Consider the following 52483-nt stretch of genomic DNA (forward strand, 5'->3'; position numbering starts at 1 on the left):
GCAGAGTGGGACAATCACCTCCCTCGACCGGCTGGCTATGCTGTGCTTGATGCACCCCAGGACGTGGTTGGCCCTTTTGGCTGCCAGGGCACATGGTTGGCTCATACTCAACTTGCCATCAACCCCAACCCCCAGATCTCTTTCCGCAGGGCCGCTCTCTGTAGTTCTCCCACGTCAGCTGTCCTTGCTTCCAGTGTCCATACGCTTTCCTTTTCCGCCTGTGTTCTAGAAGAAGATCCCTGCTCAACCAAACCGGCCTTCTGCCCCGCTTGCCTGAATTCCCACACTTTGGAATTGCCTGCTCCTGTGGTCTTAAGAGATGGGTCCGGCGTTCATGGACCCCAATACCTTCAAAAGCAGATTCCCAGGAGACCTTACTAACTAGCTCCTTCAGCAGCCCAACGGCTGCTCTCCCCATACACAGGGTCGAAGTTTTGCTGGCAGTTTTTCTCCTAACCCTTTGAAACTCAACTGCTTCGTAGTCACTGCGACCAAGACAGCCACCAACCACCACTTCACCCACAAGTCCCTCTCTGTTTACAAACAACAAATCTAGGAGGGCACTTTTCCTAACTGGTTCCCTCAGTACCTGCACCAAGAAGTTATCATCATATGCAACGTGCTTCAGCAATATCTTGGACCTGTTTGTGTCCACTGTGTGATATTCCCAGTTGACATCTGGGAAGTTAAAATCACCCATAAGGACAAGGGCAGTTGATGCAGAGATATCCCTTAATTCCTTGTAGAATAATTCATCGGTGTCTTCATCCTGGCTGGCTGGGAGGTCTCAGAGGCAGCAGACCTCCCTGAACAGCGGGTCCAGTCTGCGCATTGGGCCTTCTGTTCCCCGCAGAAGGGAGTCCCCTATGGCAATGACCCATCTTTTTTTCCTTATGGAAGTGGTTTTGATGCAGGGCGTAGGCCGACTTAACCTCGGCGACCCCTCCAACCCAGATGAACCATCATCCTCATCAATGTTCAGTTCCACGTGCAAAGCCTCGTACCTGTTATGCACGGGCACCTGGGAAGGTGGAGCAGTCACGGAGGACACGCGCCGGCTGCGCCAGGCAGGAACTTGTCGCCATTGCCCCCATCCCTTGAGTCACTGTGTTCAGCCAGGCGGAGAGAGGATAGGGAGTCCTCCGTATCATGGGTCCTGTCTGCCTGACAGGTCTGTCCCGGGGAGGCAGGGTGCGGTTCCAGTAGTCTCTCTCTCTCTCTTGCTCTCCCTGATGCTCCTCAGCCTACTCACCTCTGGCGAGTCCCGTACTGGCATAGGAGCAGGGCACAGCCTGCAGCCTGGCACCTGGGCGGCAGCGTGTTCCCACCGGAGCTCTGTCTGGGCAGCTGCGTCAGTCGTGGTGGGCGCAGAGCTTAGGGAGGCCGTGGCCTTCTGCCGGGTGGAGACCATTGCTCCCTGGTCGAGGCGGCAGAGCTACAGCGCCCTGCCTCACCGTGGCCTGTTTGCCCGCCCTGGTCACTGGCACTCGCCAGGGGCTTCTTTTATACTCGTGTGGGCTTGGCTGCCATTGCTCCCGGGAGGCAACTACAGGGAGACGGGCAGAGAGGAGCCAAAATAGCTGAGCAAGGGAAAAGATAACAGACTGGCAGGATGCAGGGGCTCTGGCTGGTCCATCAATACATTTATAAGTATTTATTAAACTTCTGTTTTCCATTCACATACCAACCTGTAAACAGTTTTAAGATTGAGACAATTTCAGGCAAAGCATGAAACTTGCCCGGTTTGTCAGCCTGTTTTGAGCCCTGACAATCTGCTTTTTAACCGCAAGGCTCAACAAACGGCTTGCTTACAAAATTGAAGCCGTCAAGCGCTAGGATTTATAGTGCCACGATTCGCAGCAGCCCTCGCTACGGGCCAACACGGCATCATGCCAAGCGTTACATGAGCACAACCAGAAGAACGGTCTCTGCCTCAAACAGCTTACCCCAGGGTGAAACAACAGCCGGACAGAGAGACAACGACACACGGACGTCACGAGCCAGTATCAGTCGGCAGGATCAGCGCGGGCTGCGCGCTGGCAACTAGACCTGGCAAGCTCTTAGTAGCCGTCGTGGCAAGGAGGAGCTGCGAGGCTCCCTTCCCCTGTGCCTTCCCACCACCGAGGGGCTGACGGGAAGGAACTGAAAATCCACTGAAAACAGAACCAAACCCCGCAGCGCCGTTCCTGCGGGTTTGCCTCCGCAGCTGTCGCGCTGGAGCAACGCTGACGTGGTTAAGTGGACACGTACCCGAGCTTTCTCGTCCCGCCGGTGAGACAAAGCAAGGCGCGTTGCGCTCCTCAGCTCAGCTGAATCGGTATTGCTGCTCCTCCTGCTCTTGGGGATGGGTTCGTTTTCTTGAAGGATCCTTGTATCTCATGGTTTTGTCTGATGCGGTTAAACTCTTCTATATACTGGCGTTCAACAGCTGGTATTAAAGAAAGCAGTGTTTTTAAAAGGAGACGTCTACTCAATAAATTATGTTTCTATTCAACAAATTACTTTGGAGTCTTTTATCAATAAAAGAACTCACAGCGTGAAAGTGGACGTTTGCTAGTTTTGTCATCCGACATTTTCACACAAGCTGAGTACGAACCCGTTGAGAAGGCAAAACCAGGTTTAAAAAGTCTGGCAGGACTGAAAAATCAATGATGAAGGCAGTGACGGGCAGGCAGCAGGCTGGTGGAGCTGGGTTCATCTCTGCAGCAAGTGGAACTCCTTCAGCAGCACTTGTGTGTCTCTGTACAGAGACATTTTTTAATTCAGTAAATAATTCATTTCGCTTGCCACCAGCAGCCCGACGGCTGCCAGGGGAGGAAATAAGGAACCTGAAAGTTAGAGATGAGGGGCTCAGAAGAGGACACATTACCAGCAGAAGCTGGTTTTAGAAAGCAGAATATATAGAAAGAAAAACCCAGGCAATTCCTCTCTGCAGAGCACAGATAGGATGCGAGTCACTGCTGAAAACCATCTTTCCTGTGTAACTCAATACAAGAATAAGATCAAGGTACAAAGACAGGCCAGAGTATCAATATAGTGTTTAATATTCTGAAATTGAAAAAAACCCTAAAAAGTTAAAATTTCAGTTACCACCATATGATAAAACCTTTCATCAGCACATTGAAAGAGTTAGGAATATTACACGGAGCATATTTCTAGTTTACACTTCTGTTAGGCCTACACTGTTGTGTATCTATTCAGAAAAGTAGCAGCCCATTTTTTCCTTCTATTTACAGTATTTTACACATTGTATTCCACTTTACTCAGCACTGATACAGTTTAAAACTATTCTGCATAGATTTATTGTTTTACTTGGAGATAATTGTCATCAATGGAAAAAACACCGTAGGTCAGGAAGCGATCAGGGAACGCTGCTCGAGGGAACCCTCGAGGCTGCAATCGGATGACGCTGGCTTCGGTAATTAAGGAGTAGGTTGATGACTCTGCAGTACTTAAAAATTAAGCAGGTTCTACACAAAATACCAGCAGTTCCTCTGATTACAGAGACACGACTGCAGGGAGGAGTGGCAGAGGTTTGTCTACACAGAAGCTGAAAGGTTGGTTGCTTCCAAAAGCATGTATAAGATGTATGGAAATTAAATAAATTAAGTAAGTGCTTCAGATGAAAAAAAAAAAAAAATCAAAATCAGTTTCACAAAGTGTTACAAATGCCAAGTGCTGTGCATTGTTTTTAAAAGGAAAAACAAGTTTAAAAAGTAAAACAGTCATTAAGAAGAGCCAAGTATCTCGTTTCACCAGCAGGGAGCTTTCAGAGCTATCAGGGAGAGCCTGTCTGCGTCGACCTTTTAAATAATACATAAATATAGATACGGGGGCAAAGGACAGTCCTCCCAGCCAAATCTAGCTGCTAGCTCAGAAGGATACTCGGCATTTACAGTAACAACTCCATAAATCCAACAAACGCACTTCATTTTTTCTTTTCAGTGACCGTTTCCAGCTATTATGGGCTGTAAAGACAGTATCAAGGCAACCCGTGCACAGCCCAGAAGGGCTCCGGTGGAGCTCCTGAACCGGCTCCGGCTCTCTCGATGCAACCTGCACCAGACAGCCTGGCCTACAACCCTCACCCTTCACACCGCCACACGTCAAGTTTAAAGCCAGTGACCCCTCCATTCACATTTCTGTTTCTTTATCAAACGTGCGGCAGCAGCACAAGGTGCAAGGAGAGATTCGCTTCTATTTTGATTTTCTGCAACAATATAGGGACTAAAATAACTCAATAAATACAAAACAATAACACTGACAGGTAGTTGAAATACATGGAAAATGCTGGAGCAAACACAGCCCGAGGTCTTCACTTTTTTCCGGCACAGGTAGACGTATTTTGAATAGCTTAACTATTCCACTTTCCAAATGGCAATCTTCCCTTCTTCCTTTCCAGAGCCGCTGAGGACGTATCTGTCCTCCGCCGAGCACAGCGCCTTTACTGTATCGGCATGACCGACCAACTCTTTCTCCACAGTCTTCTTCTCAGCACTGATCACATAGATCTTCCCTTTGCTTTTGCCTTGTGATCTTCCACTGCTGCCAACCCAAATCTGGAGGAAACAAAGCCAAACCACAATCATTTTCACTACTTTACATTTCAGTCTAGAATACAGTGAAGGAGTAAAAACATGCCACACTGATACAGCGAGGGCTCTCTCTGGCTAGGCTGGAAAAGGGAAACACTGAAAATTTCCTATATATATATATATCTATCTGTTGGAGTTCGCGTCTCTCTCACTGTCCCTGATGCTCCTCAGCCTACTCACCTCCTCCTGGAGCTCTGCCACCGAGCGGAGGAGTTCCCCTACCTGGGCGCACCTCCCACGGGGCGCTCGCTGCTGCCGCCCGGTACTAGCATAGGAGCAGGGCACAGCCTGCAGCCTGGCACCTGGGCGGCAGCGTGTTCCCACCGGAGCTCTGTCTGGGCAGCTGCGTCAGTCGTGGTGGGCGCAGAGCTTAGGGAGGCCGTGGCCTTCTGCCGGGTGGAGACCCTTGCTCCCTGGTCGAGGCGGCAGAGCTACAGCACGCCTCTACACACTAACTGCTGCGTGAACTGCCGCGCTGCAGCCTGTTTGCCCACCCTGGTCACTGGCGCTCGCCAGGGGCTGCTTTTATACATGTGGAGGCTTGGCCACAGTTACTCCTGGCCCTGCCCAGCTCTCCTCAGCCGCTGTAACGTGAGCTGCGGGCTGCCAGCAGGTCTCCTGGCTCCCCTGAGGTTCCCCCAGTTCAGGAAACCCCTCTGTGCACCACATTAGAGGGCTCCACTGCTGATCGTGCTGGCACCGGAGCTGCTCGCCTCGGCAACTCGACTTGCCTTTGGTTCCACAGACCCAGCGCAGAGAATAAGACAGAAGGCGTTACTTTATCACTGTATAAACCACAGCATGCCCATACCTTGAGTGCTGTGTGCAGTTCTGCTCTCTGCACTGCAAGAACAGAGAAAACGCCGGGACGAGTAACTAAAACTACCAAGAGAAAGGAACAGCTGTCATATGAGCCAAGATGGAAAAAGCCAGGACTCCTGAGGATGGAGAGAAGGCAGCTAAGGAGGGATCACATTAAGGTTTACAAAATCACAAAAGTGCAGATAAACAGAATGTAGAACCATTGTTCAACACATCCCGCAATTAGAGAAGTAAGGGACACATGTGGAAACCAGTGAAAGTTCAGTTTCACTTAGAAGAAAGTACTTCTCTGTACATGGCTGGCAGTGAACTTCTGGAGCCTGCTGCTACAGCAAACTGTGGCACCAGCAAGTTTGAAACGAAACCAGATCCACAGAGATTGGGTCCCAAAATAGATAATAAAAGACTGAGGCAGAGGTGTACATTTTAGTACCCCTGAACAAGAAGCATGGACAGTGAGGGAGTTAAGGGGAAAGGACTGCAGATACAGGCGAGGTTCACAGGCTCTCCCTACGTAGCATTGCTATGCCACTGTGAGAAGCAGAATATGGGGTCAGCTGCATCTTGTCCAACCCAGCAGAACACAGCTGTGGTCTTCTTGTGGACACTTTTGTACAGGGTGAGTGCTCACCGTTGTGTATTAGTAATGCTAGCCAGCCAGAAATTATCCTATTTCAGATAGAGACATTATGCGATCTGAAGTGGAACAAAAGAGAGCTTAATGCCTTAGGGTTTCCAAACAATCCTCTAACTCCCATGAAACAGGGGTTAAACATATCCATCTCTACTTTGAGGATGGATATCTCAAAAGGTTTTTCCATTTCAGTTCACAAATCTAAGCAAGGGCTGAATACACACAAAGCTTCCCTATTTCATGAGGCAATCATGCAAAAAAGTCATTTCTGAGGAAGGAAGGAGGGAAAATTTGAGAAAAAGATTCAGCAAGTTGCTTTCCCAATAGATATATATTAACTATTTATTTGCAAATTAACCCTAAACCTGCCCATGTGGTATCATGACTACAAGCATTTGCACAGCTACTGATGCCATGCAGACAGCGCAGGTACACAGCCTGAGGCCAGTAATGACAGGGACACAAGGGGCTAAGATAGGAAGCCATTGGCTCCTTTGGTCTCTGTTGAGTTAGGAACGTCGTAACTAAACAAGAAACAGGTCATCTACAAAAATAGATCAGCTAATTGGCATTTATTGTTTGTCTATTAACCTTTTCTCAGGGCTCCTAGGACTAAGCCTTGGATAAAATATCAAGGGAAGTAAACTTTCAGTTTCTACAGTTCCCTGAAAATGTCAATGGCTAATAAAAGTCCCCGCGCATTTAATTACTGATGAGGCTTTTGGCTTGACACGCGTTTTGGGGTATACCTGTAACAGCCAGTTGTGTTGGGCAGTCATTAGCTTCTCTGATTTCAAAGAGGAATCAACGTTTCAAACCAGTATGTATGCAACCACCCAGTAAAGAAGCTAACCAAATGACAGCCCATGAGAGCTGCAAACAAACAAAACTTTAGTAAAGAATTCCACAACAGGCAAAAACAGTCCAAATGCCTCTCACCTGATTTTTAACTCTTATCATACAAGTAATCTCAGAGCAATCTTGAAGATGAATCTTTTGAGGCGTACTTGTAAGGTCTCTGGTGTTCCAAATATACAGGTCACTACTCCCTGAATAAGATGCCCACGCTTCGTCTCTCTAAAGCACAGAAAGAAACGTTTAACATGAGCATTGCTGACAGAAGTATATTGCGATAAGTAACTATGGCTTGTAAAGCCACATAGTCATGCTTCATTTAAACTCTATTAATGGTTTAAATATAATACCTCCGGAAAGAGCTGGAAGCAGAGAAAATAGGAACACACATCCTTCAGGTGATGGTCAATTTTCATCTGTAGTTGAAATTCATAAGTAGACACTACAAGTATGCAACTTCCAGTACCTTCAATATTAAAAGATAAAGAGTTAGTAACAGAAGTGTCTACTTCCTCCATCTCTATAAACAACAGAGAAAAAAGGCAAAATAAAATGGATGCATCTAACAGCTGTCTTGTTTCTCAGTCAACAGTGAAATCTTTTGAGGTACTTCTTCCTGGTTTTCACAGTATCTATTTTTTAGATCTGTTCTTTCTCCAAATGCTAGTCGCTATTCTGCAGTGCATACACCTGTTAGTTTGGAGTCCAAAAATGATGAGAGGAGAGGAAACAAACTCCTTAAATTAGGACATCTCATACTTAGGCTCTCGAGTACACAATTATTTTCATCAACAGAACTGAGACCAAGTGTCTGTGCTACAAAGTTAACGGGGCTGCATCCTTACCCACCACAGCAACGGCAGCATCGCTACTGCCCACAGCAGGACCAGGAATTTCCCAAGGCTTTAGCTGCTGTTCTGTTAAGATATGTTTCGATCCAGGCTCTTGTGTATGGCAGCACTGAGAATCAGTGCAAAATTCTTGAATCGGTCACCATTTATGAAACAACTTCAGGATGATCTTTTACCCTACCACGAAGCTTTACTTCATTCATCTGAACTCCTACAGAGGGGACGACATTTCTAGAAGTGGCCAAAATGTAGGTCTGGGGATTACCAAGTCAAACCAACACCGTAAAGTCTAGCTGAAATACCAAAAGCAATTTGCAACTGCTAATTGCCCCTCTAAACTTTAAAAGGACTATCTTAAAGTTTTCCATTCCAATTTACAGGCATTGCCAGGGGAGGTCAGACAAATCCAGTGTAGCCAGAAGCCACATCCTGCAGCAGGGGCAGTACCTCCAGGAGCAATCCAAGCCAGCCACCTATGTAAGTGTTTTGGAGGCCTTACCTACAGAAGGCTGCTTAAACAGATTAAGTGGAGAACAGGGGAAGAACATCACAGAATCATAGAATCGTTTAGGTTGGAAAAGGCCTTTAAGATCATCAAGTCCAACTGTTAACCTAGTACATGTACACCTAAGTCTGAGTTTGAGATTAATGTATTGTTCTGTCTAATAAAACAGCGTATTATGTGAAGAGGTAATTTTTTTTTTAATTATTTGAGGAATGAACTTACAGCACCACAGTTGGTCATTATGAAGCTTGATAGAAGTGAGATTTTGGCAGGGCAGCTGAAAGACACGGTTAACTTTCAGAGTGCTGATGTTCCAAGCAATCACTGTTCCATCTAAACTGCTTGAGTATGCTTCGCTGTTGGTACAGATTAAAGAAATAACAACAGTAGTATAGTGTACATTCATGTTCAGAACAAAGTGCATACACAGAAGAGACTTACTTGCAAAATAACCAATTTTACAGTAAGCCAAATTAATGTTCTTCATTTCAGAGACTGGAAGCACAGTAACTATTTCCAACAGAAAATGGACTGAAGTCCAAAAGCCTTCAAGGCCAGATACTATCATTATTTTAATAGCAAACAATTAGACTGGTTCAATTCTTTTAAACAAGGTGACCAGAGTCTTGGGCGGACAGGAACATGTCCACCCTGTGCCCACCAAGATGCCTAGGGAAGGATCTAAACGTTTTTTGTTCCCTCGCTATGTTCTAGGTAGCGGGCTCTAGGCAGCTGAAAGTGCATTTAAGCAACCAACAGCTCTGGGTCGCAGCCAGGCATCCACCTTTCAAGCTGCTTATGTCTCCTACTGGAACAAAAGTATTCTAGTACAGATGCTTTTTTCTTCTTAAGATTATACTTTACAAACTCTGTAACATTAGAAACACTGCAGGCTGATTCAGAGCTCTAAGTGAACTAGAGCACGCATTACATCATGCGTGAGTAGTTAGGCACAACAAAAACTTCTGTAATTTTCCTGAATGTTGTTGCCTGTTGGATTTTCTCTCTTTTTCTGTCAAGTGAGGACAAAAACATCTCGAAACTGTTTTTCTTTGCCACTGCACCTGAGAAAACAAATTATACTACCTTTTTTTTTTTTTTTTTTTTTTTTTTTTTAACATTTGTCTTCAGATGAGAAAACCTTTTTCAGAATGTTCCAGCAACACCTAAGCAAATTCTCCCTGAAACTCAGTTACACCTGCTGAGCCACTGGCAGAGCTATGGCTGATGTCTGGGCTGGCCTGGGAGTTGCTGCCCCCACGGGAAGACAGCAGGTTAAGGCCTCCAGCCAACGCTCTTGCCAGTGCTACCAAAAGATCAAAAGCATTTTGCCTGAACAAAACAATAAATGTATTATTTCTTTTACAAACAGGCAGAAAACATCCAGAAGCATGCTGTAAACATCTAGTCGATCATGTGCTCAAAGCAAAAATTAAGTGGTCCTTAAACTGCATCTGTATCGATTCATCGCTGGATGCTGCCAATTCCTGGCTGCTCTCATCCTCATCCAAAAAAGCATTCCTTTATCCTCTTTGTTCCAAAGTACATAATGCTCTTTCTTTAAAAAGGAAATTCTTAGTTTACCATATACAATATGGGAGCCAGAAAACAGGCTAAATGAAGGCTTATGTTAGCAGGATAAGCTCCCCTGTTTAAAACAATAAATTCTTTCCAACATCTAGGAAAATCAGTCACTGGTTTCCTATATGGGCTCCTTTTCCTTCAGCACAAGTTAACTTTCTGCCTTTGTTTCAGTCAAATAATTCAAGCACAATACTGTATCATTTGGATCTTTAACTAGTCCTCTGCTCACTGTGGGCCAAATTCGCTAGGCTGGTGAATGCTGTTCCAGCTACATAAAATGGCTTCCTATTCAACCACAGAAAGATTCTCCACAAGTCCATGACTCTTCAGTGGTACAGACGTCCTTCACATTTGCTTGTATATGTATTTTTAAGAAGAAAACATTGTAATTAAATATACCTGGGTATTCCATTCTTCATCTCCACAATAATGTCTGTAACGTCAGAACGATGATCATTTAGTTGCTTATTACAAGACATACTGTGGGTGTTGATTATATAAATAATGGAGTCTTGAGAACCGATCCACACTTGACTCTGTTCTACCATGATCATACAAGTCTGGGGAGAAAAAGCAGAATTAAATAAAATCTAGAAGAAAAAAAAAAAAAAATCACTCTTTAATGTAACATACAAAAAGGCTATACTAAGATGCTACAGTTTTTTGGTGATGACAGTAAGAGATGAAGACTGAGCGCTCCAGTATTCTATCCTTTGCTCTGCTCTATAAATAATGAGAGAGGACAGATCTGTTTGCTGAGTTTATCCTTCAGCAAATAGGATTAATAATGTATTTTGGTAACTGACTCAAAGCTGTGTTTCCTGGCCCAAACAAAGTAAAAGTTACAAAAGGCATCAGGGGAAACCCCAGAAGTTAAGTGCATTTCTCTCTTCTGGATTGGAAGCTGTCCTAACCATCTGATATAAACACACTTCCTACTTCAGTTAGAAGTGGTGTCTAAGAAAATACTGTATTTTCCTCTACTGTCTCTGGAAAGTCCTTCCCCCACTCAGAAGCTCTTCATTTCTCTCTCTCCTGAGTCCCATCCGTTCCAAACTTTCCTCCTCTTTTCTTTCTCTTCTTTAGAATAGGTCAGTATCCGACTCTTCTCCTGGATTTCCATCTTCCCTCCACCCAGGCCTTCACTATCAGCTTTACCTCTCCCTTTTTGACTCTCTCCCACACTCATCCACAGTGATGTTTCTCAGCTTTCACGCAAGTGACCTATCCAATCCCTTTTCCTGCATGTTCCCTCTACTGCGTGTTTTTCACTCAGTCTGCAGCTCTGGTTCAGCTTCCCCTTTCATTGAGAGAGTTATTCTTTTCAGGTGGTCTTTCACGAGCAACTCTCTTTAACCTGCTGGTTGAGTCATCTTCTTTTAGAGTGTTATCTCTCAATATCATCTACCTGGTTTCCTTACACCTTTCCCCAATTTCCAGTTCTTCAGCACAAGTGACTTTTCATCCATTCTTAGGGCTCATCTCATCTTCTCTTTATATTGATTCTTTCCATTATTCTTTCTCCTCAACTGTTTCAAACTGTCGTGGTTTAACCCCAGCCAGCAACTAAGCACCACGCAGCTGCTTGCTCACTCCCCCCTTGGTGGGATGGGGAAGAGAATCGGAAGGGTAAAAGGGAGAAAACTCATGGGTTGAGGTAAGAACAGTTTAATAATTGAAGTAAAATAAAATAGAACAGTTAAATAGGTAAAGCAAAAGCTGCGCACATAAACAAAGCAGAACAAGGAATTAATTCGCTACTTCCCATCGGCAGGCAGGTGTTTGGCCATCCCCAGGAGAGCAGGGCTCCATCACGCGGAACGGTTACTTGGGAAGACAAACGCCATTGCGCCCAACGTCCCCCCCTTCCTCCTTCTTCCCCCAGGTTATATACTGAGCATGACGCCATGTGGTATGGAATGGCCCTTTGGCCAGTCTGGGTCAGCACCCCCCTGGCTGTGCTCCCTCCCAGCCCCCGCCCCGTGCACCCGGCAGAGCAGGGGAAGCTGAAAAGTCCTTGACTAGTGTAAGCACTGCTTAGCGACTACTTAGCACTACTTAGCAAGAACCAAAACATCAGTGTGTTACTGACATTGTTCTCATCCTAAACCCAAAACACAGCCCCATACCGGCTACCAAGAAGAAAATTAACTCCATCCCAGCTGAAACCAGGACACAAACCCACCTTCCTGCCCCAAGAAGCCATGCCGTTAGGCCAGTAGGCCCTCCTGATATCTGATCTATCGCTTCCCACCCACTGACTTGTTCTGTTAGGAATCCATTTTCTCTCCTTTCCTTTTTTCTCAGAAGTCTCCATTTCTCCAAGTTAACTGAAGCCCAGACAACTCAAGTGTCTTTCTACAACTTTTAAAGGACCGACAGTGATTCAGGGTCATACAGGCTATAGCAATAAAAACACCAAGCTAAAGCAGCAATTGCGGTATGTGCGTCAGTCTTACCAGTTTAGAGCGGCCCATTCTGAAACAGTGCTGTTGAATAGACCAGGTAGATGCATCAAAGACCACCACTTTGCCCTCATTTAAAGCACACCAGAGTTTCGGATGAGCGTTGCCAGGTTTTTCTGAAGGGTCAAGATGCCCTAGAAACGAAGCAGAGAAGATGAGAGAGGTAAAAGAAAATAAACCACTTTTGGAGACGTGTGGGAAAACCACCATTTGGCAGAGCAGCTTTCTAACAAAACACATCCGTGTTCTGGAACTCACATCACTGGTTAATGAACGACGCAGTTTTCACAAGGAATTTGTGCTCGTTCTCATCTATTTGTTCAGCTCGCTTTATGGTTTAATGTTACACTTCAGAGTTATTCAGAGCAGAGAGAATCTTTTTCATTGATGACTAAGTATGTCGCTAACTGGGATTGCAGGAAGGCTTTTAAGCCCTATGAAATACAACTAATAAATCACTCGTTCTATCTGCTCCATTAGAGCTCCACTTAGAAACCTCTTCCTACAAAGAACGAAAAGCACCACGACCCACCCACCCACATACAGTTGCTCCTGCCCACTTTCTTGACTTTGGAATTCCACTAACTTTCTTCTTTTGTCTCAAATTGCCCAAATACTAGGAATTACACATGAACTTACATCAGAAGCTAGTAAGGTTATGAAGTTAAGAGTTAGAAATTTCCAGAATTAACATATCTGCTATCTAAATTCATGTCCATTGCACACAGTCCTTAACTTTTCTTTTTTTCCTCCAATGCTTTTTGAATTAGTCAGATATAAACGTGCCAAGTATCACACAAAAGCTCACAAGGAAATTGATAATGCTTTCTTCAGGGTTGGACTTAAATGGCATGCAATGAATAGTACATTAGATCACATACTATACAGTGAGAGTTACGGGTATATAGGTCTGGCTGAGATTTCAAGAGGTGGTACGCTATTCCCTGCACTGTGGCTCAACCAAACACCCCCATGTGACTCTACTGAAAAATAAAAAAACAACAATGAATATTGATCAATGCTGGAGCATCATTCATCCACCCTGCTCAGTAAACGAAGCAGAAATCTTAAAGGGAAATTGGCACATTAACACATAATTGAAGTCTATTATAAGGCATATACACACAGGAAGACAAATTAAGACTGTGAAAGCTATGCCTTGGAGTATCTTAATATGCAATATTACTGTTCTTTTTTAATGATTTTCTGTTTTAGTATTCAACACACAACCAAAGCATGTCAGAATGTGAACAAAATCAGGCAGTCATAATAGCAGGTCTTATGAGATAACATGCTTTATAGGCTAATTAAAGCTGGGCTAACATAAAGCAAGCAATACATCACCTTACCTGGCGTATAAAGCAAGACATCTATTGCCTGTGGAAATGTCTCACCAGCTGAGGGGTTGATCTTGTGCTTTAATGTCTCTGAAGTTGTTTTCGGGACCATCATAGGCACTAAAATAGATTTTTAAAAGGTCATGAAGTGCACACTTAAGCCTGAAATAGATCTATAATTCTTACGAAATAATAATTCTGCACCATTTATTCACATTTCTCACTTTTCCTTCCCTCTAGCCTTGGCTGACTAGGAGAGCCCAAACACCATTTGTATGAATTTTGGCAGCAGAAGCATGCATACAACACCCAAGCAGTCTAAACAACCAAAACAAAACCACAGCAGCCAACAGGGAGACAGACATGCCAACTAAGGTTCTGATGCACAGAAGCAAAACACACCCCACCCCTAAGCTTTCCATTAATACCATTTAACGAACTACGTCCATGAAAGTGCAATGAGACTAACATCTTTTTATATTTCTACAGATAATCAGTTTGAAAACAGGAATATAAACAGAAAGAGCTGAGACAGATGATGCAACAACAGCAGGCTTTGTAGCACTGCTACGTGACTGACCTTCATTTTTCATCCTGTCAAAATAAGACAGTTTAGAGGCTGCATATATGGTTTTGGAGGACTGCAGGGCACCAACCACAGCATCCATCAGGAGAACATTTGTCAGTGCTTGCTGAATATACTGAGGATCCTAAAGACAAAAGTCTTAATGTAGTTTATCTATTGCTCGTTATTCTTACAAGTCGCTATGTTCAATAATCACCACGCATGTCACGCTTAGCACAAGTGCTAGCCAGGTGCTGCCCTGCAGCATAATTCATGCTACTTGCAGTCAAACCCCACTCCCACATCACATGTTCCACTCCCAAGCACGGTCATGGAGCAGGGAGCCAGGAGCCAGCATTAATTCATTCCACTGAAAGAAGTATTTCAGATCTGGCACAATCTTGATAGGGGATGTGCAAACGAAACCACATGAACGGCACTGATGGAAAACATACGGCAGGCACAGGATGGGTATCCATTTTCAGGCTGGATCTCTCTTCACAAGAGAAGAAAGCCAAGCTTCCTCTTGGCTAAAATGATTCAAATCCTTCCTGAAGGACCACCAAGCTGCATTTTCACTAAATTCAGCAGTCATGAAGAATTATGTGGTTTAAATGGAAACCCTGCTTGTACAATCCTTTTTCTCAAGGTTTCTGTGGCAGAAGACATCTTGGTCTATTCCTCGATAGGATCTATAGCCATCAGGGTTCCAGCATGGCAAAACTCTTTCTACACGTTAAGATTTTGAAGCAAGGTGGGGAAAATTTTCTGTTAGTTCGGATCACTATTCTCATGTGTTGTGAGTTTATTAGAAGTTCCATGCCAACAGATAAGAAATAATATCCTATATTTTTAAATGTAATCTCTCTCTTTTTCCTTTCTTGTATTATTCTGGAAGTATTATATTTAGAAGTAACAACAAAAATAAAAGTTTATGACTTCGCTATTGTTTGCTGAAACCTAGAAATTCTGAGATCGATGCACGAATTACTTAGGACAGAGACAGAAAGCACATACTTCATACTTATTTGGTTAGAAATTCCCATATTTATACCTTGTGATCATCCGCCATTTTCTTTCCAGCCCACATTTCTTTCACTATCAGGTACCAGAGATCACACTCAGTTTTAAGGTTAGCTTCAAAGACTTCTTTTTTAGATAATGTTTTAATCCTCAGAGTAGGTATTCTCAAAAGCAGGAAAGCTACAGTCGTGCTCTTAACATCCTGGAAGCGTAGGGAAACAAAGAAAATGCAATCACAGATAAGGTGCACTACGCATCCTACAGGGCAACTTGCTCTCTTCATAACTACAGCTAATGATTTCAATTGTCCATACACACTGTTAAGCAGAGATGGTTTTATGAAAATATAAGTTTCAAACAACATCATACAGACTTCACTACACAGTGGGTACAAGCTGGCTTGCTGACCGCACAGTCAAATAAGCACACTTAATGCTCATGTCATTAAAACATCCCTAGCTCTATATCCTGCTGTGCTTTGCACCTTTCTGTACATCTAGAGGTTATGACCCCTTGATTTTTGTTCTATGTCCTCCTAGCACCTAGCAAACTGTATTACATCTGCTCCGAAATTCTTGGTCCAAAGACCCAGAATTTTATCTAATCACTCATAAGTTATGACTTCAGAGGTGTTTCTTACGCTCCTTACTGGAACTTTAAGTTGAGAGACCGATCTCTGCAGAATGGGACATGGCCTATATCCTTAGGCGTGCAAGAGAACAAGAAGTTACTTGATGCTCACCTCTATATCCCTGAAAGCAGCAATCTGGACATAGCCAGGATGTCCTCCTTCAGTCAAAAGGAACAGGCGTTTTTGGGTCAGAGCTATTTTTCCTACACCATAGTTAGTTTTAACTGAGCAAGATAACTTGTAGACACATTCATTTTTATCTAGATGCTCTATTACTGTTGGTGGCAGATTCACTTCTTGAGCTTCTGCTTCAGTTTCTTTCCAGTAGTTATAGAAATCTCTGAACGTTTCAGGATCGATTTGTTTCTGATGTCCTGAAAAATTTTTAAAAACTTGTTTACTGTGAGAAACGATTATACAGATTTGCACACAAAAGATAGCTTTAAACGATACTAACAACTTTCAAATTGTGCCCCTAACAGCATAACGGGTAAGCGAGGTGCAAAAACTACAAACAATAGGCCTGGAAGACAGTTAAGAGACAAAATCCTTCTCTTGAGGTACAAAGATTCCTCTGCAGTTAGCCTAGGCCATAGGCCCCATGCATCTGGCATCCTCCCTTCCACCCCACTGTACGGAGGGAGGGAGCAAGCACTGTGCCAGTCTCGTTTTTTTAAATTCATGCCAAAAATCCAGTCAGCCAACGGGAAAGGATTTGTACTTCCCTACTGAGCTGAATACTTCTCATTATGACTTTCCAGTTCTTTATTCTATTGAATGCTACTATATCACATACTTAACCAACCTGGATAAGAGCTAAAGTTATAACAGTTAAAAGACTTCAGCAACAGGTAATCTAAGTAATTAATTATTCTAAGATTTCAAGCTTTTGGACAGCAGAATCTCAAACACACACAAATTCTTGCGAGACGTACGCTACCGCTGGCTTCAGAAAGTCTTGCTATTTTGACTAATATTTAATCCTTTGTGGCCACAAAATACAACAGTTACCAGAGTAACTAGGCACAGAAAGAGAACTGAGTATTTTATAAAAGCACTCTCAAACTATGTTTTTAGAAATCAATCAGACGATTCAGATCTCATTCAGGAGAGAAGAAAGTCCTCTCAAATATTAATGTAAGCTTTCCTTTTGCTATGATGACCATCCAAGAGGAGATTAACTGTAGCTACTTGAATTCTGGATTTTGTTAGTTTATTTTTAACAGACTGCCACCTTGCCATGTTACCTAGTGGTTTTACAACACAGAGGTATTTTCCATTAGCAACTAGGACATTCACTTTACCCATAATCTAAGCCAAAGCAGAACTGCACACCATCAGATCCCAAAACTACCTCACCTACACAACTTGAAAAATTGTAAATCGTGTGCCCAAATATGAGTAGATTCCTCGTCTTTATTGTGGATGCAAGGATAGACATTCTTGTATACATTAAATCTACTCTCCATAATTATCCTAATTAAGCTGTCCATAAAGGTCACATATTGTGAGTTCTTAGAGGCCCAGAAAATGTTGAATAAAAATTACAAAAAAAAAAAACCCGGAGACAAAAATTTTATTTTGGTTCATTAAAAAAAACAGTTTGAAATTGTCATTGCACCAATGTGGATGGTCACTAAAAATGTATCTTCTACTCACCTACTGTTAGGGCATCAAATAACCGATGTATAGTGTCTATATCTTTGACAATCCCAGATTCTTGGATTCGCTTCACAAAATCATCCAGTTGCATGTGTGTTTTTGGCAATTCAAAATTTTTTACGTGGTCGTCTATTTTCATAACTTCTCTTTGTTTTTCCATCACTCGACTTATGAGCTTCTTCAGCTCCGGTTTGCGGTCTGCTTGAGAACGCTCAGAAGGAGGCATAGTTTCCACTATTTTTCTTACAAGATCAGTAGGGAAAATTCTTAAGTCTGTTTTATCTAGGTTCTGAAAGTCAGAAAGTGCATTTAGTAGTTTCCCTTGCATCAAGCTAATAAGCCCCCGGAGGTAGAAGTACCTTGCCAGCAATGCTGAGTTATCAGGTGGTAAGGTATTTATAGCTTTGCTGAGATGGTTGAAGAAGTCTGTATAGTAGGAGTGAACACACTGCAACATGAGAGGAAAGTGAATTTCTGGGATTTTGAACGTAGTAACTGATTTGGAGGGCATTTTTACAGCTAAAAACAAAACAAAACAAAAGTACATCGATTAGTATAAGCAGCAAGTAAAAGCATGAGTATCTTCGCAACCAGTCATACTACAAACAACAAAAGGAATCCCCATCACAGCCACAAGCAACTACATCGCATGAAATTCAAGTAAGATTACAGTTGTGCTGAGGACACAAATATACTTCTATGTCCATCATCCACATTATCGGAACATTCCCTAATCTGATATTATAAACTCTGGGAAAGAAAAAAAAAAGAAAAAAAGAAACAAAAGGAAAAAAACCCACCCGTGCAGTTTTTATAGGACTTGCTTTGTTAAACGGTGATAAGCCCAAGCCTACGTTTAAAGGTAGTGGAAAACCAGAAATAAGGTGGGTGAGGACTGAACATGGTTACTGACTCAGGAAGCAATTCTACAATATCAATCCTATTGTGACCCATCAGTCTTTTGTGGTACAGCAAAACTTACAGCAGGCTACAGACTGATTTTTTCCAGCATCTGACACTGTTTCTGGGAAAATTACTCAGTGATGTCACCCATAAAGAAAACAAAAAAGAGACTGTATTTGTTCAACACATTCTTCCCTTACCAACGCCTGTTTCTATTCTTCGAAGTGAGGAATTTCTAGTAGGGCCCTCTGGCAGCTTGATATCTTGCAGATTAGGCATACTGATTACCATACGCCTACTAATCATGTATTGTGGATTAAATCGTTTAGAAGCCATTTTCTCCATGGTCAGTCTTCTTGGGGTATGAAACATCAAGTTTAATCTGAGAAAAACAAAAAAATAGAACTAGTTTTAAAATTCAGTCTACATACACACTAAGTTACTACTTGATTTTATTTTTTTCTGTATACTAGTACTAAATTACCATTATAGCACCAATTTACAATTCCAACAGCCATGGCTGGACGTGTTCATATCACCCTTTTACAGTAATCTTAATAAAATGGCCTATCAATTAGTCATAATCTTATTCATAGATGACCTGATCTCATACCAATAGAGTCAAATGGACTTTTATCGTTGATATCAACAGAAGATTCAAAAACAGAATAAGGAATGAGAAAACTTCACCTGTCCTCTTCGGACTGGGTACTCAACTCAAGTCGAGCGAAAGCATCCATCTTTCTGTTCAGACGAGCTTTAAGAAAAGAGTGAAACATGTAGGTCTCTAAAACCTGTGAGACACAAACTGGTTAACTGTGGATCATTTACAAATTACATTTTTATTAGCACATTTTGATCATTTTTATTATCCTTGCATATGCAAAGCCGAGAACTTCCAATTTAGCAATCACAAAACCAAAAATATTTGAAAGTTTCGACAACAGAAAACTAACGCAGTTTCCATTCACATTCTGTACTTTCAGGATATTTGCTTAGTGGCAACTGGTAATCTCAGACCACTCTCCAAAAGATTAAACCAAACAAAAAAGAGAAGTACTGAGCAAAACATAGTTTTAGCTACTGAAGTTTATCAGTATATTTTCTGCCTATAACTAAGTGCTGATTATATTGTCTATGGTTTGGAATAAGAAGTTTGTGGCACTCTAAATTAACATTATGTCATCAAACTGAAAAGACAAGTGAGTCATCTTTTCTCCTAGTAACCCCCAAAATTGTTCCCTGCTCAGGTAATTATCATGGTGTCATCCAGAAATAATTTCTAAAAAGTCAAATTGCTACTTTTAGGATAGAGGACACCATAAAAAATGCCAAATGTGAATTAAAATAAGTGGAAAGTTACCATCTCCCACCTTTGCAAATTAAAGTAAGATGAAAGCTAGGATTTGAGGCAATACAACATGTGTGCTATATAAAAGTTAGTTCTAGCACAGGGCTTTTAGTATTGTTTGAAATAAACAATTCAGAAAATGAATCTGTTCAGAAAAATCAAATGCAAACTTCATCAGGAGACAACATTGTTATAACCAGGAATCCTGTCTGTATGTTTATACAACCTCCACCCTTTACAAACTTACTAACAGAAAGACAGTTGTATCTTTGAATGTAACCATGAAAAATTACTTTGATTAATGATATATCCCAGAGGCTTACCTAAAGTACCCTTGTTAGTCCTGGACTTTATCACAGGACAGAAAAAAAGCCAAAAAAACCCCCAAAAACCACACAAAAACCCAAGCAACCCCAAAACCCCATTGGTCAGGCATCAGTGTATTTCTCTGATGTTTTTAAAAAGCAAATGAGAAAATTTAAAAGTACCTAGATTACTTATGAATCTAATGGAAACATTTCACCAATAAATAGGTCATTCTTACTCAAGATGCCTCTTATCAACCCATTTGCAATGTATCCTGTAAAACGGCATCTACAAAAGCATTAAGATTTCTGCTTTTAAGTATTTCTCCAGTAGATGGCATATTTTGTTGGCAATTCTATGTACAATTCCATGACAAGCTGCAGGAACTGAAAGGGTCCTTTCTAATGGTTTTTGGAGTTCTCTTAATATAATTCTAGATACAACTAGTAACTACTCCGTATTGTGTTATCTTCTAAGATTTACTTGAAAGCAAACGTGCCACTATGTTATTTACTATTTAAGTGAGTCAACTGCTCAAAGCTCTTCTTAAATGTGCACTTCTGAATTTTAAATTTCAATTCATAGAATTGCCACTACTTTATTTATAGTATTAGAAACTGATAATGAAAATATTTTAGTTATTTCTATTAATTTGAAATCCTGGTCAGAACAATTCCGATTAATTTCTCTCCTGATGATGTATTAATAGGTTCTTTTTAATTTTTCCTTTTTGTTCGCTTGTTTTTAAGAATGTTTGTTAGTGTTGCAAGCTTTATCCAACAAACTTGATTTCCTATTTAGGATTCATCAGTTTGTTATCTTTGAATTGCCAGATATTCTGCCAAGTTTGGCAACTACCGCTGAAGTAAAACAAGATACTTTTCTGATTATTTCCTTCACACGCTGACATCATTTGCTTTGACCCACAGGTTTGTTAAACAAGGTATAGTATCACCAAAAGAAGTGAAGACACGACTCTAGTATTTTACTTTTGAGAAGCTTAAATAACAGCACAACACGCCTTCCAGGAGGTTAGAAGAAGCTGCTTAATAAAGTATCTGTTAAAAACTACTATATAAATTGCATCAAAGGGTGCAAGAACGTGAGAAAGATGCCTTGCATCTCTTCAGAAATCAGGTATTGACCATAGAATCATAGAATCGTTAAGGTTGGAAAAGACCCTTAAGATCATCGAGTCCAACGGTTAACCTATCACTGCCAAGTCCACCACTAAACCATGTCCCTCAGCACCACATCTACCCGGCTTTTAAATACCTCCAGGGATGGGGACTCCACCACTTCCCTGGGCAGCCTCTTCCAATGCCTGACAGCCCTTTCGGTGAAGAAGTTTTTCCTAATATCCAACCTAAACTTCCCCTGGTGCAGCTTGAGGCCATTTCCTCTCATCCTATCGCTTGTTACTTGGGAGAAGAGACCGACCCCCACCTCGCTACAACCTCCTTTCAGGGAGTTTTAGAGAGCAAGAAGGTCTCCCCTCAGCCTCCTCTTCTCCAGACTAAACAACCCCAGCTCCCTCAGCCGCTCCTCATAAGACTTGTGCTCCAGACCCTTCACCAGCTTCGTTGCCCTCCTCTGGCCATGCTCCAGCACCTCGATGTCCTTCTTGGAGTGAGGGGCCCAACACTGAACACAGCACTCGAGGGGCGGCCTCACCAGTGCCCAGTACAGGGGCACCATCACCTCCCTGGTCCTGCTGGCCACACCATTCCTGATACAAGCCAGGATGCCATTGGCCTTCTTTAGGATATACAAAGCCGTTACATAAAAGGCAGATTCATGCGCCCGTATTGTCTATGCTCCAGAGGAAAACAGACCTGCATCCTGCATAAAAACCTGTATACACTGTATACACTGGGTAAAAATTGAGTCATTTTGGAGTTTCAGCAGATCAAGCTTATGCTAACGAAAGGATCAAGCTTATCAGGGCAGCTGCAGAAAGGGACTCAGGGCTTGTACAGAAAAACTCCACAGCCCTACAGGGTTTCAAGCTCAGATCAGTGAGCTAAGTTAGCAGAAGGACTAAGAAAAACTAAGTGGGGATTTCAGGTTGTCCTTTAGCCTCCAGCACTATTGGGCCTGGCCCAAGGCTATGCACTATAAGCTACGGTTACATTACCGGGTAAAGCACATGTCAGGTAAATCAACCTACGTCCCGTATGCCCTGTCACACTGCAGTGCCACTCGTGCTCAGAGTCAGCAGCATGCGTTCGCTGTGGCGCGTTGTGGGAAACAGGAGCGTGGCCTGGAGCCAAGCAGGCATCGCCAACTCCACGCCCTGTTGCTCAGGCTGCAGATAAAACAGGTACTTTGACTTGTGTCCTTTGAGCTCCCTTCTGCTGCGCTCACAGGCTTGCTGAAAACTCATGTCTGCATATGGGCTTCGATCCAAACAGTCTGGACAGGTGCCTGTGCTTAAAATACAGTTTAGATGTAGCTTTACTGACCATCTGCCATAGGTTAATCTCACCACCAAGGAATTACAGTTGATTTGCTCTGGAATTACATAGTACCTTGCTCTCCAAAATGCAGTCTACTGTTTTATCTGTTTATAGTAAATAAAATAAATTTGGGAAAGCATTCTGTGAAAGTTGGGGGTTCAACAACACCACACAGACCAAACTGTGACCATTCTATTACTTTTTGGCATTAATCCTAAAATACAGATGAATAACAGAGAATCACAACATATTTAACACTGAATTTACCTTTTTGTAAAATGGCTGGTCTCCAATTGCTCTTGTTTTCAGAAATTCTTCACTGTTAAACACCCTATGTTCATAATTTAGATGGTCTTTTACCTCCCTGGAGACAAAAATAAATAAATAGATAAATAGGCTTGGAGATTTGTAAGCAAGTTGCACTTCTGCAGTAGCAGCAGCCCACTGGTACTACTAGAAATACGCTGCAGCATCAGAAGGCAAAATACAAACGTGCTGCAGTATCAGAAGGCAAATTCAGTTTTAATGAGCAAGTCCGAGTTACTGAATCATAGAAAAAGAATGCAAACTCTTATTAAGTAAGACAGGCTACCTGCTGCCACTGCCATTTCAAATCAGCAAATTCACTTAGAGTCTGTGGGATCGATTTGAGTAACCCACAGAGGAGAATCTATATACTTATGTCATGACTTAGGCTCCAATCCTGGAATTACATTTACATACACAGTTCCTGAATCACATACAACCCGTCTGGAGCAGTAAAAAGACAAGTGTACCTATCCGCATAGGCAATCTGAAAGATGTGATCTGACCTCACACTCTCCCATTACGTTGCAGCTGTAACATGCACGTGAAATATTATAGATTACGTATTTTTTTGCTGCACTCTCAAAGCCAGCAACAACTGGCAATTGTGTTAAACTAAAGAGACAGAACTATAGAAATAGAAGAGAAAACGAGAATTCAATTCTCTGAATTGAAGTCTATGAGTAAGAAAAGATAATTATTTAAGCTAGAGATGTGCAAGTAGCTAAAATCAGGGCTCCTTTTATTATTACATCTCATTTCATCTACTTATGCTGGGTATTGAGGAATAAGAAATTCCCATTAAGATATGTGAACAAAGAAAATAATTTGGTGAGCTAAAATTTGAATGTAAGCACAAAAGGGGAAGCTCATACCCATGCATAGCCCCGACAGAAGGCCTATACATCACTTGTCTTTCATAAATCAGTGCTAAAAGCCCATTACCAGTTTATCAAGCCATATGGGTTCAGAAAAACGATGGTTAGTGAAAGTATGTAGTTCTATAGAATTCTACATAAATTTAGCATTGTTTGCTTTAAACACAGAACCTCCACGCACACAAAAATACTACAGTGCGTCACTGAAGACAGTAGCAACTGGCAGCACAATTGCATCAGAGATTTACTTTCCTTCACTCCTGGACGCTGGTAGATATAGCATTAGAAGACAGAAGAAACAAGGCTGAAAAAAAGAACAAAGAAAAAGTTTGAAGGAAAGGAGAAAGAAAGCAAGAAAAGAATCAACCCCTTTGCCAAATGTATTACCTCTTAGAGAGCAAAGCATCTGTTAATTTTTTGTAGCCAAGCGTTTAGTGCGTTAAAGAGTTCAAGCTGTTAGCAGCAAAATGCGTTTCTCCTCGTCTTTATCTGGAACATATTGTTGCCAAACACTGACATCCACCGAATCCCACAGTAGCAGCCCATCAGGTTGTAAATGCATTTCATTTTCCTCATCCAGCCGTGCTAGCTGTAAAGTCTGTTCTATCCTGCATACCCAGCAGCTATTGTCCCCCTGGAGGGCCCAGCCACTTGCATGAACACTCCCCAAGCTGACCCAACAAAAGCGAGCAGGTTAACAGAGACCTGGTACCTGGACTATATAAATTAACCCAGCACCTTCTGACTGAAAGTGTTAGGGAGCATTTATGTGAGCAATTCGGTAGCTGATCCAAACGGGAGCAAGAGGCAGCAAGAACGAGCTGGGGATGGTTATCCACACCGCTATTTGCAGACCTCTGTCCATATAATCAGATTTTTTATGAACATCAGGTAGGCAGTTTCATTTTCATGGTCAAGTATGTTAGTATCCATGTAAAAAGAAATGAAGCATATGTAAACCAGCCATCCATTTGCTGCACTTTTTTGTACAAATCACCTGTCGCACTTCCATTCCCTCCCCAAATACAAGCAAGTAACAGCAGGAGTTACAACCAGTACCCAGATAAAGCAACTGTGGGTAAACACATTAGATTAGGTTAAGAAACAAGGAAAATTAGCATAGCTGGACCTTTTTCTAGAGGAAAAAAAACAAAACACAACCTACCCCACATCATTATTAAAATGTCACTCCCAAACCACACCAAATACCCAGAAGTTCTTGTGCCAACTCTGTCCTTGAGCTGAAACAGCTCCTCTCCCTCCTTCATTCTCTTGTGGTTGCAATCTCCAGATCTCTCATCCCTTCTCAGAATTTGTACAGTTAGCCAAAACACATCCAGGTGTTCTGAACTCCCGATCCCGCTTTCAGCTCTTCTACCCTGTCCCAGTTCAAATTCATTTTTCTCTAACAGGAGTGACTGTTTCCAGTTACAAATTAATACCGCTACGGGCCCTTAAGCTTTTCCTAATTATGAAATGTGAGGACTGCACTCCTCTTCCTGTAATCTTCATACAAGAGACACAATAAGGTTCAAAATTAGAATAGTTTTATCTAAGATGTCCTAGCGATGTATATGTACCCGAATACATTAATTATTGATATTCCAGCAGGACCTCCTTCTCAATTTCCCTCAAAAAACTTTATCAATATTTCATAAATCTCTTAAGTAAGACAAAATAAAGAATATTTTCAGTGACAGTGGAAGTGTCTTAACCAGTGCCATATGCTCTTATAATAAAAAATACTATATCGACTCACCTGAAGATATTAACAATTAACTGCAAAGTTGTTTGCTGAACTTCCGTATTCAGTTTCTGTTGCCAAGCCCTTCTACGCATTTGGAGTTCACCAAGATCTGTGCTGGCTCGGAGATGGCAGAGCTCTAGATCGTAATGCAGCTGAAGACTCTCCACTCTACACAGAGAAGAAAATTATCAAATTACATCCTAACACCAACGATTTTTTTCATACCTTTTAAAGAAAAAGTCATTTAGGCCTCACACATCTTACAGCTAGAGAAAGTGCAAGATTGATTTGCAAGTGTTGACAAGCTAACAAGATTCCTGGAAGTCCTACTAGTACATGTAAATCACAGTGCACTCAGTCTTCTGTGTCAAGAACAGTGAAGTTCAGAGAATAATCAGTATCAGTAATAAAAAAGCAACAAGCATTCCAGGTATTGTAAAACAATATGGTTATGATTAGGACTGCTTAGAGTTACTTGTTTATTAATTAATTGAAATTTTCAATTTGCCCTTAGCAAATACAGTGTTCTTATATGAATGATATAATATAAGATAGTAATTAATAATACAAAATAAAAAAAAAAAACCTTAGAAGGTCAAGCATGATTTATGCACTAAGATAAACAAAACTTCAACATCTTTTCACCTTTTTATGAAAGTTTCCGCTGCTTGTGCTGGAACATCTGGAATTTCAGGTTCCTCTTCAGCCATTTTTGAATGTGTAATGTCTCCGTTATCTATATTAATTAGAATTAAGTCTTCAGTTTCCTTTTAACAAAAGAAAATAGAATGGCTGTAAATATGCTTATGTTGTAAAAACATTTACTTCTCCTTTATGTACTCCTCAGACAATGAATTATTTCAGCAAGAAGGTAAACCAGAAAAGGAATGGCTTTTTTCCCCAACTAGAAGATCATATGGATAACTAAACAATTACTTCCAAGAAAAAAAAAGGTCACTAAATTAATAGATATTAATCTCAGTATATAAACATATGTTAACCTAATATGTGCTTCATGTAGTATTAAATTAATCCTGGATCTCTAAGCCCATCCTTGAAAAGGTATACATTATGAAGAGATGTACAAAACCATATATACGTACACAAAGAAGCTCCCGGCAAGCTTTCTCCATTCAGCATTTACTCCTGTACTTACCCTGTGGGCTAACAGGGGGAGGGAGGGTTTGTGTATTAGTCTCAAACACAGAAACACATGCTAATGCACAAAAGTCACATGGAGGTAAAGCACAGGCTGATCCCTCAGTTTGCAATTTTAATAACCTTAAAGATCAGACTGCAACACAGTGTATATATAAGCAAACATAAAGTCTTTCAAATTATATCAAAGAAAAGCGTGTTCTCTAATCTGTACTTATTTCTGATAGTGACATCATCTTACCGCTAACTAAAATAAAATATTTATCTCCTTCATTTTAACTTAATTCTTTGTTCATTTTGGACTTGCCTAGATGGACCAGTTTCACTTTGGCTTATAATTAGACGGATTAATCTAATACAAATTTACACAATTTTTCTGTGTTCGGTTTTGAACACTCACAGAAACCCTATGTGACACCCTCAAAAAAATATATTCACATTAGCTCTCCACTATGAAGCTGAGTTTTTCTTAAATCTTTCTGGGTAACCAAGATTAACGTTACCCACTGAGAGAGGCTTAGTTAAATAAGATTCTGAAAAAAGAAGACAAAAAACCCCTCAGAAAAATTGCAAGATTATATTCTTTACATTGCTTTTTCTTTCTTATTTTATTAAATACTTAACTCCACAATGGGGAACAGCAGCATCATTACAGTATTTTCAAGTGCATGCTCAATTCTTAACCCAGATGCCTGGAAAAGGCACCTAATTCATCCCACACAACTCTGAGCAAAAAATAACCTCACCAATCTGAAGGGAAACTCTTTATACTATACAAATGACATGTAAGTTGAATTTTTCCCCAAATGAAACTTGAACTTGCAAAAATCATGATATTATCTTGCAAAGAAAAGAAAGGTAAGGGATAAAACAATAAGTTTTTTCCAGTAAGCCAGTGGTCACATCAGTATGGCTCCATTACTTTTCATTTCTTCACTTCTCACACGCCTAAATAAGAAAAGCAAGTTTCTAGATGCATCTGAAAGAAGGGAACAAATGCACAGAAAGTGAACAGCAAGAGTGGCAATTGTCTAAAACGTACCGTGCTAACTTCTTTAAAATGATCAATATGACATCCCATAAGGAAAGATGTTGGGGCCATTAAAAAATCCAGCATTTGCCGCGACAGAATAGGCACAAAAGTGTGTTGCCACTGAAGAGGATGAAGGTACAACATAAAGCATTCAGCCACGAGTGTCAACAGAGCCCAATCAGAAGAGAAGAAAACTATTCTCTGCTCAGTCAAAATACAGGTCATAATCTGGAAAAAACCAAAATGTTAAGTGTTCATAAAGAGTTATATCTAGAACATACTACATACGCATAAATATTTCGTCTGCTTGCGAAACTCAGCCTCACAAGTTCTGTTTTCTAATAGCTACCTTAACATATTTATAAATTGAAATAATGTCCACATAAGGATTCTTACAAAATTAAGAAGAGAGGAAAACAGAAAAGGAGAGAAAGTTTAATTGGCATTGAAAGTCAATGAGAGCTTTGCGACCAATGTCAATGAGGCTAGGATTTAGCTGGAATTGCTGAGAAGACCTGTTGCCTTTCTTTCGCAGTATTAGGCTGTAAAATGCCTATAAAAAGTACCCAGATGAAGAATATAAGCAAACCTGTCTTTGATGATGAGCACAAAGACTTAGACATCTCAGCCAAACATCTATTCAAGACTCTAGCTAGTCACATTCCTTATCGTGCCACTGCAGAGCAGTGCTTTCACAGAGCAATTCAGGAAGCTATCTGGAGATGCCCACCCTTTTCCACCCATAGAAAGGGACCCGATGGCATTTAAGCACCAAACTCAAATGCCTCAAGTTAGGTGGGATGAATTCAAGCCAAGACGACTAACGGCACACATGGGACATCTCACAGAGGTGCTAACGCATAAAACTCCATGCTCAAGGTGCACCAGTTGCAGAGAACCATTTTGGATTTAAAATAAAGTAATAAAGACTATTTCAGTTGGAAGTTTTATTCGTAACGTGCACATGTGGGCAGAAGCCCACATGGGTGGAAGAATGGGCATACCCCCCCCCCCCCAAAAAAAAAGCCAGTATTGCCTGCTTTCAGGACTGAGGAGGTTTACAAGCAGCCCTGGAAAGAGGCCTCCAATCTGTTCATTTTAGAGGAAGTGGCACCAACAATACTGACGACCTTGAGCAAACTTCACAAGTGGTCTTTGAGCAGGGAGTTGGATCAGGAAACCTACAAAGGATGCTCCAAACCAAAATTATTGTACGATTCTATGAAGCACTGAAAAAATTATTTGCAAATAGCTTTTTGTATTTTCCTGTCTTTCTACATCATTTACACTTTATTTATATGAGAGTGCCAACTGTTACCAATCCATCCTACAGACCCTTTTCTTACACATGAAAAGGTTCTTATGAATCTTGTAGCAAGGCATGTAATGAGAATTCAAAATAAAATCTGTCAATCTGCTTCGGTATTTATATTTTAAAATATATTCTTAAGAAATTTAGCACCTATTGCTAAACCACAGAAGAAATCCAATATGACTTAATCTAATCTGGTCTATAAATAACAAAATATCTTAATAAGAAGTATATTTTTATTGTGCCATATCTCTAATATGCAGAACTAACACTATTCCGAATTCCTGGGTTTATAATGGTTTTTGGGTAACTAAACATCTTGATTTTTTTTAAACCACAAATTACCAGCACTGTCAATCTAATACATTTTAAAGTATCAGTTAGTTTTACCTGCAGCACCTGTTCTGGCTTGAAACACAGCAACGGAAGATGAAGATCCAAGTCAATAACTGGACTGTCTGGATCCTCTCGTGAAGGAATTATGATTTGAAGTGGTTTCATATTAAATACCTGTAATAACAGATGTTTTCCATTTAATTCTTAATGAAAATGTTCCCACAACACATTTAATTCGGGATTTTATTTGCAACTACAAAATATTAATTGAGAGCGAGAAGACATATTTGCATACTAGAGAAAACTGAAATAGAAAGAGAGGGAAATATTAAAAGACATAATAACTAGCTTGAAAGATTAACATGGACTTTGTCCCCTTTCATTCTCATAGCCAATAAAACTTTAAATAAATATATATATATATATATTCCTTTAACAGAATTAAACTTGCTTTCTTATAAGCATAATAAAATAATGGAATTTGTATTTGTAGATACCACTGGGAAATCAAAAGTACTGATAAAATTCATACAGGAAATAGAAAAAATATGAACAAAAGAACTGAACACAGGTGCTCACGTTAAGAAGACAGAACAAGCCAAAATGAATGAGCTCTTTCAGCGTTTCAAATACTCCAGCTCAAATCTCTGAGGGCCAAATCCTGCACGTGCTCCATATTTCAGCACTTAGCAGCTGGTTCAGCCAATCATTCAGACAATTTTGCAGCTGTGTTATTTTTGTCTTCGCTCCTAACCCCTCATCCCAGGGTCAAGGAAAGCAGCTAAGGAGAAGTACTGCTTCCCTAGAAGGCATCTCAGTAGACAAAAGAGAAGGTGTGCTGAAATCACTGACTCAGCTAACATATACGTTGAATTGGGAAGGGTTATAAAGAAGAAAATACAGCCCACACATCTCGGCTTCTACACTGCATACAAATGTTTATGCGAGCTTCTCTTCTCAGCTAGGTCTTATCCAGGCAGCAGGCAATCCAGAACATTTAATCCACTACACACTGTTCTGCTTCCCCAGAGTCATTTAGACACAAGAAAAGAACAAGTCCAGAGCTGTACGTGTTGTTCCAGCAACTTATTTCTTTGGCCTCTTTTCTCTCAGAGGGACTGCACTTCACATCCACCCATCGCACAATCAAGATGACAGCCATGAGCACCCACATCAGACAGCACGTCTCGATACGAGACACAAGATAGGGAGCTCCCACACTTTGGTTGAGTGATAGTTACATCATTTACTGGAGTTTATTCATGTGTATTCAATGAGATGGCAATGGCATACTGTTCAGGTGAACGCTAAGCTTCCATTCTTACAGAGCAGTTACAGACTGGAGCTTCCAATCGCTTCTAGTAGAGACTATGTTGGCTGCCCCTCTAGAAACCGAAAGCGAGATGATGCTGTCCCCAGACCTACGCAGGCATCATCTCAGACAATAAGTAGTTGGCATGAGCCAAATTCTTCCCAGAAGAGTATTAAAAATTAAACAGCATGACCAACTGCTATGCCAGTGCTCAAGCCTGCACCCTGGGCACACCATTATTTTGTGTACTAATAATGCATAGTCTTATTTTCAAAGCACAGCTATTGACATCAGTTTTATATCAGCAAGTAATATCTCTGACCTGACAGTGAAGAATTTCCCCCAATTTATAGAAAACAACATCTTAGTGCTTTATAAGACATAATGTTAAAGCAATTATAAAATTCAGCATCAGTAGTTACCAAGTGGAGTGGTCCTGGTGGCGGGCTGGGTATTAAAAATAATTTTGCTGCAAATTCTTTTATGTGCTCCTCAATATCTAAATCCTTGAAAGGCCGCAGTTGCACTAGTAAGCTGAAATTAAATTACAGAAGATTACTTGTAAATAGTAATACGCGAACAAAAAAAAAAAAAAGCCTTTTTGCTGATAATGTAGAACTAAAGAAAAAAAAAAATAGGAGCAATGAAGCTATTATTCCAGCTAATTAATTTCTAATTTATTAGATACTTTAGCGGGTCCATTTAATTTTAATGATGCTGCTGTGTCAGAAGCAGGTTTTTTTACTTCCATGCATAACTTACTACTGCATCGTATGTATCGGAGGACGCAGATGGCACACTGGGTCTTATGATGGCAAAGAAAACCTAGAGGTGAGACACAGCTAAAGGAAGTGTCTTACAGAGATTGCCTGAGGAACAAAACACCCACAGCTGCAACAGTGCCATGGCGGTCCTCCCATCCCAAGCATTAGACATCAGCTCTGGGATGGAAAACAGCATCAGAGGAAAAGAGAGGTTGTAGACACGGGCTTAACGGCAGAGGAATGTGAAGCAAGAGCCATATTTAGTGTAAGGCCTAGGCCTGCATGAACGCTGCTCTTTGCTATTGTTCCTACCCATACAAAGAATAAATACAGTTGCACAAACCTATCACATGTTTCTATTTTAGAACTGCATTATCCTAGCTGTGTCAAAGCCACAAAGGTCATGCGGCTTATATTTATATGCCAGATCAATTCATCAACATTTAAGCATACACAAGACTGCAAACCGTTAAGTCCAACGGCATTTCTGAAACGTAACAATTAAGAAGCATTTGTAGTCAGAAAGGGCATTTTGTTCGATACATGATTCACATGCATGTTCATAGCAAAAAAAGAAAAAAAAAAGAAGACCGCAAACCTTTACAAAATCAGAAATTTAAGCCTGCAAATCTATATATACAGAAACTAGGAACTTAATATGGCTATATAGTCCCTCGAGGTTTTATTTCAGTTTGCAGTTTTACTGGTTTCCTGCAGAAGAATACTTGTTCTTCAGGGAGAAAGTGTTCTAGAAAGCAACTGAACAGGTCAAGAGATATATCAGAATCCAGGACATCATATTTGTGTATGGCATTTAGATTCCTGAATAAAAATATCCTGTTGTATATTACTGAGCTTTTAATTGGATTAATGAGACATTTAAGTTCACTAAATTTACATTTGGAAACTGCCCTGGGCTGAGTACTAGGCTGTTAGACATACTCCCCAAAAGCCCATCAGCTATTTAAGGGCACAGAGGAGGCAGGGGGAGGGGAATTTAAGAATTATCAAAGCAAACCAGACAGTAGAGTCATCAATTTAAACAAATATGCTGTCACACTTCGCAACACCTTAGATGTGGCCTAACAGCATAGGTAAACCTGCCTTTTGTTTGTTTGTTTGTTGGGGTTTTTTGAGACAAAAGGCACATGTCAACATATCCAGTAAATGTTACAACAGAAACAACCTGACCCCGGTGCTGAAAAAGCAGCAGATGTACAGAAAGGACGGTAAGAGCTCCCTAATCAGTACGCTGTGCCCATTAATGCAACGTAATAGCAGCTGACAGCTCTGCACTGCAAACGTCTGCTGAAATAAATGAAGTAATCTCTGAAACATTAAAGCGGAGAGCTAAGGAGTTTATCAACCTTCCATTACCTCTATTAACTGTCCACAGACAGAGCTTTCAGAAAGCAAGAACATCTAAGAATAGGTCCTTTGTACTGCCTCGATGCTGTGAGGTATTTGCACACTTCCACCTTTTCTCAAGGCGGCTGAAAGGACTAATACACAGGTTGGAAGATTTACTGTCTGAATGGAGCCCATTCATCCATCCAAGGCGGGAGTTCATCCAGAAGGAGATGACTGCCAGCAATATTTCACTTTTCATGTAGCGTAACAGATTGAAGTAAAACTACCTGTGCAAAGGGCCAAAACCTCTCAATTTAAAACTGAACCTTTTCAAATAATGATGTCGAATAATCCAACAGTCGCGGTGTTGTGAAGCAGTCTAGATACACATCCGCTTGCTTTGGAGAGAGGCAGACACGCTCCATTCAAATTGTTCTGGGTTTGGAAGCACTGAACACTAGCAATATGTGAGTTAGTTATAAAATTAATTACACAGAATATGAAGACCTTCATTAGTATGATGAAAGCTTGCAAGTTCACCTTGCAGATCAAAGCACCTGCATGGATTTATAGTTTGACGTTGTCTTTGTATCTCAGTTTTTGGTTGTAATTTCTACTATACTCTGCCCTTTGAAAAAGTTTAGGAACGCAGGTTTTATCTGGGAATGCTTATGATAATAAAATACTTTTCAGGACTCTTCTGAATGAAAACAAGTACCACCCCACCTATAAGCAATCCTGTGCACTGCAGGTCCTGGAGAAAATAAGCTATGCACAGCAGAATTCTGGAGGAAAATTAAATCTTTTGTTGCAAAAAAGTCCTGGATGGAAGCAGGACTCCTTTAGACGCTACTTCCAACATCCAGCCTTCATTAGCAATAACAAGTAGTATTTTTTCACTAGTTCTCACAAGGAAAGGGCTACACACTAGAAATAGGTGGTCTGAGGTCCACCAGCAAGTGTTTTCAAATCCCCAGACTCGCAGAATGACTCATCAGTTGAAGCATCCTGCAAACCGCCACTGAAGCATACCAAGGATACAAGCACACTGTTGAACATGTTATTATTTGTTAAGTATACCAGGCACTACTACTTGAGTACACTCGGTCAACAAAAACATTTCATTAAATTTTTAACCCATTGGCCACCTGATTACAGCTAAGGCATCTGAATCAAAAATCAACTCCCTTTCTGGTTTACAGGAAAACAATGTCAATGTTTCGTAACCTCACAAAAAGCTGAAACATCCTTAGCTGTACAGCTGCTCAAAATGTATCGTTGAGGTCTTTACTGTAATTGCTTACATTCCATTCAGAACAGCCACACATCCCAGCAGCTGTTTCATGCCATATGGAAAAATTTCAGTAACACAGCCAAAATAAGGAGAAACAGTACGTCTCCACCCCTTCCTTTCCTCCCACTCAAGTACACTCTGGCACAGTAAAATACTTTTTCTAAAAAAAAAAACAACCAAAAACCAAACCAACCAAACAAACAAAAACAACCACGAAACAAAACAAAACAAACACGAAAAGGCAGACATTCTGAAATTATCTATCAAATAGTATCAAGGAAAATACGTGGTGATCATGAGATTTTAGAAAAAAAAAAATCCAGAAGAAAATATAATGGAAACTTAATCAGTCAAGTTTCCAGTACAGCGGGAAACGCCAGCACCAAACGCAGCTTTGTCACTTGCATTCCCCCTCTCCTGCCAGTTACACACACTTGCATCTTACGTCCAGATGCAGCAACAAAAAGGAGTGAGAAGAGCTGTGCAACTATACGACAAATTCCCCTGTTAAATGACCAGGACAACACACAGTACTGACGTGGAAGGCTATTGTTGTGTTGACAACTCCCCTATAATTATTCACAGATTTACAAATCACTTAAAGCTTAGATGGTATGTTACTGATAAATCTGAACTCCTCTTAGAAACCAGTACAGACTCAGCTTAAAGGGAAAAGCCATCCATAGTAGTTAGCTTGGACATTAATGCTTTAAATAGGTGCAAAAATATATATATTTTATATATATATATATCAAGGCAGAGATGTTCAATTATAATGTTTAAAATACCCACTCAGAGGCAGAAGTTTGCATCTCTACAGAGTTAACTCCACCTGGTTCCTGTCTGCTCTAAACAAACATGAAACCTGGAAATGTTTTTGTAACTTCTGGAATTTTCCATGGTTTTCATGAACATTTTCCCCTCTTCTCCCTTAGTGAGCTATTTAAAAATCTGTTCACAAATTGACTGCTTCTCCCAGCTCAGAGATGTCTCACTTCAGAGAGGAGATTACTCATTTATGAATATACTTACAAACCACCGATGAACCCATAACTGTAAAGCTAAATCTATACTATTTATATCTATACTAATATATCTATATCTATACTAATGAGCCTTCATCCCGGCTGAGTTCACAGTATAGAAGAAGCATGAATGCTATTATAAAGACTGGATATAAACAGTAAAGCACCACAGCGCAGGTATATGGCTGTTAAGAGTGACATGCAGAGCAGCGTTTACTTGAGATTTGAGACTATAAAAAGGCAGCAATGAATCAGCTCCTGCAATACCCACAGCTGATGTAATGGACTTAAACATAAGGAATGGAAAAAGTGATCTGGGCAAGAAAGGAGAAAGGGAAACAAACATTTCCTTTTTATTTTACTGATTATCTCGATTTCGCACTAACCTGTGAATACCTAGCTATGAGGAAAGGCTGAAAGAGCTGGGGTTGTTCAGCCTGGAGAAGAGAAGGCTGCGGGGAGACCTTATTGCAGCCTTTCAATACTTAAAGGGGGCCTACAAGAAAGATGGGGACAGACTTTTTAGCAGGGCCTGTTGCGATAGGACAAGGGGGAATGGTTTTAAACTAAAAGGGGGTAGATTCAGACTAGATAGAAGGAAGACATTTTTTACAATGAGGGTGGTGAAACACTGGAACGGGTTGCCCAGAGAGGTGGTAGATGCCCCATCCCTGGAAACATTCAAGGTCAGGTTGGACAGGGCTCTGAGCAACCTCATCTAGTGGAAGATGTCCCTGCTCATCGCAGGGGGGTTGGACCAGATGACCTCTAAAGTTCCCTTCCATCCCAAAGCATTCTATGATTATGTTGAAGTCCCTTTTCCACATGAAACCCCCTTACTCATGCTTTGAAAATGACAGAGCAGAGGTAGCACGAACAGCATCAGTGATGCGTTTGCTCATAGTGAAGGGCTGCCAGAGTGACTCATTTCTGGTATCACAGCTTTTTTGGAGGCAACATCTGAACTGCCCAAGAGGAAGGCACTGCTTTGTTCCACCAGGGCTCCCTCTTCATCAAAGCCAGGGAAAGCCAGTGCTCCAACCAGATCCAAGCTCACAGCGTTAGGAAGAAGAGGTGCATGGGGTGGGGAAACGACTGCTCAGGTCTCATCCTGCTCCGGAGGCAGGTTAGGGGCTAGTGATGCACCTCAGCTAGCACCCAGGAAGCACAGCCTTGCTTGCTCATCTGCTCAGCATACCGACCGCCAGCAGAACAAACTGGAAGATTCAAGCTCCGACCTACAACCCTAACATCTTTCAACTTATGTATGAGAAGCAAATACCTGCAAAAGGAAAACACCTGACTTCAAATTTGACTCTAGAAAGCTTGACTGGAATTTAGTGGGGGGAAAAAAAAAAACAACCAAAACCAAACCTCTTCTACTTGTGGACTACAAGTCTGCAAGTGAAGATTACCCAGTAATGTCCAATGTACAGAGACAGGCTCCCTCACGCAAGGCATTTTTAATCCACTTCAGAATAGAAGCACATAGATTTTAATAATTTAACAATAAAGCAACACACAACCTCAAAATAAGTTAAATTACTGAATAACAAGACAGACCTATGTTCACTTCTCTTTTAATTTATCTACACTGTGGAGTATTTGAGTGTTTCTAACCAGTGAAGTATTCTGCATTCTAAGATCTTTCTCTCCTAGTTCTATGACAGCCGAGTAACCACTGTACTCCCTCAAGTGACTTGGATTATTTAGTTAAAGAATAAAGTGTTATTAACTGCTTATTAATACATATGTTCATGTTCTTATGACCTTTATTTGGTGCATTATAAAGAGGTTTTTGTGCTTTCAAAAGTGATTTTTACCAGTGTGGCAAAATTACAGTTAACCCTCTTCCAAAAAACCAAAATCTGAGAAATCTGTTCCCTGTAAATTAGTATTTTTTAGACTTACCAAAAGCCTCAGAGAAAACAAAGACAACATCATACCTAATTTCCTTGATATTTAGAACTTGCATTTACTGTCTGGGTAACATTCACATTACATTTCTTCTTTTCCTCTCCCACACATCTCACACTACTGTAACTTAAAACTAACGCCAGTTTTAGCATTATGTAGCTACCCTGACCACATCGTGCAAATCCACGTATTAAAACCTACACAGTTATTTGCAGGAGAAACACACAGGATAGCAAGTCTTACCAAGAGAGACAATCCTTGAGGGCATTAAAATATGGATATCTGGATATAACACAAATAGCAAGTGGTACAAAACAGACAGGCATCTTCCCAGTCTGCGCAGATTCCCAATGGGCCTGCCCGTTCGAGGAAATACAGCCATCCTGCAAGAAAACTACAGATTAATGCGTTTATGTTAATCATGAACTTATGGCTGATATTTTCTTGAGAACACTAGAGATAGGCATCCAAATCCCCTTGAAATTTAGAGGGAATTGGGTATCCTATCTCCCTTAAGCTTTCAGAAAAATGTCAGCCTCCAAGACTTAGATATAAGCATTAAAAAGAATTTCAGTGCAAAAGATATTTACAAAAAGAAAACAGGGTACAATCTTCACCAAACAAAATGTCCGAGGGACAAAGTCTGCTCCTAAATATTCAAAACTCCTAAATGAAATCCATAACTGTTTTTCCTAATGCAATGCTGTTCCAAGGTACTTAATTTACAACGGCAATATAAAATACGATTTGTTCTGTATTTCTACTAACATAAAAGCATATCTGGTAACTAATTTCATAAATTAAACCTGACATTATTCTCAAAGTGGTTTGTTTTATTTTACATCTTTTAATATGTTTTAATAAAAGCATGAGTTAAATAACATACTTGCATGGGCTGGTAGTACTGTGCAACAACACCGTATGTTCTGTTACCACAGACATCTGTGAAGACCAGGAAATGAATGTGGTCCTCTTTTGATTCAGAAGTTATATAAAGTCCTCCTGCAATGAAGACAGAAACCTTTTTTTTTAACTACATATTTAACTACAGATGCTTGAAAAGTGATTCATGACAAATACTGCACATTTCCACTTAATTTCAAGAGAAATGTCTCATTTTAAGGGAATAAAACGCACATACGCAATCCATTTGGTCTAAGGGTTGTTACAAAGGCTTGTAAGCTTTCGGAAGAAGCAAAAATATTATATAATTATTCTGCATTTTAAGTGGCAAAATACAATAGATGGAGTTTGTTCACTTTTTTTTTTTCCTTTCAAGATATTTATAAGGCCTGCAATAGCGACATGCATATTAAAATTTCTGCAATTAAACCTGGAGGAAACAGTCACTACTTCAGGTGTATCTTAACACCAATTGAAAGGTCAAAGAGTACTTAGTCATTTTGGGGGGAAAAAAAGATTTAAAAGTGTGTGCGTGTGCACTTCACTCAAACCAAGATTTACCAATAAGGGCTAAAGTGACTTTCGGCTTCCCTCTCTTGCAGGTGTTGCAGCTACTATTGCTAATAGATGTGTTTCACTCAACATAGCCATACGGAGTAAGGGCACCCCATTCATGCAACAGCTGCTTTTATCACTGACCTGCTCACAAGCAGACACATTTCTTTATACTTCGAAATACAAAGAGATAGAGAAGATGAGCATTAAAAAAAAAAAAGCTGTAGTATGGGTCAACAAATAAATATTAAAACAGTTCTCCTTAAGAACTGTGAACCCTACCATACCTGGGAAGCATAGCTGTGGCAAACCAATAAGATCAACGTCCTTTGGAACTGTAATATCTTCAGTGTCAGGTGCTTTCTGCTCCCCATTGAGACTCTTGACATTTTCAATCTTTGGTCTCTCTTTCTTCTTTCGGAAAGACCGGCGTTTACTTTTATTCAAGTTATTACCACTTGTATTAGTCACCTGAATATCATCTCTGCCGATAAATGGAGGCACAAATACAGAAAGAACTTCTGGATCCAGGGGAAGAAGACTTTTGGGTTTTCTTTGAGTACCCTATTAAAAAAAAAAAAAAAACCACCAAAAATAAAAAATACAAACAACGCTAAGTTGACATTAATCCTGAAAGTTTTTTTAAACTATTTTTTTAGCCATTTTCTCTTTACCCCTAAAACTGTGGGTTTAGAATACATTTTTTCTTCTTCCTGAATAATTAGTTTTTCCTTCTAATCTCTTGCTTTACATGTATTAATGCAGGTATTAAAGGGGAATACTCTGGGCATTTTCAGCAGGCAAAGAATCATTCTTCATTCAAAATGCACCATATCAATACTATGCCTCTGGCATAAGAAAACTAATAAATATCAAATACGGTATTTCGTCCTTTGAAGTGTTAAGATATGCTTTTAAGCTATACTTAAAATAAACACCGGTAGTAAGAGAAACCAGGCAACAAATAAATGAAAACAAAGAAAACAGCTGAATTCCCTAGATAAGTCTTTGTTCAACTTTAGGAAAAGCTACGTTTTTCCTCTACAGAGAAAAAAAAAAAAAAAAAACAAAACAAACCAACAACCCACCCACGCAATCTCTCACAAGACAACTTTTAACTTTATAAGGCAATTAAGAGAGTACAATTAAAAATGACAATCACTCTTACAATAAACACAATTTTAAGACATTGTACAACATGAAGCCATGAAAATTTCTCTGGATACTGATGACTAAGTGGGACAGGCATCCCAAGAGCAGGTATGAAATTACGTTTTCTAGTAGGCAGCTTTGTAAAGTCCTACTGCACTGAAAGCCCTTGCTGCCTTGCTATGAAAAACCTGTGGAGGAAGTGATCAGGAGATTTCCTTGTACTTGGGAGCACTTTTTCTATTCTTGACCATATAATAGAGACAAGTAGCTGCATTTTCAATTACTTCACTGCAATTTTAATTCTTCCCGCAAGGTCAAAAGAGCAAGTAAAAGCTTTGTTTAGTCAACGGATATTTGGAAACAGGAAAGGTAAGCCTCACTGCGGCTAAAAAGCTGTTTCGTTTTCAACTTTTTGCTAACTGATTCAAAGATAGATGAAGCATACATGCTGCTTTTACCTTCAGACATGATGCATCAGTATTACTTGTATTTAAGATATTCCTTGAGAACCAATGCTGGCCTCTCTCACCATTTCCCTACTTTTTAAAATAGCTACAACATACAAAGCTCTATTGCTTCACTGAAGCCAATCTTCCACCATCCAAGTTTTGGAACAGAAAGTCTCAGCTTATTTGTCTTAGTAGACAAGCCCACCAGTGGTGGTCTTCACGTTTGAGCATCATAGGAAAAATGAGAAGGCACACTTACTTTCATGATGTATTAGTTACTATACCTTAAGCTCCACCATATTCTATAATAGGATACTTGAAAGAAAATACTTCAATAAAAATAAGAAGTGAAAAAACACTCTTTTAATGAACACACTGAGTCTGAACTAGAAAGAAATTAGAGTGGAAAAGATAAAAGTTCAGATAAGTATCCACTGGGATATTCAAAGGATAGCAATGACTTTTAAAAGCACGTTACAAATTGGGATACCGAGTGCCATACCCTGCCATGCTAAAAACTTCAAGTGTCATTTTCCTTAGTTGGCAGCTGACATCCATTTCAAGTGAAGAAACTGGAAACACAGATAAATCCAACATGATCACTCTCAAAATAACATGCAGCTAAACATTTCGGAAGGAAATTAAGAATTAAGGCTCAGCCCTGAGGCTGTCATGCAAGAAAAACACAGGCCTACTCAAACACTAGCAATCTCATCTTGGCAGGTTTGCCCTGCAGAGGTTTTCATACAAAGTTGCTTTGACAGGGCAATCCCTGACTTACATTGAAGGCATCTCTGTGCTACAAAGTGCTGGATGACAGCCAGCGATTTAATAGCCTCACAGTGTAACAGCTTCTAAAATGGCAGGTCCTTGATGTCTTGAACTACAACAGAGGCATTAAACACCATTTTTTTTTTTCCACAGAACAGCACTGTCAGCACTGTCACTGACCCAGTGACTCACTTGTCAGCATTCAAGTCAGCTCATATTAATGTCTACGGCCAAAGTCATATTTTCTTACCCTTTCAGTTCAGTAATAGCGAATAGGCAGCAACAGAACAATATTCACTTGTTTCTACTACTCTTTGAACACTTTATATTCTCAGCTTCTACTGTTACTTCTCAATTTTGAAATGCTTCTCTTTTGTCGCTTTTTACTATCAAATGTCCTTGCATCATACATAGCTTCTTATAAACACCAATGCCTTTTCTTTCCTGTAATTCTGCAAGATTCCAGAAGTCAGGGATTATATTCCAACCCCATTTACTGATTATGTTCCTGTAACAATGGTGCTATATAGGACATGGATGAGAGACAGACTTTTTACAACGAACACGCTATTTTAGACACAAACAAGAAGTAGTGTGTTGAAACCACAGATCAGAGTGTGATCTCTGCTATTTGGAGTTTCCTTGATCTTGTTCTCCTCTTCCCATCACTGAAGAAGTTAATTTCATTTTGAATGTCATGAAAGAACTGGCTTCTTTAAGGAATAATTGGGCAGGGAAAAGTATGAAGCCTTAGAAAAATTAGGTTGGAAGGGACCTCTGGAGGTTCTAGTGCAAGCCTTTGCTCAAAGCAATGATCACTTTGAAGTTACATCAGGTTGCTCTAGATCTCATCCAGTCAAGTTTCAGAAATCCCTTAGGAAGGAGATTTCCCCCCTTGTGCTCCAGCCCTCGTATACCTTAGCTTCTTCTGGTCTCACTCCCGTTTTTCAGCAGTTCTCCAGTATCAAGGTACCCAAATCTGGGACAATATTCCAGATGTGACCTCAAGAGTGTGGAGTAATAACAATAGCAGTAACGATCCCTTCCCTTCGCCTGTGAGCTATGGTCCTGGTGATGCAGACCATTACACAGTTACTTTTCACTGCCACAAGCACACGCTGCTGACTAATGCTCAACGATCACACCTCATTTCTTTTGCACAACTTGACACCCATGGGGGCATTACAGAAGAAGGAAAGAATGGGTTTGGTGGTTATGTCTGCGTTAGCAGGGCCAGAAAGCATAATGCAGGCACTGTAAGAGACAAGATCTGCATCACTGACTGTGGTGGGTAGATACAGAACCCAACGATGGAGCCGACAGGAAGATCCGAGACATCTCGCAGACAGCTTGCACACCACACTTGTCATATCAAAACCCAGCTTTAGAGATGAAGATAACTTGGGGTAAAGAAGTCTTATCAAAGATGGCTGTAGGATCTTCACTATTTTACATCTCATTCCTAACAAAATACACTAAAAAAAGTTATCTCTAACTAAAAATAGCAGCCTTTGATCTCTTCAAATGGAAATCTTACAGTGATAATTATCTTGGTTAACTTCATGAAACTTCAGTTTCATGAGCTTCAGTGAAAAACTGTATCTTTTTTCTTGGAATCCCCATCGACAACAGGTAAGTCATATAAGACTTTTCTTTGGGAGTGGGTTACATCACGTTCCTGCTGACTATTGACTTTATTAGTCCATACTGCAATAAAGTTGAGAATGCACAAACACATTTCAAGACCAAGATTTGAAGCACTATCAACATTTTTATCCTATTGTTTCATCTGTAAATATCATCAGAGGTCCACTACTTTCTGTTGAAATGTTCTTATTTTCTGTCAATAAGGTCTCTTCTTTCTACATTCACTGAAATTAAACACAAAACATATTCCACCATTTCCTCATGTAGATAGTACCACAGAAGGAAAAGGAAGCAGAGTAAATCTATAAACTTTCCCTGAGTTCTGAATTGCCCAGTGATTGAAATCCCTGTGGTGCAACAGCTTGCAGGGATGTTACTACAGTTAATATTGACAAGCGTAGGGACTACTTTCCTTTCTGACACTCCCATTTTATACCTTGAGCAAAGAAACAATTCAAAACCTGTAGTGTGATCAGAATGGCTTCTACTTTTTGTAGCCAATTTCTTATTTGTTGTTCTACAGGTTTTTTGGAATCAATGAGATCAAACTGAGCAGACTGGAATGAAAAAGAAATTCCCCTTCTTTTGGGTTTACTTCTCACGCAGATGCTGAAACCACACATACACACTGATTTCAAAAGTCTGGTGGTGAGATTTATGGCACAACTATTTCCCCAATTTGAATGTATACATAAATGAGATCCTGGAATTTGAACCTCTGCTTAGCTGATATCACTTAAGAAGCTGACATCAGCAAAAGCTGTCTCCTGAGCGAGTGAGCAGCAACAAGTTTAACAAAGATTTCTTTATCTAATGCTATTAGAGCACACAATCAAATTCAAGTTGAAGCAAGACAACCGAGATCCCTGGGAGCAGCCCGGCTTTTCAGCACGTGCTGGCCCCACAGCTACTCCCACAGCGGGGCGGCTCATAGGTATCTAACAAAACCATCGGTACGTTTTAACAAAGCAAAATCAGGAAGAGGCGTTTAATTGTTAACTCACACGTGAAGTGGCTATAATCATAAACAAATTACAAACCACATATTCAAAGCAGAAACCAACGCATCAACTTCTGCCGTATCTGAATTGCTCCGGCTGTGCCAAATTCAGAGCACTAAGCTCAGAGGGGTTTAGACCTCGTGTTGTCCTAAGGATACAAGTTACCTGGCTTTATTCCTATCTTTAGCTTTTATCTCCCACAGAAGACGGGAACTGGGATATCACCCAGTAAAGGACATGCACTGTTCAAGCATTTTGCTGTTCCTGCGTATATAAAGCTACACTGCAGTCTTCATCTACACTCAGACCTTTGAAAAAGTGTAGTTATTTACCACCACTCCTAAACTATCCCTACTTTGTTGATGACCGCCTGTCAAAACAAGCTTTCTTTAAAGCATTTCAGCTCCATCCCATGATAACAGCAACAAGGCAACCCAATAGTTTTACTCAAGTCCGTACTGGGAAGAGAGAGGCCCGGCCAGGGAGGAGCTGACCCGGTTACACCTCCGAGCAGAGAGCCGCCCTGACAGAAGCTGCCCCACAGACCAGCCGAGGCACCCGGCCGGCGGGCACCGCCGCGCCCGCCCGCCCCCAACCCCCTCTCACCTGGAGGAGCGCTCTCACCCTCTCCCTGGGCACACCGACCAGCAGGCAGATCTCCAGCAGGCCCGAGGGCAGCACGTCCTCCATGTCACGGCGGGGCAGGGCCGGCCGGGACAGCCGGCGGCGGCGACTCCTTCCCGCAGGGCCGCTGGGCCCCTCCCCGCGGGCCGGACCGAGCTTGGGCGGTGCGGGGGGAGAGCGCCCGCTCCCTCACACAGCCCTCCCCGCCCCTCACCGTAACGCGCGCTTTGATTGGCTACCTCTCCCGTCGCTCTGAGGACCTATGACCAGTCAGAACGGCATCGCGTCTCTGCGGCGGCCTCGAAGGCGGGGAGGGGGCGGGGCGTCGCCCTGCTCCGCCCGTTGGCGGGCGGGCTGCCGGGCGCGTGAGCTGAGGGCGGAGGCCGCTCCCGCCCCAGCGGCCCGCGGCGGCCGGCGGTTGTCGTCCGTTGTCGTCGGTCCCCTTCTCCTCTCCTCTCCTCGCCTCTCCTCACCGGGAGAAGACGCTTCCCGACCCAAAGGGAAGTTCATTTTTCTCCCGGGTTGATTTCCCGGTGGGGCCGTTGGCCCAGAGAGGCTGAGGTGCCTCAGGGCTGCCCGTCGCCGGCGCTTCAGAGAGGTGGGTGTTTACCGTGGGTGGTAGTTTCAGTAAGCACAGAGCTGATGCAAACTGCGTGGTGCTTTCACCTGTGGAGCAACAGAGAAACAACCTAGGAGACTCCGGGATTTCTTTTTGAGCTGTTTTATCTAAATAGACAATGAGTCAATGTGTATGTATTGGCCCTGTGTAGATCTTCACTGAGAGAAATGTGTTTCCTCTGGGACCGGTGCATAAAGTACGCAAAACTGTAGAGAGCAGTTTCTCTGAAACTGAAGGTATGAGAGACATGGTTTCATCACAGCCACAAACTTTTTTTGCGGTCTAGCGTTCGCGTACTGTAAATGCAAAAAATCCCAGTATAAATGGCTCCAGGCTATCACGAGTTTGTTATCAGCCCAGGGTTCAGAACAGACTTCTTCAAAAAGTACAAAGAACGTTGGAAACACCAGGTGTGGTCTTCACAGGGATTTTTATTATCTGAACTTTTGTGGTATTAAAGCTCCAGATTATTTGGCCTCCGGTGTTCTCAAACTTAGAGGAAGTCATGAACGCAGAACATAGGAAACTCTGTTTATATAGCACTGACTAAAAGAAGGAAATTCTTGAAAACCTGGAAGTTCAGGGACCACTTCTTCAAAGGGATAGAAGAAGATCACAGGCTCAAAGATTTATGTTAATGAACTTTAAGGTCATAAGAGATTGTTAAAATCATCCTCTTCAGCTTGTGTAGCCCAGGTCACCGAATCAGAGTGATTCCTGTATTAAATTTGTAACTTCTGGCTGACACCATGAGTTCCTGCCATAGGGATTACTAACAGTTGCTGTTAAAAGTTAGGCATCTCATTTTTAGTTTCGTTGTTTAGCTTCGCTTTTTGCCACTGCATCATGTTACGGTTTGCCTGGTGTTTGAACAGATTCTTTACTACGAAGAGATTTCTCCGTGCAGAGCTCAAGATTATTAATCTCAATTTATTTTTAAGAGATTATACAATTTATACTTTTTAAATTTCTTTCCTAATCACTTGTGTGCATCTTTTCTCAACCTTTTCAATTTTTTCCGATATTCTTTTTGAATTATGAACACAAAAAATAAGCTTTACTATTGCTGAATATACAGTGGTACGTCACATTGCTAGTTCTAACTGATATCCCCACCTAATTAAAACAGAGAAAGACTAATATATGAATCATTCAAAAAGGGTGTAATGTTTAATTGGTTATCCACTGTAACCCTGTACGGTTTACTTAGGGTTATTACTTCCAACATGACAGTCCTACATCTTACATTCATTGACCGATGACTATGACCTAGCATTTGACCACATTAAAAGAAAATTACAAATGAACCAAGGCTATTAAGCAATCCAGGTCACCCTGTAGTTAATTAATCTGTATCATTATTAGTTTCTGATTTCTCTGCTATCTGCAATGATAAATACTGGATGATTCTTGTTCATAATTAATGTTGCCCTCAAAGCAAGGATACGGTGAAGTTATCAAAACAGAACTACAAGATGGAAGGTACTAATGTGAATCTGATAAAATCTCGAGAACTCTGGAAGTAGGAAACCTGTTATGTGGGGTCACTGGTAAGAGGCAAAATAATTCACATAGAGAAGAATCCCTCTGTGCTACAAAAAGATTCATGTAGTTAAATCAGTTTTTTCCTAAGAAAAATTGTCAACTGAGGAAGAAATGCCAGCTTTTATTATGTGTTTTCTTTTTGTAAGATCACAAATACAGTAAATGTTTGTTTGTTAACTATCTGATGTGGTACTCGTCTGCTTAGAGCTATATGCAGAAAAAACTGCTGATCTTGATATAACGTCAACATGGGTAAGGCTTTATCAGGACCTGAGGGCCATATCTGAATAATTAAAGATTCCCTTGATGTAGAAATCTAATTCAGCTTCCAATAACAGTGTTTATGTTTTAGCTAGACTGCCTCTGTGAAGAGGAGAAAATAATTTTACAACTCTTGTGTTTCTTTCATGCGATCTTGCTTATAAAATATAACCTACCCAATCAGATGAGAAGCCTTGAGCTGGCTCTAGCTTTAACAAGGCCACCCTCAAAATCCCATGCTCATTGGTGACATGTTCCGTGTTCAGCCTTACATTTGAAATACCTTCCAAAATCATCTCCAAACTTCTACTCTCACGACTTTCAAATTACTGCTGTAAATTAGGAACTGTGAATGGGATTTGTCTGACGATCATGCTGTAGATTGCATGGAAATGGTTGAGTTGCTCACCATCAACCATGAAGGGAGCTCTGAGTGACTCATTGAGTTGTAGATGCCTGTACTGCGAACACCTCAGTCTTGAGGGTTATGGGCAAACTTTCAGTTGTTTAAAGAATTAGTGAATGGGGCCTCCTGGGAAACTGCTCTTAAGGAGCTGAGAAGAGCTGGCAGCTCTTTAAGGCCGTTATTCTTAAAAGTGCAAGAGCTCTCAATTCCCATGTGTGAGAAATCAAGCAAGGAAGGCAGGAGACCGGCATGGCTCAGTAAGGACCTCCTGATCCAACTAAAGTGTAAGAAGGAAGTGCACAAGCCGTGGCAGAAGGGACATGTATCCTGGGAAGAATATAGGGATGCTACCCGGATGTGTAGGGATGGGATCAGGAAAGTTAAAGGCACAGTTGGAGCTGAATTTGTCAAGGGATGCGAAGAATTAAAAGGGCTTCTACAGGTATGTTGGCCAAAACCGGAAGATTAAAGAAAAAGTATGCACACACCTACACACACCTCCAGATAAATAAGACGGGAGAACTAGTTAAAACCAACAAGGAGAAGGTTGGGGTACTCAACAATTTTTTTGCCTCAGTTTTCAATGGTAATCTCTCTTCCTACGTCTCTCAAGCCCCTGAATCTCAAGGCAGGGACTGGGGAAATGAAATCACTCCCATCGTAAGTGAAGATTGGGTTCAAGACCACCTGAGGAATCTGCACATACATAAGTCCATGGGACCCGACGAGATGCATCCGAGGGTCCTGGGGGAATAGGCTGATGTAGGTGCCAAGCCACTCTCCATCATATTTGAAAAGTCAAGGCAGTTAGGTGAAGTCCCCAATCAATGGAAAAGGGAAACATCATGCCCATTTTTAAAAGGCAGGACCCTGGGAACTACCGACCAGTCAGCCTCACCTCTGTGCCCAGTAAGATCATGGAGCAGATCCTCCTGGAACACATGTCGAAACATATGGAAGACAGGGAGGTGATTAGAGACAGCCATCGTGGCTTCACCAAGGGCAAATTGTGCCTAACTAATCTGGTGACCACCTACGATGGAGTGGCTGCATCAGTGAACAAGGGAAGACCTACGGGTGTCATCTACCTGGACTTCTGTAAGGCCTTTGATATGGTCCCATACAACATTCTTGCCTCTGAATTGGAGAGATTTGGGTTTGATGGATGGGCTGTTAGGTGGATAAAGAATTGGTTGGATGGTTCCATCCAAAGAGTTGCAGTCAATAGCTCAATGTCCAAATGGAAATCAGTAGCAAGTAGTGGCCCTTAGGGGTCCAGACTGGGGTGGGTACTATTTAATATTTTCATCAACAATATAGTGGGATTGAGTGCACCCTCAGCAAGTTTGTGAATGACAGACACCAAGCTGAGTGGTGCAGTTGATTCACTTGAGGGAAGGGATGCCAACCAGAGGGACCTTGACAGGCCAGGAGTGGGCCCACACGAACCTCATGAAGTTCAGCAAGGCCAAGTGCGAGGTCCTGCACATGGGTCAGGGCAATCCCAAGCACAAATACAGGCTGGGTGGAGAATGGATAGAGAGTGGCTCTGAGGAGAAGGACTTGGGGGTGTTGATTGATGAGAAACTCAACATGACCTGGCAACATGCACTTGCAGCCCAGAATACCAATCATATCCTGGGCTGCATCAAAAGAAGTGTGGCCAGCAGGTTGAAGGAGGTGATTCTCCCCTCTACTTTGCTCTTGTGAGGTACAAACCTGGAGTACTGCGTTCAGCTCAGCTCTGGGGCCCTCAACATAAGAAGGACATGGGCCTGTTGGAGTGAATCCAGAGGAGGGCCCCGAAGATGATCAGTGGAGTGGAGCACCTCTCCTATGAAGAGAGGCTGAGATTGTTGGGGTTGTTCAGCCTGGAGAAGAGAACACTCCAAGGAGACCTTATAGCAGCCTTCCAGTGCCTGAAGGGGGCCCACAAGAAAGCTGGAGAGGGACTTTTTACAATGGAGCATAGTGATAGGGCAAGGAAAAGGGTAGATTTAGATTAGTTATTAGGAAGAAATTCTTCACTGTGAGGGTGGTGAGGCACTGGAACAGGCTGCCCAGAGAAGTTGTGGATGCCCCATCCCTGGAAGTGTTCAAGGCCAGGTTGGATGGGGCTTTGAGCAACCTGGTCTAGTGGAAGGTGTCCCTGCCCATGGCAGGGGGGTTGGAACCAGATGATCTTGAAGGTCCCTTCCAATCCAAAACATTCTATGATTTTATTATTATTATTATATTTCAATCATTAAACTGTTCTTATCTCAACGAGTTTTCTTACTTTTGCTCTTCCGATTCTCTCCCCCATCCCACTGTGGGGAGAGGGTGAGCAAGCAGCTGTGTGGTGCTTGGTTGCAGACTGGGGTTAAACCACGACAGCGTGTTCTTTTAGTGCTGATTTTTATTCATGCTTGTGCATCTTTTCAAATAGTGCTGAGAATGATACGTAGGCTAACTCAGGACTTCGTACATGAACTCTTGCAGAGTTTCACCATGATGTGTATAAGGAGTACAGGAATTTCCTTTTGAAACTGAATGTAGACATCATTTGTATTCTGCAGGTTTATTGATACGTTGCTCAGTTCGATAGCCTCTTTGGCTTATGATTAAGGTTGTTGCACAGCAGTATCTTTAGGTGGGAACTGAAACTCAGACCACTGCTTCCTTCTACTACCTGGCTCACCTGAATATACATTGCCCAGAGAGGTGGTAGATGCCCCATCCCTGGAACCGTCAAGGTCAGGTTGGACGGGGCTCTGAGCAACCTCATCTAGTGGAAGATGTCCCTGCTCATTGCAGGGGGGTTGGACTAGATGACCTTTGAAGGTCCCTTCCAACCCAAACCATTCTATGATTCTATGATTTCTGTGTCTATGCTAAGCAAGATTGCATAGAGAAGAAGTCTTTAATCTGTTTGGTAAGAACCGCATGCTCGAGCCAAAGAGAAGCCAGGAAGTACGGCATGAAGTATGCAGCTCTAATATGTATCAGACAACTCTTTGCAGTCTAGAAGTCCGTGAAAAAACACCACATCTCAGGATTTTAAACCCTTTGTCTAAATAAATAATTTCTTAAATGTCTAAAATAATTTCTTACTAACAAGGTCATTCACAGGGGGAAGGGTTTGTTTTGAACAAAACTCAGGGAGTCAGCTTGACATATTCTCTCCAACTTTAGCATTTCTCATTTTATATTCCTTCTTCCAGAATAATGAAGCAGGACAATTCCATGAATCTGCAGAGAAAGATCTTTATTGGCAGATACAACATTTCTTTCACTGCAGGACAATACACTTTCTAAATTTACGCTGATGTTAGCAACGAAGCAACCACTTGGTAACTGACTATGCAAATTGAATCATGATTTTCAAACTAGGGTCCTGCACAGTCTTAAAATTCGTCTCTCAATGTCTCAGACATTTATTCCCATTCTTAATGCTACAAAAACCTACTGTGAGAATTCTTCATTGTCCCAGGTATTGTTCAACTGAGTGCAATGACTTGGACCCCAATATTATTCTGTAAAATGTCACCAGGTTCAGCGTAAATGTATCGGAGGGAAAGGAGGGCGGTTCAGGGATCTCTGCATCTGTTAACAGTTCCATTTGCATTTTCTTTCTGTTTTTACTTGGCTTGTCTGGTTTGTGCTGCCACCATTTATGGTAGAACAGAATACAAATTTTTTGCAACATTAACTGCCATTTAGCATGCATCTCTTTAATAATACATAGATATGTTTCATTGAAATTACAGAAAAATGCTAGCAGGAGACCAGTTTTTACAACGTATCACCAGATGGGATTTGTATTCTCCACAGATTGTACCTGCCCGCGTACTGGAGAAGTCAGCTACTGTCTGCTATTTCCTCAGTTCTTGAGCTATGGAAAGTTACCCCCAATTGAAACTTTTGTAGGGAAACACACCCCTTAAAGCTCAGATCTTTGTGATTTGTCCACATACACTGAAGGGCTTTGTCGTGTTTCTCTGCCACCTCTGAATAAGGTAGTGCAAGTACTAAAACAGGTAGCAGTGAAGGCTGCCATTTCACCCTGGGAGTGCTCTTAAAGTGCCTGAGCTGGTACCTCTGCCCTGCACTATAGTGTGCAGTATAGACGTATCCCAGGACTGTCAATAGCGGTCTTTTTAACCTGCAAAAATAATCAGATTAATTTAATATGCTGTATGCAGAATACTCTTTGGTTTATATTATGGCTGTAGTTAATTACCTTAATGTCTGCCATCTCCTTTTAAACGTAAAGATAGATCAAGCCACACTGTGAATGAGGGTAGGATATGGGAGGGAGAGGAGGGTGCCATAAGCACACATGCATCTGTGTCGTGTGACGTGGTGTTTGTGCCCCACCGGGGAGGGAGAGAGTGCTAATGAGGAGAATAAAGTCTCCTTAGCCCCACTGTCATCCCATAGCCCAATAAAAGCTTCTGCAAAGGACTGTAGGATAACCATGTGCAAGACTGGGATAAAGACATTGATAAACCGGAATAAATTCAGCAGAGAGCTGCCAAGATGGTCAGGGCTGAAGCACTTGCCCTGTGAGGAGAGTCAGGCAACAGGGCCACAGAAGAGATGGCTTCAGGGGAAATAATAGCAGCCCCAGTACTCACAGGGAGGTCATCAAGAAGGCAGAGCCAGGCTCTTCACTAAGATGCACAGCCAGAGGTGGAGAAACAACGGTCATAAACTGAACAGAGGAAGTATTGACTGCATCTGAGGAAAACAGTTTTCATTCTGAGAGTAGTTGAGCACTGGAGCAGAGGCCTAGAGATGTGCTGTCTCCATCTTCAGAGGCTTTCAAGAAGAGACATTCAGTCTTTATTCAAAAGCCGTGAGCAAAGTGCCCTGACCTGACAGCTGGCCCTGCTTTGAGCAGGAGGTTGGACTAGAGATCTCCTGAGGTCCCTTCCAACCTGGATGACTCTGTCATTCTCAGGGACTCTGTGTACAAATACAGCACAAAGGTTAAAAATTTTTATATGAACGAAGCAAAATGTTAGAATTCCAGTCAACCAAGTAGGGAAAATCCTCAGCCAGTTGCACCGTCAGTGACCTATCAATTTAACACAAATAATTTTTTTGTGATGGGATAACTGAGGCCCAAGGAAATAGCTTTAGGTGTCAGTGCAACAATTATTCCTCATCGTCTCTGTATTTCTGATAAGGAGGCTGGCTGTAGTTTTGTTTTTCTGAGAAGAGTCTGTTGAAAGTCCTGGGAGAGGGGGGAAAAAAAAAAAAGCTGAGCCTTATCACAGCTCCTGCATCTAGAGAAATGGAGCAACACTAAGCTGTCAGGTCTTGGCAAAGAACCAGACTAATGTGAGTGCTCTGAATATTAGAAACGCTTTGCATTGTAGATATTGTGGGATATTCCTGAGGCTACAGAAGAGCTTATTCCTGAATCTAATCACTCTAGGGTCAGTTTTAGCAGTGTTTTATTTATGTGGGATGCATAACATGTCCCTCAAATCTGACTTGCTTAACATGGTATTTATTATAGTTCCAGTTCTTTACCATCTGGCACAATCTCAGGCAACCAAAGAGATTTTCATAGTTTTGCA

At 41.3% G+C, this 52483-nt stretch overlaps 1 protein-coding gene across 2 annotated transcripts; it reads right to left on the reverse strand.

The window, feature by feature from the left end:
* Positions 1–3021: 3021 nt before the first annotated feature.
* DENND3 (DENN domain containing 3) lies at positions 3022–44186 on the reverse strand. 2 transcript variants are annotated; one of them, XM_082323353.1, is made up of 23 exons: positions 44065–44186; positions 38726–39002; positions 37867–37982; positions 37224–37363; positions 31053–31164; positions 29373–29492; positions 27680–27898; positions 26125–26246; positions 25492–25647; positions 22816–22912; positions 19123–19226; positions 18633–18814; positions 17527–18048; positions 15979–16241; positions 15268–15438; positions 14229–14358; positions 13661–13768; positions 12306–12445; positions 10246–10406; positions 8485–8618; positions 7257–7372; positions 6991–7128; positions 3022–4559 (listed from the first exon to the last, which is right to left on the reverse strand). In XM_082323353.1, the coding sequence occupies exons 1-23, from the start codon at positions 44146–44148 to the stop codon at positions 4359–4361; spliced, it is 3813 nt and encodes a 1270-aa protein (XP_082179479.1). In that variant the 5' UTR covers positions 44149–44186; the 3' UTR covers positions 3022–4358. The 2 variants fall into 2 exon arrangements, with proteins under 2 accessions (XP_082179479.1, XP_082179480.1); XM_082323354.1 differs by lacking the exon at positions 27680–27898.
* Between the last annotated feature and the right edge of the window lie 8297 nt (positions 44187–52483).

Source organism: Platalea leucorodia (assembly GCF_965183815.1).
Source record: "Platalea leucorodia genome assembly, chromosome: 1".
NCBI lineage: Eukaryota > Metazoa > Chordata > Aves > Pelecaniformes > Threskiornithidae > Platalea > Platalea leucorodia.

Coding starts and splice junctions, on each gene's coding strand:
- DENND3 (XM_082323353.1), bottom strand. CDS start 44,148: ATGGAGGACGTGCTGCCCTCGGGCCTGCTGGAGATCTGCCTGCTGGTC. Junction 31,165..37,223: donor CTCAAGGATTGTCTCTCTTG/GTAAGACTTGCT, acceptor ATTTAATTTCAG/CTTACTAGTGCAACTGCGGC. Junction 15,439..15,978: donor CTGCTTTCAGGGATATAGAG/GTGAGCATCAAG, acceptor CTACGCTTCCAG/GATGTTAAGAGCACGACTGT.